This window comes from Pollachius pollachius (assembly GCF_949987615.1).
Source record: "Pollachius pollachius genome assembly, chromosome: 10".
Taxonomy (NCBI): Eukaryota; Metazoa; Chordata; class Actinopteri; order Gadiformes; family Gadidae; genus Pollachius; species Pollachius pollachius.
In genome coordinates, this window is record NC_136943.1 from 1998483 (window position 1) to 2069412 (window position 70930).

General features: G+C 47.5%; 5 protein-coding genes across 5 annotated transcripts; 4 read left to right on the plus strand and 1 right to left on the minus strand.

Annotated features, from left to right (window-relative positions):
- Positions 1–4517: 4517 nt before the first annotated feature.
- LOC307081255 (metallothionein-like) lies at positions 4518–5209 on the plus strand. Its single transcript, XM_079744357.1, has 3 exons — positions 4518–4610; positions 4724–4789; positions 4993–5209. The coding sequence occupies exons 1-3, from the start codon at positions 4586–4588 to the stop codon at positions 5082–5084; spliced, it is 183 nt and encodes a 60-aa protein (XP_079600483.1). The 5' UTR covers positions 4518–4585; the 3' UTR covers positions 5085–5209.
- A 7258-nt stretch (positions 5210–12467) lies between these two features.
- Positions 12468–21529, plus strand: LOC307081899 (uncharacterized protein). Its single transcript, XM_079745270.1, has 13 exons — positions 12468–12579; positions 13467–13663; positions 14080–14172; positions 14276–14353; positions 14441–14539; positions 14639–14768; positions 16370–16610; positions 16972–17070; positions 17147–17193; positions 17284–17408; positions 18036–18477; positions 19713–20168; positions 21191–21529. The coding sequence occupies exons 1-13, from the start codon at positions 12576–12578 to the stop codon at positions 21364–21366; spliced, it is 2187 nt and encodes a 728-aa protein (XP_079601396.1). The 5' UTR covers positions 12468–12575; the 3' UTR covers positions 21367–21529.
- Positions 21530–22133: 604 nt separating this feature from the next.
- Positions 22134–31408, minus strand: srp72 (signal recognition particle 72; the record flags this gene model as incomplete). The annotated part of the gene is made up of 19 exons (XM_079745453.1): positions 22134–22936; positions 23584–23743; positions 23940–23977; positions 24696–24833; positions 25680–25757; positions 25920–26023; positions 26200–26295; positions 26548–26612; positions 26767–26839; positions 27213–27341; positions 27848–27979; positions 28408–28465; positions 29018–29142; positions 29304–29335; positions 29434–29545; positions 29699–29842; positions 30144–30267; positions 30418–30538; positions 31309–31408. The coding sequence occupies 19 exons, from the start codon at positions 31406–31408 to the stop codon at positions 22756–22758; spliced, it is 2010 nt and encodes a 669-aa protein (XP_079601579.1). The 3' UTR covers positions 22134–22755.
- Positions 31409–31859: 451 nt separating this feature from the next.
- On the plus strand, positions 31860–36223 carry LOC307081363 (leptin receptor overlapping transcript-like 1). The gene is made up of 4 exons (XM_079744508.1): positions 31860–32122; positions 32943–33018; positions 33256–33442; positions 34290–36223. The coding sequence occupies exons 1-4, from the start codon at positions 32107–32109 to the stop codon at positions 34404–34406; spliced, it is 396 nt and encodes a 131-aa protein (XP_079600634.1). The 5' UTR covers positions 31860–32106; the 3' UTR covers positions 34407–36223.
- A 2630-nt stretch (positions 36224–38853) lies between these two features.
- LOC307081565 (uncharacterized protein) lies at positions 38854–48096 on the plus strand. Its single transcript, XM_079744816.1, has 8 exons — positions 38854–38961; positions 39253–39410; positions 41842–42074; positions 43032–43119; positions 44057–44169; positions 44689–44838; positions 45072–45159; positions 47975–48096. The coding sequence occupies exons 1-8, from the start codon at positions 38874–38876 to the stop codon at positions 48011–48013; spliced, it is 957 nt and encodes a 318-aa protein (XP_079600942.1). The 5' UTR covers positions 38854–38873; the 3' UTR covers positions 48014–48096.
- The last annotated feature ends 22834 nt before the right edge of the window (positions 48097–70930 follow it).

A 70930-nucleotide genomic window follows, 5' to 3' on the forward strand; every position in this document is an offset into this window, starting at 1 on the left:
AATACTTTTTTGCCCCACTGTATATATTTGAAGGTAGGCAATGTCTCTTTTATAGAAGGCTTATTTAAATTAATAGAAAATGAATACGTTAACGTTAAATGAATATTAACTGTATCTATCAGATTGATTCATATCTCATCGAATCGCACCGGATCGTTAGAACATTGAATCGAATCGCATCGTTCCATATTAACGATGCGATTCGATATCAATCGTTCCATATTAAAATGTATCATCCCTGAATCGTATCGTAGCACATGTATCTAGATACGTATCGGATCGTTCTTTAAAAGAGAGATGCACACCCCTAATAAATATCATACAAACAAGCACCAGTGATATAATGGAACTAATTTTGCACGTTACAAAAAGGCATAAACCGTCACATTTTATCAATAACTTGGTCGGTTTTGAACCATCAGTGGATGGTTAATCTCTCTATCTTCCTGGGGGTTTTAGGGATGCCAATGCAGAAGCGGTGCTTGAGGTGATGGAGGGATGGGCTCTGTGATGGCAGCGGCCTCAAGGATCCCCTGAAAGAAAACATAACAAATAGCAAATAAGAAGGAATTATAACTGGGTTATATGGCCACATGTTGTGCACAATATATAATGATTGATAGATAGATAGATATTTCTACCAAAATAAATGAAAAATACACTGGTTTATAAAAAGAAACAACATCACATTGATCCACCATTCTCCAGGCTAATAAGCATTTTTTAAACGAATTATTGCATTCCTTGGCAGGGGATCAATGCTTATCTTCAAACTGGACTCCCTAGAACATGGAACATATGGATATCATACGACATGAGCCCGCGGCCGGCCTGCCGCGGAGGCCCCGGCGTGATTATTAACATAGAAAACACTTACATTTGTGGTTTTCCATCCTGTTGCAAAATTTCGCCCGCCATCTTGCCCCGGATTTTTCTAGATTTTCCATTTTCTCGCAAGGTATTGTGGGAGCAAGTCAGAACTGGAGTGTGCCCATCGAAAATCTCAATTTTGAGAAAACCCATTTATGCTACCTTTAAATGGGTTTTCACCCTGGCCTTCTGCTTTAAAAATGTTTAATTTTCCCACAATTTCATAGAAAAGCCAAATGTCCACAGTCTCAACCCATTTTGCCTATATGACTATTTTGTTATTGTATAACTACCATACGGCTATCATGAGGTGGATACCATTAACCGTGCACATTTTCAGATCTGTAAGAAAGCCTTTCATTCTCTTGTGAAATGTGTGCTTGGAGTTTTCTTGATGTTGTGTGCTTATCAATGGACATTTTCATAATGTAAATGAAGCTTCATGCAGTTCAGGAATGTCAGTGGCTCAAAGGGATAACGACGTGTACTGGTGATCCTTATGTTGAGAGTTCGAATCCTGATTAGAGCATTATGAACAAGCTGAACGTGACATTGTCATTGCCATTCATTTAAGAAACACAACATTGAACAGCACCTGAAATTCATCAGGCAATCAACATTCCGGCTCATTAGTTTCCAAGAATCGGACTGCCAAGACACAGTATGGCATTAAGGGGAACTTCTTCGTTAGCCATTTTTCCTTCATAATTAACTGTCATATTTATGTTTCTTCCGTTAGTGTTCTTGACTACAAATGTTTAATTTCCCTAGAATTTTAAAGATTTTTCAAGTAAATGCTTTGAAGAAAGCCCTTAATTCACTTGATAAATGTGTGCTTTGAGTTTTCTGGATGTTGTGTGCTTATCAATAGACATTTTGACTATTTGAATGAGGCTGCACTTCCCTTAAATATGACAATTATGTTATATTTATATATCTTCCATTAGTGTGTTCTTGACTTTTGATTTTGCTTGGACCCCGTTAATCACCGCTTGCGGTTATATATTTTTTTGTATTTGTACCACGTAGGTCATTTTAATGTCAATTTTAAATGCTCTTACACACTTGATCACATTGCTAATTTATTCCGGTCACCAATTTATACATTGCATGGTCTTGCTGTGCGTGCAATACAATGTAAGGTTTGCTAAAGAGGCTAATGTAGCTAACAATAAACAACGACTAGCCAATTTCATGCCACAATCAGAAAGACGAACAGGAACGCTATGAATGCTCCGAGACCGGAAATGAGGTCAAACGTGCAACTCGGAAGGCTGGCGTCCGAGGATTCAGGAACACACCATAAGCTTTCCCCAAATGCGCCATTCCGATGTCTGTCGCTTTAATGCAAATGAGGAGGAGAGAGGCGGGTCAAGGAGGAGGGTGGGGGTGTGGCCCTGAGCAGCTTTTGGCCAGGGTACCATGCGCTCTGTTTACAGTGGATGTATCGCAATGGCGAGGTGTACACAGCCTTTGGCCGTGTTCTGTAAATATTCTAGAACACTCCGGGTGCTCCGGTGGGAGTCCTGGAGCTCTATATCTAAATTATATCATATTATGCATAGATATCTATATCATATATATTATCACGGCCAAGCTGTGTGCGCCTCCAGACAATATTATGAATCTCAAACAACTGCGTCGGGTTCTCCGACGCCTCTGGTTCTTCCACTTCCACTTCAATCTGAAGTAGACTGAACCGCGACATGGAGGAGAAAGGGATTGTTGCCCGTGATTGTTGCCCGCCGGAGCCCCGCTGCCCGCTGCCGAGGCACCACCGCAGCGGGGCTCCGGCGGGGGACAATCGCGGTCAATCCCTCTCCTCCATGGGGCGGTTCATGGAGCCTACTTCAGGGAGTCAAAGTCAAAGTTCCTTTACCCCCAATTCCTTCACAACCATGGCTGAGATAACCCCCACTACGAGTCTCGTTGTGGAAATACCAGAGAGATGTCAGAGAACCCAACGTGTTATGCACCATAACACCAACAGTGGAACAGTTATCCAAATAACAAAGAAGTGTACAACACTTGCGTTACAGTGTGTGTATTCACACACACACACACACACACACACACACACACGTGCTGCTCGCGCGGTCGTAGCTCATTGGGCAAAGAAGTGAAAGGGGAGGTAGCATGTCCCCGTTTGACGACATATGGGGAAAATTTCCAAAACGGCACATCTGAGCTTTGTTTTTTCAAAGGCAGAGCAGGATAGCTAGTGCTTATTTTACACCTAACGCCATTTCTAGCCACTGGGGGACCATAAGCTAGGGGAAATCATATTAATGTTAGAAAACCTCACAAAGTGAAATTTTCATGCCATAGGACCTTTAAAAATAACATTTACTATATTTTAAGAAAAGTACAAAGTGGCAAATAAAAAATATCTTAACACAGTAATTGCTCTAACAGAAAATATGCGCTATCCTAATTAAAAAAATAAATCAACAGCAATAGCATCAGCAGAAATTGTCCCATATAATAAGGCGTGGAAAACTGTTGCATTTTGTTGACTATCAATAACACTAATCTTTTCCTGGGTTAAAGGAAACTATCATTCATTAACTAACAAAGGCCTCCTGTCAATAATTACAGATTTTATTTAAATTAGTAAAAGCCCTCTATAAGCTTGGTTCTGCTAACTATAATTGGTGTATGTTGGTCAACTTGCTTCTCCTCAAAGTTTAAATATCTTCAATATCTTACCGTTTCGTAATAAATATAATAGAGAGAGAGAGAGAGAGAGAGAGAGAGAGAGAGAGAGAGAGAGAGAGAGAGAGAGAGAGAGAGAGAGAGAGAGAGAGCGATAGATAGATAGATAGATAGATAGATAGATAGATAGATAGATAGATAGATAGATAGATAGATAGATAGATAGATACATAGATAGATAGATAGATTCTCGGAAATCTTTTAGCGATACGATTTCCGAGAATCAAAACGAAACAAAGCCATAAAAAAATACGAGTGCAAAACAATGACGTCAGACGGTTGTTTCCTAGGCGCCGGACGCCGAGTGCAGAGCTGAGGGGGGCGTGTGGCGCGGCCGTCCGGTCACACGCTCGTTCGCGAAGAATGACAACGCAGCACTGGATTAATATAGTTGTTTAGTTCATCTGTGATGTCGTTTGCCGTGTGCACTAAATAGAATTTGAGTCACGGGCGACCAAAATATGAATGACCCTTTTAAACACACGACTGAACAAGTACAAGTCCGGTGTTCCAAAATGTATTCTGGGATGTAGAATATCACAGCGTTATATATAGATCATGCCCTGACCTCTCAGGTTTTCTTGCATGTTTACCATTTACCTCTTTATGGACGCAGGAATTTGATCTGTTGAATTATCCAATCGACCACAATATTCTATTCCGAAATTATGCAAGCATCATCAGAGCACAGAGTGTGCCTGAAAATGTTCAGGTGTATTCAGGTGAAGGTTTTTTCCACTATTATTTTCTCGGTGAAAATTCGGTTAAGAGTTACGTAATTTGAAAAAAGCACACCACCCAATTTAAGGAATGTGCTTTTCTTTCGAAAAACCCGTGCGCAAAATCAACAGCACGAGGGCTGCGCGTTTTGCACCCGGGATTGTTTTTATCAGGACACTATAAAGTTGACACCCCAGCAACATGCAGTATGCCTATACAATCCGACGAGACAAGAACGCATTCGCTCAACACAGAAAAGGGCTGACCACTACCTGAAAAAATGGATCCTTGCGACTGCACCAAGAGTGAGTTACACTGATGGTTTTGTATTCATTGTGTTATGTGATCGCCGCAATTGCCGTTATTCCAAGCAGAGCAGGTTATTTTATAACTTTGTATCGTGTTTGTGTTTCTGTAGCTGGAACCTGCAACTGCGGCACATCATGCAGCTGCACAAACTGCTCCTGCACAAAATGCAAGAAAAGTAAGATGAATCTCTCTGGGCGCAAAATATGTCATTCAATATGTTATTCATGTGAGGGTGTCTTCAACCATGCCATCAGCCCTTTCGTTAAATATAAGTGAAGTGATGTTGAAATAATGGTTCATTATACGGGTCTTGAGGCCATTAAACTGTGGTCCGCCATCCCGATCTATTTAACTGATTGGTCTTTCTTGTTCCGGCAGGTTGCTGCGAGTGTTGTCCTCCAGGCTGCAGCAAGTGTGCCTCCGGGTGCGTGTGCAAAGACAAGACCTGCGACACAAATTGTTGCCAGTGAGGACCGGAGCTGTCAAACTCTACTTTATGTAGCCTTGGAAAAAGGGACCAATGTTAACTATTTCTTGAAATTGTGTGTATTTGTTTACACGTATCGAAATTAAAAAATAAAATGCATTTACTCTACATGCTTGCTTTAAGTAATTTGGGTCACGTATGCAATTTCCTCCCTATTCACTCTTCGGCGAACCAGCCAGGCCATCGAAAAGGTTGAGCCAGCTCAGTGCACATGTTCTCGTTAAAGACTTTTAAAATAACAAATTTACCGTTTTTTGTGGCCGTTTATTACACGTTTCAATTTAGACTATTTAACCTTCATTTAGCGTACAATTCTTAATTAATGTCTAACCAGATGGCCTTATACCTTCTATTGGTTACACTAATTGGGTTTGTAATCACTGGGCTGAGTTTTTCAACCGATTAACTTTTTTCCGTTCATCTTACAAAGACTTGGTTAACGTTGAAAAGGCATTTATCATGTAGAATTATGTTCACCGTGTAATAAATTGAGTGACATGAGCCTTTTCAATGATATTTGGAAAAGGCATCCTACTCATACCCCTCGCCCTAATATGGAAGACCCGAATGGGCCTATTATATTTTTGGTGAATAGGCCTGCACAACTGTGTGCCTGATTAAATTGTCGGAATTAAAAGTGAAGTACTTTTTGTTTAAAGGAAGTAGCACTCGGCCCAACTATGAGTGTTCGTTGCGCAGAATAATCGAGAAGCGTCCAGCTGCAGACCTTGGTAATCAGCTCGACAGTCGCGTGTTTTGCACCCGATTTCTAACCGGAAAAGTGACACTCTAAAGTGACACTCAGCAACATTCCATGTGATGTAAATTATTTCCCACCAACGTTTCACCGACCTTGGATTCCGATCCAGAGTCACCCCATTAACACCACCAAAGCTGAGTATGACAATTATAACTAACAAATGGAACTTGGAATCACTATTCTTTTTTTTTGTAAGATTTGATGATGCAATTCAGATGTCATTTAATGTGCCCCAATTCTGATGCTGTGCCCATTTTGTGTGATTACTCACAGGACAGTGACCTAGAGGACGACGTGGACGCGGCGGACACATCCACAGAGACTCCGACTACACAGCGGATCCCTCATATCAGGGCCACGGAGTGAAGTCCATGGAGCGCGGGGGTTCACCTCTAGGGTGTGCTAAATCGTGGTCATGGTAAAGCAAAGGGAACTCCACGGACATTTAGAGCAGGTGATCCGGCTACCAGAAGGCCACCCGCCAATTAAATAATCAATGTTTGTCAAGTGCCTTGCATTTTTGTACATGAAGTTCTGTCATTGACATTTGCTGTCCTATAGCAATTTATGTGCATTTAGTTTACATTACGTTATATGAGTCTTTCAGCCTCAAAGGGGGAAATGATGTAAATTGTTTTAGTCTATGCTATTTCTGATGACATGACAGGCTGATAACAGTTATGAATGTTTTCTTCTCCACATAATTGACAACACCATATAAGATTTTATGATTTTGTAGATAAGTTAAAGACTACAAACATGGCCACTTTGCCATTTCTGCTATAGCCAAGACAGACCAAAGGTTTACCAGGGTAAACTAGAACATGTAGTCGTGGCTTATTGACCATTCCTCCCACTCCCAATATAAACTATTTGTTTACATGTGTTCGAGAGATGCTTCATGAACCACCTCCAGAACGCAAGCTTGTTTCTCTCGCCTTGTGTCTCTGTTAGAATAAACCACGTGCTGAACATTTACAGCTCTCCGAGTCATACCTAGCCCGACAGGGCCATACCAAAAAGGATCTAATTCGTTTTTCATCACATCACACAGTTCAATTTAACGACACAAGAAGACATTCGCGCTACGCTGAGAAGGACCAATCACAATCTCAAATAACGGACCCTTGTGATTGTGCCAAGAGTGAGTTATAGGCGTACAGATGACTTCATTGTTTGTGATGTGATGATGTTAGTGGCCGCACAAGGGGTGTAGGCTATATTTGTGTGTATTGTAGAGTGTATTGTAAGTCTTTTTGCTGGTAGACGAGCGCAGGGTTGGCCACATCACAGAGGCTGACCTCTTCCACACCATCGAGACCCTGATGAGGACCAGCGCACACTCCAGGGCCAACGCACCAGAAGGGTAAAGGAGGGCAATGGATGCTACGACCCAAGGTTAAATGAAATTGTTTTTTACTCATCCCCTGTCCCCGCCATCTTCCATTCGCACAGTCTTCCCCAGTTGATGGATTTCGTTGGACCTCATGGGGGACCCAACTTCATGATGCACTCTGGCATCTCCCCGGCATCGGAGTACGACGACCCTCCAGGCCTGAGAGAGAAGGCAGGATACTTGCTGAGGGAGTGGGTCAACCTGTACCACTCTGCTGCAGCCAGCTGAGACAGCGCCAAGGCCTTCTCTGCCTTTTATTGGACAGGTCAACGGGTCCTCCTCCATTAATTAGCGGCTGATTACAATGCTTTGCAGCTGTTTAATCGATGAATGTACGTTTTAACAATCGCCTGTTGCTCCACAGCTGCACCAGAAGGGAATCTGCTGACAACTTGATCGCCAGGTTTTTCCGGCTATGCACAGAGATGTGGGTGGAGATCAGTTACGGGGCACAGGCCGAGCAGCAGCACAACCCTGTGGCCAGCGCCAGGGCCATCATCAGGGCCAATTGTTACCACAACCTGGACGCCTTCGTCCGGCTCATTGCCAAGCTGGTCAAGCACACTAGAGAGGCATCCAACACACGTCACCAAGGTCAATCTGCTCAACAAGGTACAGCTTGCATGCCATGGCCATGGAGATGGGTAAAGTGCGTGGTGGTGGTTCATCTGCAAGTTGGGTTTACTGATGGCTGGATGGTTGTCTCCAGGTGCAGGGTATTGTGGTAGGCGTGCTGATCCAGGACCACGACGTGCGCCAGATAGAGTTCCAGCAGCTGCCCTACCATCGCATTTTCATCATGCTACTGCTGGAGCTCAACGCCCCGGAACAAGTCCTGGAGACCATCAAGTTCCAGACCCTTATGGCCTTCTGGTAGGACGCCTCCTACAGCCCTATAGGCACCTAGCTTTTATAGCCAATGCTCCATACTCCTGGTGTCCTCACAGTGTTTCTAACAGTGTTCTCCCTCCCTCCCTCCGGTAAACCAAAGCACCTGGCTTTGTCTATGCTTGGTTGGAGCTCATCTCCCACCGTATCTTCATTGCGAGGATGCTAGCGCACACGCCGCAGCAGAAGGTACGGACCACACACTCGCCACCATCCTGCAACACTAACACTTGTTGGAGAGGAAATTGGAAGAAATGGTATAGGCTTACAGGTAAGGGATGTCTTAATTGTATTTCTTTGTCTGCCTGGGTTGGCCCATGTATGCTCAGCTGCTGAGTTCCTGGCCCCCTTCCTGAGGAATGTAGAGCTCAACAAACCTATGGAAATTATCTACAAGGTACACCAACATGAATCCCAATAAACCACCATAAACCCTACCAAGGAAAATCTGCTGCACCTGTACATTAAGTACGAATTTCATAATGTGGGCATTTGATCTGAGCGGTGCCTTATTTCTATGAACTTCATCAGGGCACACTGTGAGTGCTTCTGGTACTGTTGCACGACTTCCCAAAGTTCCTTTGTGACTACCACTACGGCTTCCGTGACTTCAACCCACCCAATTGCATCCAGCTCCGCAATATCATCCTCAGTCCCTTCCCACGTAATATGAGGTTTGCGTTTTCATTTGTCTCTCTGATGTTCAGTAGAGAGATTTGGACATGCTGTTAAAAAACTTTTTTGGATCCTTTGTAAATATCTTGGGTGGGGAAGGGGATTGAATGACTAGGTGGATAAATTAAAGTGTCCATTTCAAATACTATTATAATTATAATATTTTACAATACATGTAAAGACACGTGCATATATCTAAAACTGCATCTTGAAAATTTGTACAAAGATCCTCATTAAAGAACAAGGACCATTACAGAGCATTTTGTAAGGATTTTGAATGTTTAGTAAATGTCTATTTGTATGGTGTTTTTGTAGTTTTTTTATTGTTGCCTTTAGATCTTGCTACTTAACTGCAACATGCATAAATACAGGAAATAAAGCATTAAAAAAAGTGAATCTTTCTGTTATTACAAAACCCAATGGTGCCGATACAATGAAGCTAATATTCGATTTATATCGAGTTTAGTCACAGGTTTACCCTTGGAATCATTAAATATAACTCAGAATCACAAGAGTGCCCTCACACAGGAGTACCTTGAAAGAGTACCTGTTTATAGCACTTTCAATTTTGTGATGCGCTGTGCATCATTACTTGGTCAGCGCTAGCACTGTGTCCAATATGCTCTCTGACGTGGCGCAGCTGAAGTGCCCTCATCTGCCCATTGTCCTCAATTAGCATAAGGCCCCTGTCCAAGCACACTCCCACAGCTGTTCCATAGCTGTCCAAAGTCAAGCGGGCTGCGGCGTAGATCAACCACTTCCACGGAGCCGGAAGGCCAGGCAGCCCCTCATTGGAGAAAGCCAATGAAACCTTCTCTTTGTCTGCCTCTTCATCCCCCCTATCCCTCGTTCTCTTGGAACTCCTCCCTTGACATGCAAAGAACCTGCCGACTCAAACCAGTTCATCAGGGTCCAAGTATATGTTCATCCTCAGAATTAAAGAGCCAAAAGTCACCCAATGTTTTTACCTTAGTGTGGTGTGAAGCTCCATGTCTGTGAGACAGCCCTGCTTGCCAAAGATGAAAGCTGCCTTCTCTCCCATCTTCAGAATCAATGCTCTCTTCTCCTCTACCAGCTGTCTGTCGAGGTCAGACTGAACGCCTGAAGAGTGAAAATAGGCCGCTCCCTTTTCATTTTTCCTCCTTTCAACCATATCTAAGCATCTCTGAAAAACCCTCAACCCTGAGACCAACCCTCCACTGTACACTATTCTAGGGCTGCTGGCCATATTTACAGATAGTGAACTGTTCTATAGCCTGCTGGATGAGGCTTTAGACTTTAGAACAGTTTAGTCACTATTTGCTTAACTTGTGATTCAATTACAATCACAGATAAATGATTGATTAACGGATGTAGAATGATGGGTAAAGGTCATAGATTAACAGTGGCGGATTTAGCAAATTGGGGGCCCAAGGCGGAGATATGTATGGGGCCCCTACAAAAATTTTATACCGACTGAATGGTGGATAGGCAGGTAAAGCTAATCTACGTGGAAGCAAGGTTGGACATGACAAAAAAAACCTTCCCCTTTAAACCCTGTATACACTTCTTTACTCCAAAATGAAGATGGAAAGCAGAGAACACACAAAGGGCCGAGATGACCCGGAACTTGGAGGAAAGGTGGTTCGAATTCTAAAGATGCTTAGGAAAGGAGCCTCGATGCATCCTTTAACCCTCCTTTAGCATAGTTTACTCCTGAGCAACCTCTAATAAAGGAAGGTAGAAAGTGGTATCCCATTATCCTTTACGGCGGCAATATTTAAAGCAACATGCCAGCGACAAAGTTTACAGACTCCACGAGAAGACGCATGAGAGACGCGGTAAAGAAAGGAGAAGAAAATACAATTCATAATAATGGATACCAATTCCAGAAACATACTATTTGAATCGAAATTAATTAATTTATTGCTAGGGAATATATCAGGCAGGTCAGGAAACACAAGTGTCAGGTGTGTAGATGCAACTGCAGTAAAATCAGATCAAAAAAGTTGCATAGAAACGCCAAGTGTAGCCGAGCCTGCAGACATCACGTGGTGATAACGCGGGCGACTGTTGCTGTGTAGATCTAAGGTGCAGTGGTGATTGGACACGTGGTTGACCATCATTGGTAGGTTGGAGGCCTTTTCCTGCTCTTCCTCGTCGTCATCCGACTCTTCTTTTTCTTCTTCTTCCTCCAGTGGCTCTTGGAAACTACCCATGTTACTATAATAAGGTGGTGGGGAGGGTTGCTATTCAGTGTGGGAGTGAGTAAATGAGCCTCATCACCCTTAGGCCATGATGAAGGCTACCAGGCGTGTGTATAGCTGCAGTGTGTGTATGCTGGGGTTCCACAGGTCGCTGTGTTTGGCGATGAAGGTGAGGGCCGCGGTGCTGTAGTCCCTCTGGATGTTGGCCAGGCCCCGCTCCACAGCTCCCGGGACGCCCGTGCCCCTGAGAAGGGGTCCCTTCACGGACCCCACACAATCCCCCCCAGAAGCAGTTAAACAGCACAGGGATCTGATTTGGATAACTATACGATTCTTGACGTCGCCAAGAAGTACGTCCTGGGCCGAGACACCCCCCTCCACCCACCACCAGCCTCAGCAGCAGCACCTCCACCACCACCTCCACCATCACCTCCACCATCACCTCCACCATCACCTCCACCATCACCTCCACCATCACGGCCGCTGCTTCCACAGCGCTGCCGCCACGCAAGCCGACCGCTCCCAATTTCTCGGCCCTAGTGAGCGGGCGTCCGATGGCCCCAGGGGAGCTTCACCCCACCGGCACGGCCTGCAGTTCCAGGTAGCTCTTTCTTTCTCTTTAACACAACAGGGTGTACATGATTTACTAGCCGTTGCCCAACCCCCCCCATAGCGGAGTCTTCCGTCAGAGACCAGCGCCCCTTGGCTCTGCCGCCCTCTCTCTTATAGTGATACTTTTTCAATTAAATTTGCATGCTTGATGCCTACCTTTGTTGTCATAATTGTGTCATCGCACAGGACCTTAGGTTGATTGATTTACGGATAGACGCACTTCCCGTTGCCACAGTTGTTCTGGTTTTATATTATATATTTAAATTCGGAAACTAAATTAGTTACAGCATTACAAACAGTCACTTGACATGGTGGCTCCATTTAGAAGATAGATAGAATGTTAGCAAAAATATACATAGCATGACATGAATAGAGAAAATACATATATACAATATTTAAAACAATAATAAAATACAACAAATGCCCAAAAATAAAAAGACAGACTTTTGTGTCCCAGTTTGAGGCAGCACTGTAAAGTACATTGGAACCTACAGTAAGTGGAAGCTGTTCTTGCAAATATTGCATTAAGGTACAGGTTTGAGTGCTGGTCCAACAGAGGAGGTTGCTTATTGAAAAGAGACTGAACGCCTGCAGTGGACAGATTATGAAGCAAGTAAGGTTGGGTTTATTTACAATATTTAAAGCAACTGTCGCTTGTACAACCAATGGAAATATCAGTCACTAGCAGTGCTTTCAATAAAATATTGACAGGTAAAATATTTACCATATCTACATTACATGATTCACAATGAAAGAAAATACATCGTTTTGTAGCCTACCGGTATTTTTAATTCTCAGCCAATTTATTTCTGCATTGAGACAAGAATTACCTGCACTGTCCCTTTAAGAGGCGCCGTGTGATGACGTCCTCTCTGGTGCCCTGCGCCGGAGAAGATGTAAATAGTAAAGTAATACTAGTACTTCTACTTAAATAAATACCTCCTCTTGCTACGCGACATGTGTGAGTACAATTGATACCCGCCCGGTAGTATAAAGTACTACATACAGTAATAGTAACACTCAGTACCTCGTCGAGGGGGTCAACTGGCTGGAACATTAACACCTCGGACACCCGAAGTCCTCATTGTTATAATATATAATCTACTATATAATCGACCATGTTATTATTAAGCATAGTTTAAACTTTAGGGTAGCGTAGAATATAGTATTGTTCATAACGCACGTAAGATGGAGAACTCTGTTTGATTTGGCATACGGTCCGGATGCATTGGACGATACTGTGGCGTCTGCCCGCAGTGAAGTTCGTTTCATGTTGGATACTTCATGGCGGTTCACCGTTATGTTTTTATACTTTCGTTAGATGAGGCGTTTTTCACATGAGAGAGCATTGGTTAAAATAAACATTTTTGTAATCGGGGGACTATGAAGATCATTTGACATCCTTTCAGTTCCATTTTTGACTTTATTTCTGTACTTTAATGCAAATAAGTGCCAATAGTTGACCTATATAATGGGGTCCAATTATTGACTAGTTTCCTCATCAATTCTTCTAGTGGACTCTTTAACAAATATCATCTTTTTTCTAATATCTAATCTCCTCTAATATCATCTATAAACTAATTTCTTTATCTTATCCTGTCTCTTTTCTTCTTTTTTATCCCTATATCAAATATTGGATCTAATCTATAGTTCCTAGATTATCTCAACTCTAATGTAATTTACTCTCTATTCTAATCTATATTCCTCTGTAATGTAATTTAATCTCTAATTCCTCTCTAATCTCATCTCTAACTTTATCACTGATCTAATCTCTAATTCCTACGGCTCTTTTATCTCAAATTCCTCTCTAATCTCATTTTTTATCTCTAATCTCCTTTCTACCCTCAGTCTCGTCGCTGTCGACCCTGCGGCTCCTCGTCCCGCCCCTCCGACTCTTCTCTGCAGTGATGTGGGAGGTTGCCCGGCAACAGAGGACGAGCCACTTTGGGATGTTGGAAGACTTTGTTTCCTTGGTTACGGACGCCATCCCAGAGCTTTTGACCGGCCAGCAGAAAAGCCTTTTGCTGCTAGGGCTAAGGGCCAAGGTATTTATGGAATTGTGTTCAAATGTAAACAACATTCTTGGGCATCGTTGGCCATTGTTTTTAAAATTGCCAACTTGTTGGCACCTGACCCCATTTCTAAAAATGTTTTTACTTTTGAGCATCTACTTGTTTTTACCCAATCAACATCTGACGGTAATCTAACTGTCCTGATAAATTTAATCGCATAATTTATACATTAAGAAAGTGATTCTAGCTATGAATCGAAAAGCAGTCAGTTTGTTCATAGATAAAAAAAAAAGAAGGTATATCCATGCAGTGACCCCATATGCTTGTGTGGGGACCCGAGTTGGCTCCCGACCCTGAGATTGTGAACCACTGGTATACACCGACTCTGATAGCTTGTGGTTATAACCTGACGATGCTAATGCTATCTGTTACCAATCCTGTTTGTGAAGAGGACCCAGGAAGTACTGAGCGGTGAGGTCGCCGACACTCCGGGCGCCGTCCGACACCACATTGAAAGGATCCACGCGGCCTCCTTGGAAACGGTTAGCAAGACATCGTAATGGTATTGATTATCATGGGTTTCTCGTTCCAGACCAGCGATGGCTTGTCACGTTGGTATTGATTGATTGTTGATCGTTATTCCAGGACAGCAGTGTGTTGAAGCAGTGGGCGTTCAGTCTGCAGGCAGAGAGCCCCGAGGAGGCCCAACAGCACCTCCTGCAGGTGAGTGGTGGTGATGTACTAAGCTCATGGTAGAGTGTAATTGGGTATATTGTACAGTTTAGAGTCAAGTGTGTCTGTTTCCCCCAGAGCCTGTTGGACCAGGACTTCACATCAGCCCTGGAGGGTCTGTTGTGTCACTTCCTGTCCAGACTTGACCAGAGCTTCCCCGTTCCCGACTTCAAACAGGTCCTTATAACGCTCACACATTGCCGTATCTCTTCTCCTACACTAACTGTTCAGTGATGCAGGATACTGAGTAGTACACGCTCTGTGATCTGTTGTTAGGCAGCAGTCTGGCTGTCGGCCCCCTCCGCTGGCCTGGAGGAGTGTCTACAGGAGATTGAATCCAACAGGGACGAGCTGAAGGATCTGCTGTCCAATCAGACCTACCGCCTGGGACACAGCACCACCTCAGGTAGCCTACACACTCTAATCCCACAGCCCCAGTTAAGATACAGACGCTAACCCCATCCCCCCAGGTAGCCTACAGACTCTAACCCTAACCACACAGCGCTATGGCCACTACACATCTGCCCAATCCCAAAGTGAGCCCTGAGGACTAAGGACTAAGGACTTCATTGATCTCAGGTGCTGAGTGAGCGAGTGTGTGAGGCCACATGGCCTCTGAGAGGTATATATGGGATTGGGACAGCACTTCAGGAGAGCGCATGTTACCTTGACAACGTTTAATGACAAAGATGTTGTTGACAAATGTTTGGGAATTCTCATTTTGACGTTTTTTTTTTTTTTTGTAAATGCAATGAAAACAATCAGCTAAAGAAATTTATTGATATTAGAAAATATAATTTTTACTTTTGAATACTTCAGTATAAAGGATGCATTGAATAATTTAGGTGATTATTGACCTACACATACTAATCATAAGTCAGAACGGGTTACATTTGGCTGAATTATAAGTAGTAATATAAAGAGCCGTTTGGGAGCCAAAAGAGCAGGCTCTTGTTGGTGAGCTGATCCAAATGATCCGGCTCACTAAAAAAAGGCAGAAATTCCTATCTGGTCGCGCATAGAGTGGCGAAGTCGCGCCCCTTCCGGTAGAGCCCATGGGACCTATGAGATCGAAAAATATGTATGGGTTTCAATGGAGAGAAAGTAATTATTTTCTGGTCCCAGTCTTTATATGCCCCGGATTACACATATGTTGTTTGTGGATTTAAATGATAATTTTTCATGTCAAGAGTTTGACCGTTTATTGTGCAATTGTTCAGTTAAAGGCTGTAGAGAAAACACAATGAGAAAGACTACATGTCTCGTATGTGACGTCACACTCCGACTGGCGTGGACAAGACCGACAATCTCCCCATCGGCATAACTGAAACTCTCCACATGCCCCGACTTATAATGGTTTTCACCTCTTTTGATGCTTTTATCCTCCCCTTGGTAAAACCCTAACATTATCAAACTTCTTCATGAAACTGTTTTGCTTTCTTTGCATGAAAAATTATCATTTAAATCCACAAACAACATATGTGTAATCCGGGGCATATAAAGACTTGGAACGTGAAGTCTGTACTGATGCACACTCACGGAAAGGGCTCGGTAAGTGTGGACTCAAACCCTCACGCCCTTTGGAATTCGACATTGGGACAGCCCTAAAGCTTGAATAATTTCGCGAGAACGCACAATAAAGTCTGTGAGTCCGGACATTGGGATTGGGCCTAACCCTACCTACTCTACTCTAACCCTACCTACTCTACACTAACCCTTCCTTCTCTACACTAACCCTACCTACTCTACACCAACCCTACCTACTCTACACTAACCCTACCTACTCTACACCAACCCTACCTACTCTACTCTAACCCTACCTACTCTACACTAACCCTACCCGCTCCACACTAACCCTTCCTACTCTACACTAACCATACCCACTCCACACTAACCCTACCTACTCTACACTAGCCCTACCTTCTCTACACCAACCCTAGTACATACTCTGCATACCCTACCCTACAGACTGGTGGTTGTGTCCCTCCCTCCTCTCGTTCTCTCCAGGGTGTTCCGTTGACGAGGACCACCTACTGAGCGCCTGGTCCCGCCTTAAGCCCCCCCCACCCTCTCCCGCCTCCAAACCCCTGGTCCAATCAAAACCTGCGTCCCGGCAGACGAGCAAGCAGGAGGAAGAGGAAGTCACCTGTGAGGCAGCAGGAAGTGGAAAGGAATGCGACACTGTTATTGGCCAGAGCCAGGTGTCAATCAAGCAGCCAACGGCAGCACTGAACAGAATGGGCTCAAGGTTGGTCTCCGGTTGCAGAACAAGTTAGTCTTCCAGCCAACCCTATTTATGGATAAAATTCATGTGGCTCAGGAGGTAGAGCGGGTTGGCTGTAACCATAAGGTTGCTAGTTCGATCCCCAGTTCCTCCTAGCTGTGAGTGTCGAGGTGTCCCTGAGCGAGACGCCTCACCCTGACTGCTCCTGACGAGCTGGCTGTCGCCCTGCATGGCTGACACCGCCGTCGTTGTGTGAATGGGTGAATGTTTGGCAATGTTGTAAAGCTTTTTGAGTGGGCACTAGTAAGAAAAGTGCTGTGTGAATGCAGTCCATTTACCATTTAGCTTAACGTTTGTGTTAAATGCCCGCTCCTCTGTCGAGCAGTGAGACTCAGTCTGAGACCGCCGGCCCACCACCGACGGACACAGAGAGCACCGTTCAAGACCTTCAGGGCTCCCTGCTGGCTCTCTCCCAGCCCGACAGGTGTGTGTGTGTCCCTCTGTTGAGCTGAACGTTGACCCTGTTCACAGTGACCTGACGACCACCCCCCCTCTCTCAGGTCCAGCGACTCGGACTGCTGTGTCGAAGACCAGCCGGAGAACACAGGTGAACACATGCGTCATCGTTTACACCGGATGCGATCCCCAGCCCATAATAGTCCAGTTCCTCATGTGCCCTTTCCTGCTCGTCCATCAGGCAAAGCCGTATCTCCAGGTGACACTCTGACGACCTCAGCCTCCCCAGCCCAGAGAGACCATAATACTCAACGGCTGGCCCACAAGTGTCCTCAGTGTGGACAATGTTTCATATATCGCTCTGAGGTCAGTCTGCACGTCTGACACACCTCAACGTCTGTCTCTCTACCCACACACTCTATGTATCTTCACTCAACAGAACATGTGTATTCAGGGGCCCCTATTATACCACCAGATGGATGCAGGATAGATCAGTCTGCCAGCCTACCAACGAACTGGCTGTCGCCCTGCGTGGCTGACCCCGCTGTTAGTGTGTGAATGTGTGCATTGATGGGTGAATGTTGCGCAATATTTTAAAGCTCTTAGAGTGGCCACTGGTTAAAGAAAAGTGCTGTATAAATGCAGTCCGTTTACCATGTGTTTCTCCAAGTGCTTCGCCGCCTGGTGCTATAATAGGGCCCCTTTAATTGGTTGTTTCTCCAAGTGCTTCGCCGCCTGGTGCTATAATAGGGCCCCTTTAATTGGTTGTTTCTCCAGGTGCTTCGCCGCCTGGTGCTATAATAGGGCCCCTTTAATTGGTTGTTTCTCCAGGTGCTTCGCCGCCTGGTGCTATAATAGGGCCCCTTTAATTGGTTGTTTCTCCAGGTGCTTCGCCGCCTGGTGCTATAATAGGGCCCCTTTAATTGGTTGTTTCTCCAGGTGCTTCGCCGCCTGGTGCTATAATAGGGCCCCTTTAATTGGTTGTTTCTCCAGGTGCTTCGCCACCTGCGGACCCTGCAGGGCTGCCCCGGCCCGCCCCCCCCAGCCCAGGTGTACCGCAGCTGCTTCCAGTGCGCCGGCAGCTTCCAGACGGACGGCGAGCTGAAGGCCCACATCCAGACCCACCAGGTGCCCTACCAGTGCGCCCACTGCCACAAGAGGTTCCGCCTCTCCTCCACGCTGACCGCCCACCAGCAGACCCACGCGGCCGCCGGGGGCCTCACCTGCGGCAGGTGCGTGCGCGTGTTCGCCTCGCCCGGGGAGCTCCGCGCCCACCGGCAGACGCACCGCCACCCCCCGCCGACGGCCCCCCGGCTGGGCTGTCCCGCCTGCAGCCAGACGTTCCCCACGCAGACGGAGCTCTTCAGGCACCAGCAGAGCCACCCGGCCACCGACAGAGCCTTCAAGTGCAGCATCTGTGACCAGGTGTTCACAGGTACAGCGGACGGCTCTGATCATCGAATTTACCTTTACCTTCAGGGCGTTTGGCAGACGCTTTTGTCCAAATCCACTTGCAATTAGTACATGGGGGATTAAGGGGGGTTGTTTGACAAATCACAGCCCCTGCTGGTGTGAAGCCACAGACAGACCGGTAGAGACGGACGGACAGACAGGTAATGGGGACGGGCAGCTCGAGGCAAACGAACCGGTAGGGACAGGCAGACCGACAGGTTGGTAGAGGCAGGCAGACAGACGGGTAGAGGCAGGCAGACAGACGGGTAGACTGGGGGTCATGCAGAGTCTAGGTCGAGATTCTAGACTCTGGGTGTGCTGAATATGGCTGGTTTAAGCAGCCCCAGAGCAGTCTGCTTAAACCAGCCGTTATCCAAACACACTCCAACATATGTAGACAAGATTTAGTTTCAAGATGGCAGGAGTTGACGGGGTGCTCAAAATAGATAAATTGTCTTTGTACTACTCAATGTGACTGTACGTGCACACGCTATTGTGGTAGAAATTAACCGCGTTCTATCACTTCAACTAATTAAGAGAGCAAAAGAAATCGAGGGCTCCGGGGCAAGTATGACAAGAAAGACTTTATCGTTAAAAAGGCAACAACAAAGCCGAGTAGTTTGCAAAGCACTGCCGGTCAACAGATCCCGGCCTCTTTTTTATCCTCACGTACAAAGCTGTTTCTTGTGAGGTGTCCGCCCACGGCCACCCATGGCCGATCAATCATACATTCCTTTCAACGAGTGGCCGGCAACACTAATCTTAACCCCAGGCTGAGGTCAGCACACATTGACCCCATAGCCTCTGGTGTCGTGTTGGCTTCTAACTCACGCTCTGACCCCAGACTCCCTGGCGCTGTGCCAAGTCCTAGATAAGAGTCCGGAGACGTTTTTAGATGCTTTCTACCATTAGATATATAGGCCTAATAATAATCAAGGCTTGCCTTAGAATAGTCATTAATTTCTTCCATACTATTTAACTATCCTGTAATGAACGCATCATGTATGCGGGTGCACTGTAGTGCTGGAGCCCATCCGAATACTGCATTCAGCAGAGCACGAATAGAAAATTATACATTTTTCTTAAGAGTATAGCAATTTATTGAGGTGCTTTTTCAGACATACTTAGACACACACATTTTTCAGACGTACAGACAGAGTAGTGTGTGTGTGTTCCGGACCGGTTCCTCTCTAACCCCTCCGACGTTCCTCACACCAGATCTCACCCAGCTGCGGATCCACCTGCGGGAGCACAAGAAGCGCTCGTTCCAGTGCCCCCAGTGCCCCAAGGCCTTCATCACGCTGAACAACCTGCAGGTGCACGCCCGGCGCCACTCGGCCCCGCAGGCCCACCTCTGCTCCCAGTGCGGCAAGCGCTTCTGGACGCGCGGCGGGCTGGAGAACCACCTGCGGCTGCACAACGGGGAGAAGCCCTTCTGCTGCCAGTACTGCGGGAAGTCGTTCACGGCGCTGGCGGGGCTGGTGGTGCACATCCGCCTGCACACCGGCGAGCGGCCCTACGTGTGCGCCGTGTGCGGGAAAGGCTGGCCGTCGAAGGGCGACCTGCAGAAGCACACGCGCACGCACACCGGCGAGCGGCCCTACGTGTGCCCCGACTGCGGCAAGGCCTTCGCCATCTCCTGTCACCTCAGCGAGCACCGCCGCTCGCACACCGGTACGCACCCGCTCACCCTCGACTACCCCTCACCCTCTAGTCATCAGCACCCTCTAGTAACCCTCAGTAACCCTCACCCTCGACTACCCCTCACCCTCTAGTCATCAGCACCCTCTAGTAACCCTCAGTAACCCTCACCCTCGACTAACCCTCACCCTCTAGTCATCAGCACCCTCTAGTAACCCTCAGTAACCCTCACCCTCGACTACCCCTCACCCTCTAGTCATCAGCACCCTCTAGTAACCCTCACCCTCTAGACATCAGGACCCTCTAGTAACCCTCAGTAACCCTCACCATCGACTAACCCTTACCCTCTAGTCATCAGCACCCTCGACTACCCCTCACCCTCTAGTCATCAGCACCCTCTAGTAACCCTCACCCTCTAGACATCAGCACCCTCTAGTAACCCTCACCCTCTAGTCATCAGCACCCTCGACTAACCCTCAGTAACCCTCACCCTCGACTAACCCTCACCCTCTAGTCATCAGCACCCTCGACTAACCCTCACCCTCTAGTCATCAGCACCCTCGACTAACCCTTACCCTCTAGTCATCAGCACCCTCGACTAACCCTCACCCTCTAGTCATCAGCACACTCTAGTAACCCTCAGTAACCCTCACCCTCTACTAACCCTCACCCTCTAGACATCAGCACCCTCGACTAACCCTCACCCTCTAGTCATCAGCACACTCGACTAACCCTCAGTAACCCTCACCCTCTACTAACCCTCACCCTCTAGACATCAGCACCCTCTAGTAACCCTCAGTAACCCTCACCCTCGACTAACCCTCACCCTCTAGTCATCAGCACCCTCGACTAACCCTTACCCTCTAGTCATCAGCACCCTCGACTAACCCTCACCCTCTAGTCATCAGCACACTCTAGTAACCCTCAGTATCCCTCACCCTCTGACCCTATATAAATGTAATGATTATTGCATTGAATGATTATATCAGACGATTGTCGGGAGACCACCGACCAGCTCCTCTCCCCTGTGTGTGTGTGTGTGTGTGTGTGTGTAGGTGAGAAGCCGTTCAGCTGTCCAAAGTGTGGGAAGTGTTTCATCAGGAAGTCCACCCTGAAGATCCACATCCACACCCACAGCGACAAGAGGCCCCACGCTTGCTCCTATTGCCAGAAGAGCTACGCCAGCAGGAACCACTTAAACAGACACGTACGCACGCACAAGACCTCCTAGCCTCTACAGACACGTACCACTACTGACCCACAAGACCTCCTAGCCTCTACATACACGTACCACTACTGACCCACAAGACCTCCTAGCCTCTACACACACCTTCTGACCTCCTAGCCTCCTCCACCCCAAAACTAGTCTGAAAAGTGTCATTGTACGACTATGTTTAAAGAGTGTCTTTTTGAGAGCGTATGTTCCTGGTTGTTCTTCGTCTTGGCTCAGTTCTCCCCTGGAATCGTCCGCTCTGTATCGCAGTGTTATCAGACCGTTATGTTAAACACTGTCTATTTATGTTGCTGCATAAAATATTTTAACAAAGCCTATGATTCCTGTGCTGATGGAATCGCCCTCTGAACTTGCTATAGAGCACTACCACTAATTGAACTCTTACTATAATACTACTACCATTGCTGCTTCTACCGGCTCACACTGAGCTAACGAGTACAAAAAGTAGCAAGTTGTTAATATTTGAAAACATTTCTTTAAATACTTTGAGTTGTGTATGGCTCCTCTAGATGACGCCTCTGACCTCTGGACAACAGGTGGAGTCTGCAGCCACTCCTGAACCTCACCCGCAATTTCTAGGTCCTCCAATTGGGTGAGACATGCAGGTACTGAGATCTAAGATTAGCCAACAAATTAGGCTGACAGAACGGCTCGCCTCATGACCGTTTTTATAATGTATATTTCCTTTCATATTGCCATGTGGACACATGGATTTCAGTTGTCACAGTACATTTACACAAACACGTGGGATATATTTTCCAGGATCTGTTTATTAAGACATTGCGTAACGGGACACTTTTGGCCAAAATAGTCAATTTTTTCATCCCCATGTTGCAATGCTCATGAAACATTCAACAGAAACACCTCGAGAAATATAATTACATTTCTCTGGGTTGAGACCAACATAGGGATTAGAAAATAAATACTAAGACTTGCCTTGTGGCCGTTCCAAACTGACGTCAAAATGAAGTGAGATTTATCAATGAGATAAAGACAGGATATGACATGTGTGGACAAAGTTCTGCTGACTTTGCAAACGGATGCGGTTTTGTTTCCCAAAAACACACCAAAAACAAAAAAAAGACATTTCTGTTCAACCTTCAAGTCAACTTTGGGATTTGATTTGGTGTGTAATCATAGATATCTCAAAAGTAAGATCGACGCTCTCCTGAAAAAACGAATGAAACACAAATGAGCTCGGAGGCCATTTTGTAAAAATAAAAAAACAAAACACTTGAGTGGCGGGGGCAGCAGGCCCCGCCTCCGCACGCCAGACAGACGCACGGCCACCGCTTCGGCTCAACATTAAATGGATGGTCTGTTGAAAATAACCAAACTGCTTCCGTCTCGCCGTCGTTTTCCCAGCATCCTCCTGGGCCCGCGGTCCTACCAGCCCCCTTTCCCGCTCTTTTTCTTCTTCTGCGGGACCTTCTTGCGCGTGGCGCCCGAGGCGGTGGCGGGCTTCTGCTGGCGGGGCGGGACCGCGCCGGAGGCCCCGGGGGCGGAGCTGGAGGCGGAGCCTGGGCGGGGGGAGGTGGGGGGGCTGCTGGCCGTCTTACTGGCGTCCCTGGAAGGAAATAAAATACAATAACAGATATAAAATTATGACTAAACGAATATATAACATTTATTATAATGGAATAATATAACAGTGTGTATATAATACATAACATAAGGATTAAACCAATATATAGCATTTATTTAAATACATAATAAGGATTAGAGTGATATCGTTTTTAATTTAATGTTCAACACTGGGCATCCCTTAAAGAATCCTGATTAAATCAAAACCAACTAATGTAATGTAGGCTGCACCTACATTACGGTAGGACTTATTTCAACAAGGCGACAGCCAGCTCATCAGCAGCAGTCCTGGTGAGGCGTTTTGCCCAGCCGACCCTCCTACATACATCTTGGTTAAAGGTGACATATTATCCCCCCAGGGGTGAGTGTGATTAGCCGTTACGAGCCGACTCTTCTGACATCACGAGTGGGCGTGTCCACCTAGATGTGTGCTGGATGGATCAGCCTACCAGCCTACCCAGGGGACCGTAGCAAACGCTGCATGACATCACCCCTTTCAACCGGGTCCAGCTCTACCGGAATAGGAACTAAACCAGCTCGGGGGCCAGACGGGGGCCAGACGGGGGCCCAGACGGGGGCCAGACGGGGCCCAGACGGGGGCAAGACGGGGCCCAGACGGGGGGTACTCACAGGTCTGCGGAGCCGCCCGCGGTGGTGCCCTGTGTCCCCTTGCCGACCTGCTCCTTCTTCTTGCCCTTCTTCTTGCCGCGGTAGTACGTCCGCTCCCGCATGGGAAGCCAGCGCTCGGGGTCGGGGGTCGCCTTGGGGTCAAAGTTCTTGGGCAGCTTGCCTGGAAAACGACAACGAGGGCAGAAGGTCAGCAGCGGAACGGAGCCGATAGAAAGAAGGCCTCGTTTACTAATGTACTTCTGATCAACACCGACCAATAGCAGCTCAGCCTTCAGATATAATGCTAATGACGAACGACCAATAGCAGTTCTACATTAATTAATTGAATGAATGAATGTGAAACAGATGCAACCCACCCTTCTTCTTCTTCCTCTTCTTTTTGATTTCAACGTTTCTGTGGAGGAATCAGACGTAGGATCAAGACCACATCACCTCAGATACACACAGAAACACAGTATACCTCCAGTACAAACTACACGGTGCACACACATTAACAAGATCCTCCCGATCCATAATTAAACCAGTTACTCCCTGTGTGAGACAAGAGTAGCAAATCGATGTGAACACTATTTCAGAAAGACCAGAGCAGAAACCCTGAACGTGACGTAACGTGGGGCAACACTAACACTCGGGGCTTAAGTGAACGGCAACTGGCCGGTGTTATCCGCCGTGTTGTCGAGCTGGGAGACTGATTGGATTTGTAGTCTTATGTCTAAACCGGCGGTTCCTCTACGCTCTGGTACAAGAGTGTTCTAGCTTCGTCTCGCTGTCACCCTGATGGGATGTTTATGTTGCTTTCTTAACCAGGTCGATACGACCAAGAGATACTAATCTCCACGAGTCCCATCTGGTGAAATAAGGTTTGATAAACACTAATAAAAGCTCCTCCTGCTAACAGGACGGGCCGCAACCCAGGGCCACAGCAGGAGGTCTGTAGGCCCGCCTGCTGTGGGCGACAGCTAGCACGTCAAGACCAGTCAGGGCGAGGCGTCTCGCTTAGGGACACCCCGCCACTCAGCTAAGAGGAGCCGGGGATCGAACCAGCAACCTTCCGGCTACAGGTCGACCCGCTCTGCCTGTTAGGAGTTAGGTCGAGCTCGGCGGCCTCCTACCCTTGCTCCTTGGGCACCGCGTCGCCCGCGGGCTTGGCCGCCTTCTTCCTGATGTAGGTGGCGCCGTGCGAGTTCTCCAGCTCCTCCACGTCCACCTTCAGCGCCATGGAGTCGGGCGAGGGCAGGTGTTTACTGAGGCTGGGGGGGGGGGCGGGTTGAGGATCACTGGTGTGGGCTCAGAGTACCGCCTCCGTGAGGACTCGCTGTTCACATACTAACGGCGCATTACACTTCATGTTACCTTCACATTGGAATGCAGAATTTTTTTTTAAACAGTACTTAGCATGTTGTAGCATCTTGCACTAGCTATCATTGTTTACGGGGAATGGGTTAACCTAGCGATTGTTAGTGCTCGGCACTTGGTTCTATGAACATCCTAACTGTACCGACAGAGATATATATTGTTGTTTCTCTTTCTACTCACAAATGTACTTATTGTAAGTCGCTTTGGGTAAAGCGTCTGCTAAATGCCCTGAATGTAAATTAATGTATATTCCTCCTAGGAATCTTTACATACACGGTTAATAATGCAGCATATAAAGTGTTATGCTGCATATGCAGTCAGTGTTCCCTTATTCCCTGAAGTCTTACTGACAGTAGAGGTTAATATTATAGCTTACATTTACCCCTCATTTCTGCCTCATTGTGTAATCATTTTTGTTTTCAAGCTTTTTAAGTCAGATCCTGTTTTCTGCTGTGAACGGCACATGTCAATACATCTGGTGTGAATGAAGGAAGTGATCACGGTTTTAAAAGGGATATGACTTGGAGGAATGAAGGAAGTGATCACGGTTTTAAAGGAATACGACTTGGGTGAATAAAGGAAGTGATCACGGTTTTAAAAGGGATATGACTTGGAGGAATGAAGGAAGTGATCACGGTTTTAAAGGGATACGACTTGGGTGAATAAAGGAAGTGATCACGGTTTTAAAAGGGATATGACTTGGAGGAATGAAGGAAGTGATCACGGTTTTAAAGGGATACGACTTGGCCTTGTCTGCGTCCACCACGGAGTAGGCTGAGATCAGCTGGGCCAGCATGCGGATGTCTTTGGGGTTCTGCCTGGTTACAAAGAAACACACACATGGCCGACATGAAGTAAAACACAGGGCATCTAAACACAGAGAAACACACACATAGTATACACGAAGAAACACACACATGGATCAATACACCTCCCATCTCCTCCTTCTAAACACGATAAACGGAGCCGGGACTACATACTTCCAGAGCTGCTCCAGGTCGCTGATGGCTTCTCGTTTCCGGCCGTGCTTCAGTTTGAAGTTGGCGGCCTCGCGGACGAGGGCCAGATGTGTTGGGGAGCCGGACTGAGAGTAGGGGGGGAGAAAGAAAGAAAGAGAGATCAGCAACATTTGCACCAAAAGTTTAGTAAACACTGGAGCAGACTCTCCACGAGTAGTCGTCTCCACCCCTGCCCCACAGACCGACCCCGGGGGTCCAGGATGGACCCCGGGGTCCGCTGAGACACGGTGACGCCCCCTACCTGTTGGGACTGGTAATGCTGGATGGCCTGGCTGAACACCTCGATGGCGCTGTCGATGTCCTCCTCGTGGCTGTACATGGACACCAAGGCCGACACCTTGGGAAGAGGAGACATTTGATTGGTCCCTGGCAGCTGAGTGTGTCACGTGATACAGTCACGTGACACAGTCCGGAGTCTGAAAGCAGCGCTCTGAAGTTCAAGATCGTCCACTCATGAATATAATTGCTTCTTGTTCTTTTGATTCCCATAGCGACGCTGGTGTCTTGGCGCGGTGGCGTAACGTGATGGATGAGAGAAGCTTTGATAAATCGACGCTGTCGCTGAGTATTGTATTCGATTTAAACGTACCATTCCTTGTTTGTGCTTGAAATCTCCAATCGACCTCAGGGTGTCACAGGCTTTCGTGACATGACCTGCCAAACGAAATAAGATCATTACTGTCACCGGCGTGTTTTGGGACATGACCTACCGAACAAAATATCATTGTTGTCATCCGTGTGTATGGCTCTTTGAGACTTTGTGCAAAAATGCAGTTGAATGCATGCAGTGCCACTTTAAGAGGCTTACCTTGAGTCAGGTACAGTTGTGCCATGGTCATCTTGATCCCAGACGCACTCTCCGGATGCTGCTCTGCGAATTGCTTCGAGAGAGAGAGAGAGAGAGAGAACAAGACGGACCCGTCACACGTCAGGATACATAAAACACTGCATACTGCGCCAAGGCGCAGCGGTATGCAGGGGATTACATATTAAGCACATTGCACAGGACTCCATGAGCACCGTGTTAGGGCCATGGCTGTACAGCTTCTACCTGCACCAAGGCAGCGCAGTATGCTGTGTGTTATGCCCATAGAATAGGACCTGTGACCGCCGTGTTAGAGGTGTGTGTGTGTGTGTGTGTGTGTGTGTGTGTGTGTGTGTGTGTGTGTGTGTGTGTGTGTGTGTGTGTGTGTGTGTGTGTGTGTGTGTGTGTGTGTGTGTGTGTGTGTGTGTGTGTGTGTGTGTGCGCGCTACCTGCAGCTGCTCTATGGCCTTGCTGTGCTGCTTCTCCCGGCACAGCTGGGCCACCTGCACCAGGACGGGCCGGGGCTGCCCGGGGTTCTGGGTCTGGAGGCCCGACGCCAGCTTTCTGCACTGCTCCGCCTGGTGGGGACAGAGACACAGCCCTGGTCAGCCCTGAGGCTCCTGGTGCGGCTCCGGACTCCTGGGGCTTGACACGCGCACACTGAGACGTCCGGCCCAGTGAGCACTTTCATAGGAAGGAGAGACTGTGGGGATAGTGACCCGGTCACTGGGGATCGTCAACCCAGTCGCTAGGTATGCCCGGTCACTACGGTAACTTGGTTGCTAGGGTCACATGGTTGCTAGGGTGACCCCAGTCGCTACGGGGACCCAGTCGCTTCTGTTGCATGGTTGCTACGGTGACTCAGTTGCTCCGGTTACATAGCTGCCAAGGTTACCCGGTCGCTACAGTAACATAGTCGCAAGGGTGACCCCGTCTCCACAGTTACAATGTGGTTGCTACGGTTACATGGTCGCTAGGGTTACATGGTCGCTAGGGTTACCCGGGTCGCCACAGTAACAGTCGCTAGGGTTACCCTGTCTCTACAGTTACATGGTTGCTACGGTGACATGGTCGCTAGGGTTACCTGGTTAGTGTACATGGCCAGCAGGGCCTTGTTGAAGTCGATGGCCTGCAGCTGCCTGCGGGCCAGCTTGTGCTCCACCCCGTCGGTGCTCGTCAGCTTCACCTTCTTCTTAGAGTCAAACACGTTTTGGTCCTGAGGGAGGGACAGAGGGACGGACAGACAGACAGACACACACGTTAGTACTCCCATTACCCACAGGACCTCGTACCATTAACCCTCTCATGATGGGGATGCTGAAGAGGGCGTGGTTGGTTTAAGCGGGAGAGCGTAGAGGGCTGATTACGGCCCCACGTTCACGCAACGCAAGGGGGTGGCGGACCCCGTACGTCCTCGCAGACCATCCTTGCGTCCACCGCAAGGGCCGGACGTGCGCCTCGCGAAAATTCGGACTTTCCGCCGAGGCAACGCAGCAGCAAGGGCTGTGATCGGTCCGCTCACTAAAACCCGACGCAGAACCGAAACAGTTTCAGGACTGCGTCGAAACGTCTGCGCGGTCCTTGCGTTGCGGGACCATAATCAACCCTTAACCGCAGTCACGAGAGGTGCGGTCTTTCACTGACCTTGTTAATCGTTATGATGTTGTTGGCAGTAACAGCGAGGAGCCCGACGTCTGACGGCCTGCAGGGACAACAAGGAACCGTGTTAACACATTTTAGCATTCAACGTCCTTACGCCTTGTGCCCACTGCATCCGTCCGTTGACTGATCCCCATTGACTTCGAATGGGGACGGACGCGCAATGCATTGTGGATCCGTGCGCTCCGTTGGAGCCTTCGGCGCCGTCGGCAGCGACGGATCCGTCATCCATTCAGATCACGTATGCAAATGTAAGCACTGTGACACTACTCGGGCTCTGATGACCCTGGAAAGCTCCCCCATCCGTCAGCTACGCCTTCTGACGGCCTTTGACTGACGGTGCAGTGGGTGTTAGGCTGAGCTTCTTCAGTGTTGTTGCACAGAGGAGCATATCTACAGTACCCACAGGGAGCGGCACTCTAATAAACCCAGTACCACTCTGAGGCTAACCGGACGCAAAGTCAAAATACAGAATCAGACTTATCGCTGTACTGGTGAACTTAAAAGTCCACGTTCCGTTGCGTCAAACCTGCGGTATGACACGGTCGTTCCGCACAGTTCAATTCAACGCCGCCTCACGGTGTCCCTGACTCACTTGAGCTTGATGACCTGGTTGTAGCGCTGCAGAGCCTCCTCTGTGCGTCCTTGTAGCTGCATGATGTAGGCCATCTGGGAGTGGATGACGGCCAGCTCCGACTCAATGTCCTCCTCCGTCATGTCCTGTGAGGGTAAGCGTGTCAGGAGAGACAGCAAGTCATCAAGACCAGAAGAACAGCCCCACACCTAAGCTTCACCCTCCCAACAGGACCCCACTTCTAAACATCACAATGAAAGCTCATGCTTAACTGAAAATTAATGAACACATAAAACAGAAGACTTACAGTATCGTCAGCAAAGGAGACTCTGCAGAGCTCTGCCAAAAAGAGAGAGATGGAGTTCATGTTAAGGTCAGAGTTCAACAAAACTAACGCGGTAAGTAGTGGAAGAGGACCAGAAGGAGACTGGACTCACCTTCGGCTTGCTGTAGTTTATTGAGGGCCTCGGTGAGCTGTCCCTGACCAATCAGGGAGCAGGCTGCGTTGTAGCACAGCTCGTACGTCGTCTCAGAGAGACCCAGGTCCTCCTGTAGGAATAACAACACAATGAGTCTGACTGTCAACAGTTGATTCAGCGTTGTGCGCCGGTGTTAATCAGCAGACTCACAGGAGAGTTCTCCCCCCTCCTCTCCCTCTCTAACATGCGTCTGACTGTGAGGTCGTTTCAGCAGCAGACTCACCGGAGAGCTCTCGCCCCACTGGCTCATGGCCGCCACCACGGCGGACAGGTTGGTCTTCCTCTCCTCCTCGTACTCATCCTGGGAGTTCCTGATCAGGTCCGTGTACACCGCCTTGCACTCGTCGTAGCGCTCCAGTCTGTAGAGCTGGGGAAGGAACACCTCGTTACATCGCATCCCACATCGACCGGGCCAGTGGTGCCCAGCCTCTCTGAGGCTGGGGCACACCACCACCCAGAAAAGAAATGGCAGCACACCAACAGTAGGTTGTAGGGAATCATTATGAATAATGTCAAACATTATTACTACAAGGAGATTTATTAGCAGCAGATTCGTTTTTTGTCGAAATGTCACATTGGCATTACAGGCTCATGAAGATCTGATCTGCCTCATCTGCCTCCTCATCCTCCTCGGATGAGGAGGTCTCCCTGGAGGTGTGGGAACTCACCACCTGGCCGTAGAGCTCCTTCAGCTTGTCGGTCTGTTCGGAGGCCGCCTCGATGGTCTTCAGGGCGCTCTCCACCCGGTTCAGACGATACTCGCAGTACGCCTTCTCGAACACCACCAGGTCACTGAGGAAGAGGAGGGTCACACACAGCTTAGCACAACGCACGGCAAGAACATTGAGAAAACAACAAGGGATGCTTTAGTTTGTTGTGGCGTTCTCAAGAGGGTGAAACAGCAAACGATTAAACGGATATATAGTGACGGTGATCACTTACTTGCCAAGCAGTTTAGAGTAGTTGTTCATCACATTTAAGGCTTCCTTGAAGCTGCTGTTTTGAACAAGACAGACGACTTTACAGTGGAGGGCTGTGATGTCATCCTTGGCTTCATGCAGAACTGAAAGACAGTTTGATGAAAAGACGATGAAGTACTGAGAATAGCAATTAGATCCATTGAAAGACAATGTGCTAAAAACATACTCCTGGCCAACGACAAGAACACGGTCTGTGTAACACATTTACATTTAGGGCATTTAGCAGACGCTTTTATCCAAAGCTGCTTACAATAAGTGCAATTATCAGAAGGTGATAAACAATATATCGCTGTTGGTACAGTAAGGATGTTCATAGAACCAAGTGCCAAGCACTAACAATCGTTAGGTTGACCACAACAGACGCCAGAGGAGGATGTCACAGCAGAAAGTGCATGACAAAAACATGAAATACAGCGAAGCAACCCTAAAACAAGAGTAACCTATAAGTGTATCAGTGTCAAGTTTTCACACGCAGTTAAACTGAACCAGGTGCGGATTGGAGGGTCAAGGCGACCAGAGATTCACCCTAAAGAGCCCCTCCACTATGGACACGTCACTGGTCCGCCAGGAGATCACACTGTCCATCACGGCTCAGGACAGAAACACCATCCGATAGCCTCAATGGCACGTTTGAAGCATAAAGGACAGATCACCCATTCACACTCACGTAACAGAAACATCTAATCAGTGTTTAAACACGTTTGACACCTGAACTGAACGGCTAACTGTACCTAGCCTCGCTATGCTAACAGCTGGTTCTACCCCCTGATCGGCGCCCTAACAACAATTACAACTACTGCTAACAATCCGATCATTGTGTCAAACAAGTGGACGTTTAATCCCGGACACCTACTTTTATTGACCGCCTTGAGAGCCCTGGCGAAGTCTCCATTCTGCCCACAGCGGTTCACTTCGGTCCAGAGCGCCGCGACGTGCCCCCCTCCGCTCGCCATCTTCGGTGAATGAGCGTACAGCCAACCGGAAGTAGAAGTACTCTGTATCCGGGTGGTAAAATAAATACCATATATTCACGTTGACATATCACGTTACCAATTAAATAGATCGATAATAAAAAAAAGGTCATACAAACGAAATCATTAATTTAATTTGTATTAGTCTGCATCGCCTATTATAGTTACGGTTAAACCAGAACCGTCAGAGATGCAACGACTAAAAATACTACATACTTTTAAATGTTTTTTAAATGACCTATATCTTATATTTAATTTCTTTCTTTCTTCTTTATTTCTTACGTTACTTTTTTGTTTATTTTTATGAAATATTTTAGTTTTTGTGCTTTTCGGTGTTTTGATTTCGATTTACCAACCGCACTGGGCATGCGCAGTGGTCCTCCTCGAATCCCAGGCAGCAGCACGCAGGATCTCACACAGTGAGTGATCCAACTGTCAGCGAGTCAGCGACTAGTGGGTCTGGGAGGAGTCGAGTCTGAGAAGGAACGAGACGAACTAGACGAACGAGGCGAATGAGACGAACCAGTTCGGTTCGTTCGTCTTAAAGATTCGTTCATTCGAACTGATTCGATCGCGGCCGAGCCAACTCTAAGGATCTGCAGGAGGCTGCAGCGGTGAGCTAGGAGGGGGCATTGTTGTCGTTCTGCTCGGACTGTGTGACAAGCTTCTGTTCAGGAAAAATGGCCGGGATCAAAGGTAAGCGGGCTTCAGTATCGATCCGTCCTTAATCAGGAGGTGATGTGATCGGCGTCTTGTGTTTTTGACCGACTCACTGTGGCCTCTGCGTTCATTGTGTTGCTATGTGTGGCTAGGCTGCAGAAAGCCACCGCAAGGCCAGTGTGCAGAGCAGACTGCGCTAGCGTTAGCCTAACAGCCCGAACTTTGATGAGACAATGGCAATAGTGAACCGCTCGGAAGGGGTCTGGACGTTTGTGTTCCTGTCGGACTGCCCAATAAAACCTACTGATGGATAACCTCACAACTCCAACGACTCTAAAATCACTGCACAAAAGCTGACCGCTCATCACACTGTCAGGATTAATGAATTAAATGTGTACTGTTGTGGTGAGAAAGTTGCCCGTTTCATTACTTCCCATCCGCGTATTGAGTTCTCACAGAGGACCTTTAGCCGAGCGATCACAGCCTTCACGAGTTACCGTCTCATTGGAGGACTTGTGAAATCACCTGCTTCATCACATGGGCTCCGTCTCCCCTTGCGGCCGTTCTGTCTCTGATTCTCTCTCTCTCTCTCTCTCTCTCTCTCTCTCTCTCTCTCTCTCTCTCTCCTCTTCCTGTGTCTCTCTCTCCTCTCTTCCTGTGTCTCTCCTCTTCCTGTGTGTCTCTTGCTCTCTCTCTCTCTCTCTCTCTCTCTCTCTCTCTCTCTCTCTGTCGCTCTGTCCTGTGTCTCTCTCACTCATAATAATAATAATAATAATGTCCGTTGCCCTGTTAACCCAACACACACCCAGTGTCCAGAGATCACACTAACCTCTTTACACCCCCCCTCTCTGTCCAGCTCTCATCAGCCTGTCCTTCGGGGGGGCGGTCGGACTCATGTTCCTCATGCTGGGATGTGCTCTCCCTGTGTATAAGTAAGTACACACACACACACACACACACACACACACACACACACACACACACACACACACACACACAGTATGCCTATAGTGTTTCCTGTTGGGCTTACCACATTCTAAACCACATTCTAAATCAAAACATTTTGACTTTTGGGATTCGCTGGTTTCTGGAGTATAGGAATGGAATCTTTAAACTCTGTTGATCTGTCGTCTGTCTTGTACTGTGTTAATCTCTCTCTCTCTCTGCAGTACATACTGGCCTCTGTTCCTCCTCTTCTTCTACATCCTGGCCCCCATCCCCTACTGTATCTCTCGGAGGGTGGTGGATGACACTGACTCGGCCAGTAATGCCTGTAAAGAGCTGGCTATATTCCTGACCACGGGCATTGTCATCTCGGCCTTCGGCCTCCCCATCGTCTTCGCCAGGGCCACAGTTGTAAGTGAACGCTCATTCATGAATTATCCTGAGTTAATAACATAAAGGGCTGTTCTTATACAGCCAGTTCATCGGGAGGATAATAGATATTCAGATGAATGCTGATCTCTTCCTTAACGCATTATCTTTTTTTTTTATTATCTTTTTATCTCTTTTTAAACTGAACATGTGGTAGAGGCCACATGCTCACCATGCTGGATGCAGTATAGTCTGCTTGTTAGGGCGTTTGCAAGGTTCAGGGTTTGATTCCCAATGTCGGCCGTCTAACCCAGTGTTTCCCAAATTTCTTTTCCGGGGACCCGTTTTTTTAAAATTACAAACAATCGCGACCCAATATAAAAAAATAGTACAGTACTATCAAAAACATGCTTCTTGTTGCCGAACAGGTAAGCGTGTATTCATGGGCAGCTGTTGTTATCAAACAGTAAATCAATCAACCAATAGGTTGAAGATAAGATAAGATAAAACTTTATTAATCCCCAGGGGAGAAATTCGGGTGTTTCAGCAGCAGTCAAAACTGAAACTGTAGAGATAGATGCCAAAATTGTGCCAAAGTATTATTATTATTATTATTTTTTAATTTACATTTATTTGGCGACCCAATTAAAATCTCCCAGTTCGCCTCCTCCTAACCCTACCTGCTCCTTAATGACACGTATCTGAACTGACTGTGTGCTACATTCCATAAAACTTATTATCAAGTACAAAATCTCCGGGCACTCTTGCTCCTTTGAACAGCCACTCCGAAAGAACTCGGAAGCACCGTGCAAGTTGAAGTGAATTTAATGAACGCACTGAATGAATGCTAAGTAGCATGCATGCTAACGTGAACACTCGCTGTCCACAGATCGCCTGGGGAGCATGTGCGCTGGTGCTCACCGGGAACCTGGTGATCTTCTCCACCATCCTGGGCTTCTTCATGGTGTTCGGGACCAACGACGACTTCAGCTGGCAGCAGTGGTAGACGAGGAGGAGGAGGAAGAGGAGTCTTGGTCTGAATAGTTTAGTTTGTATTTTTTTAGTAGCGTTGCAATGATTACTGTTGTTCTGATTGGTTGGTTTTTATTGTTATTTATACCGTGGGCCGCCCATCCATCCAAACACACGTACAAGACGTTCCCTGAGAGAGGCCAAACATGACCCCCACTCTCAAGATGAAGGTTAAATGTGTGGTCATCATGATGCATACGTACGCTCATCGCGTTCCTGAAGAGGAGCGACGTAGACCAGAGATGTGCGTGTTTTGTGTGCAAACGTGTTAAGAAAAATGTTAATGTAAAACCAAGAGTGGACCGAAAAGAATGGAATAGCGTGGTCGTTTCATGGTGGACAAAGTTCTCAGTGCGGAAAAGAGATGGAGCTTTTGCTGTTACTTCCCCTTACATCCCGACCTCTGACCCCCGTCTCCTGTAGGCTAGACCCGCTAGATTCTAACTCAAACAATAAAGGTTCCTCACCTGCTGTAAACAAGCTCTCACAACCGCGTATCTTAAGCGAAGGCATTGAGGAGCAGAGGAAGCTTTTGTGTCGATTCCAGCTGGGAAGACTTTATATTATTTAGTGTTACATAGAAAAACCACTGGATGGAAAACATCCAACACTGTCAGGTGTAGTCTGGGGGTTAAATGACCCCTAACCCCTACCTGCTCCTCAATAACGTGCATCTGGAGTCAGTTGAACTGGATAGCGCCTCTGTATCACTGTCAAATGGCTGAATACAGGACGGCTTTCCATTGTTCCACCGCACAGTGAGGCTCCCTCCCTTTCCAAGCTCATATATTATATATATATATATATATATATATATATATATATAGCAGTTGATATGTTGCAGTGGGTGTGGCTAACAGAAGCCCCCTGCCAGTGAGAGATTAGCTTAGTTCGGCTTACAGCCAAAAGTCATGTGGTGTACTTGGCCAAACAAACCTTACTCACACCCAAAGCTCAGCCAATCTACTCACACCATTACCAGCTAGATGTGACAGATTCGTTTTGGACAGTTCAATTGATCTATTTTTGTTTTCTCCTGTAGTTTCTTTTAAGTTTGTGCATTGTTTCTGGAACATAAGAACAGCAGGGTCAAACTCAGGCCAGAGTTCCTTTGTTGCTGTTACAGACCACTGGTTTCCTGGCAGCTTAATGGAGTTCAACACCCTAGCTGAGTTACCCTGTGAGTGAGTGAGTGAGTGAGTGAGTAAGAAGGTAAGAGAGCGAGAAAGAGTGTGAATGAGTGAGTGTAACATTTAGTTTTTTATTTGCATGGTGCCCCCTGGGAGATGCCAAAATAAGCATACTGATTGGATATAAACTCTCTCATTTGGATCGGTTCCTCATTCAGCCCACCTGCGTTGAGATACTGTATCTCCAGCACGACACAATTTCAAGTGAATTAATTAAAAATGTACCTTTTATCTAATGGCATTGTTACAAACTACTGATCTATCTTGTGTGTATTCCATGTAACAATGTCTAAACTAAAGACTAGGAGCAAACTGTTGCGTATTTTGTCTTTGTTAATATCCCGTAGTAATCACCTTTCTCATGCATGTTTTGATTTTGAGACTTAGTTTGACACTGTTAAGTCTTCCTCAGAGATGCGCCCTGAATCTTGAGAACTGGTGCGTTGTGTCTGTGGGTTGGTTGGGTCTGTGCTTTCATTTTGTTTTATTTATCTGACTTCACAGATCCGGACGGTATGTTAATTTATTCATTGGGTTGACTGTTTTGTGTAGATATCCGACACCATTTTGTATCTACAGACTTTGTGTTCGGGAGGCTTGTGTCCGCATTTGGCTTTCATTTTTTAAATAAATGCCATTTTTGAACATCCTCTCATTGCATTATTAAATACATGTTATATGTGGTAGGACTGCGCTTATTTGGAGAAGATGCCTCGAAGATAATAACAATTTAATGCATGCCGTCTGAAGGCTTTTATCTGAAGTGCCTTCCATGAGTAGATTCATCTCTTAAGGACCAAAGATGCATATCTCTCCATGTCTTGGATAACATCTGTATCTCCATGGAAACACAGAAACATACTGATTGAAACACGAATAGAGAAAAAGTTAATTATTGCAAACTCTTAAATGATGGAGATGATTGATCGCCATTTTAAATTATAAGCAGCGCTCAGGTCAACTGAAAGACTTAAGACTCCTCGGTGGTCCTATAGCTGTGTGTTACCATGGCAATGTTCTGAACTGGGGATGAGTCCATCACACAACTTCATTCTTTTTTTTAATAACCATACATAACGGCCCCTGTTTATGATTAAAGTCAGTTTCACTGAGGGCTTGGATTCATGAAAATGTATGAAGACCCCGATAGACTAACGCACTCAACTATCAGCCAACCGCTTTGATGTTACCAATCCTTTAAACTCCATCAACGCCCACCCCTTCTATATATATGAAGGTAACCACCTCTCTGTCATACGTTGGTTTAGCTGGCCCAGCCCTGTCTACGGCTGTGTTCTCGACTGCCCCCTACAGGCTATTCTCAGCCACTACAACACATTTCTTCGATCTCTTTTACCGCCGGACTTCTTCGGAGAAAGACCTCAGCGCCCGAAAATAACACCAAGATATTAATGAAACCATAGAGTAAGTGTCAAAAGTGGCTGTTATATGTTACCTTAATAAACATAGATCATATTATGATAAAATATAGGTATAATTATTACATGTTTAAAATACGTCTTGTTTGGCCCAGCGGCTTCGACGCCCAGGTGATGATGATGATGATGATGATGATGATGATGATGATGGCGGACAGGAGGAAACTCCAGCCGTCCATCAGGACGCACCTGATATGCAGTGATTTTAAATCTAAAGCAAAAAATTTAAATCTAAGTCACAAACCATAGTTGGGGTTTGGCGCCCCCTCGCTGTCTGGAGAGGAACAGTTGCAGAGCAGGAATGGAGCCATCCCAGTAGGTGTAGCGTTCACCCAGTTCAGGGTCAGTTGAGAACTCCTGTAGGGACGGGGCAGGAAGGAACACGCTGACACATGCTGCTCTGTGGGCTGAGTCTTTCCATTAGATAATCATGACAGTTAATAAAATATATGGTAGGGTAACAGAGAGCACATAAACATTGTGTAATAATCCACAGTCAACATTATTTTATTTCAGTCTATTTAATTTAATCCCTGAGATAATCTCACAAAATGACCGATCAGTCATTCATTCATTTTTCTTGCTTGCTTCAACTCATCCTTTGCCCCCTGCTGCTTGAAATAATCATCTATCAGGAGTTCACCCATGACGGGGTAAACTTCAGGCTTTCTGCCAAGACATCCCTGTGTTTGTGTCCATGTATTCAGAGCTCGACTTCAGGTCCGTCCCCACCCGAGGTACTATATACAGAGAGAGCTGCTACAGAGTAATTGTGTGATCTTCCCCGAGGGCGAAGATCTGGAAGGTTCCTCCACCTGCTAGAGCCAACATGTCAGACTGACTCCAACAGGTATTTGCATACTGGCTCACGTGGAATAATGTCATCATTAGTTCTATTGCATAACATCAAATCAGAAAGTTTTTTATTTGTTAACACATGTTTATGTTCGGTCAGACTATCTCGGTTAGATGCTCTTCCACACCCTTACAGATGCGCACCCCTTGCCCTGGGTTATGAAAACTGACTCATAACTCATAACAGGCGTGGACTGATGCTGAAACTTGCCTTAAGTAGGCGTGTTCCACATGCACGCCTCTACATGCACAGCGCCTCCGACACCACTGCACCAGCTCAACGCAGCCGTCCTCCCCACTGTTGGGCTCCTGCAGAAGACGAAACTCTTACCTGACCCACCTGGAGAGAATGGAGAACACATGCTGCCTTCACCTTTGACCTTTGGAAGCTTTGCATCGATTTGGGTTTGCACCCCCCCAGGCAGGCCAAACCCAGCCCTCTGGTCTCTGAGGACTCTGGTCTCTGGTCTCTGAGGACTCTGGTCTCTGAGGACTCTGGTCTCTGGTCTCTGAGGACTCTGGTCTCTGAGGACTCTGGTCTCTGGTCTCTGAGGACTCTGGTCTCTGGTCTCTGAGGACTCTGGTCTCTGGTCTCTGAGGACTCTGGTCTCTGAGGACTCTGGTCTCTGGTCTCTGAGGACTCTGGTCTCTGAGGACTCTGGTCTCTGAGGACTCTGATCTCTGGTCTCTGAGGACTCTGGTGTCTGAGGACTCTGGTCTCTGAGGACTCTGGTCTCTGAGGTCTCTGGTCTCCGAGGACTCTGATCTCTGGTCTCTGAGGACTCTGGTCTCTGAGGACTCTGGTCTCTGAGGACTCTGGTCTCTGGTCTCTGAGGACTCTGGTATCTGAGGTCTCTGGTCTCTGAGGACTCTGGTCTCTGGTCTCTGGTCTGTGAGGTCTCTGGTCTCTGAGGACTCGGTCGAGGCACCAGGCGGACCGGAGCAAGCTGAGGGAGGATGAGGAGGTTTTTCCGAGCGCGGGACGAAGACTCCAGTCAGATCCAGTACCTGACGGCCAAGTGTCACCGGCTGGCCCACGAGAGAGGTGAGCACTTGAGACGAGGACCTCACTCCTCCACTGAACCGCTCTTTTTGGGTCCTTGGGGGTAATGCGTTGGGGGCACACATTTCATGTTTACCTCCCCCCCCTGCGTTTACAGAGACGTTTCTAGAGAAACCTCCGGAAGACCTTTGCCTTGCAGAGGGTACAAGTGTTCATTTTAAATGAGTAACGTGTATTCAGTAACCACTCACTCACTGCGTTAACGAATGAATGAATGTCAGCTGGTCTCTTTTGCCGCAGCCCATGTGCTTGACAATGTCGTCGGTCCTTCAGCCCAGCTTGAGAGGGAGACCTTGGTGTCCAGGGAGAGACAGCAGAGGCTACAGAATGATCTGGATGCGATGGCCGCTCACCTCCAGCAGAAGGAGCAGATGATTGCGGAGCTGAGGAGAAAGCAGGACCACCTATTGGACCACCTCAACCGGCAGCAGGTAGCGCGCTACAGGGGATTCTTCATCTTCAGGTTGCATCTCTAATGTTTGCACGTAAACCAATGTATGTTAAGTCGCTATCTATCGCGTCATCTATCGCGTCATTTACATTGAGGGCATTCAGCAGACGCTTGTATCCAAAGTGACTTACAATAAGTACACATGTCAGAAGAAAGAGAAACAACAATATATCGCTGTCTGTACAGTAAGGATGTTCATAGAATCAAGTGCCAAGCACCAACAATCACTAGGTTAACTTATTCCCTGTAAACAACGAAGCTTGGATAAGATGATACACGACGCTGAGTACCTTTTTTAAGTGCAAGGATGTACAACATACAATAAGTGCATAAGAGGAGTAATGAGGTAACACAATGGTGTTTGAGCCTTGGGCCCACTGAGGACAGCCCTTGCATTGCAGTATTATGACTGGAAAAAACTAGGTGTTGGTGCTGTTTGCATCTCTGGGAATGGCTCCTCTTAGGCAAAGGTGTCGCCAAAGAGAACAAAATGGAAATCGAAAAGATGTCCGGTTTAATGTGTTCAACCTGGATGAATAAAGGATAATATTAAATTACAAATCTAACGTCAAGGATGGTCCCCTCCCAGAACAGAGCAGCAGCCAGGGTTCAGAGCCCTCTGCTCCATGTGATCGTACCACATGGAGCATTCAATTCCAGAGCTTCATTGGTGTGCTTTAGTCCCGAACGCTTTGCAAGCACGGCTGAGTATATAATCAACGCATCCAACCAATATTTGGAATGTAATCTAATCTGACTCAGCGCGGACATACACACAAAACATATGTGCACTTCGAGCTAATTATCATTACTTTAAATTATACGGTACATATTCTTTCATTAATGTATTTATTTCAATGTTATTTCAATGTTTTTTCAAACAACAGGACTCGTAACCATAATGGCTGTTTCTCGAGTATAGTTCATACGACGAACAACTTATGAATTTAAAGTACAAAGTCAGACTAGTTTAAATTGAGGCATCGCGGAGCATTATGCGGTACATTTCCAATCCAAGAGGAGTTAATGTCAACTTAGCCCGCGGTTCTTTTCTGCTCTTCAGAACTCTGACTAATTACCTGCTGTACAATTCACTCTCTTCTGTTCTGTACATGTTCTGCTGCTAGGTGGCACTAGAGACTACTCTACTTTACTCTACTTTACTCTACTCCAGTAGGTCCGCTCTCAGGCTTTATCCTGGTCTTGATGTACTCCTGTGTCGTGTGGTGATCAAAGGGTTGCCTAGCAACGTCATCCTACCCTCGACCAACTCCCTTTTGAAGTCCTGGAGTGTGTTTGGCGTTTAATGTCACCAGAGTTTAACTTCAAACCCTCCTCACCTTCTCAAACCACTACACCGATCCCCGGTACTGCCAGCTGGCCCAGCTGGCAATAATTACAGTAATTACACACCAATTATGTGCCCATGTTGACATCCACACATTTTATTACCATTACATTTGGGATTATGATCTTTCGGTCATATTTAAAAACTTTCGTTCTGAAGACATGTGGCTAAAACATTTTCTTAAATATCCTCCAAGTTTCCCTTTGTTTTTCCGAACTTTCCAGCGGGTGTTTCGCTGAGTGAGGAAGGTTTTACTGCCATCGTTTGGCGCTCATGGTCGATGGAGCTAGACTCATTCTCACCTGGGACGGGCCAGGTCCAGCCAGGTGCCTCTCCGGCCTCCCCAGCAGACAGTGCAGTCAGTGGGGGGTAGGGACTTACGGAGCGCTCTGATGGTGGAGGACTGGAGAACTGGACCTCTCAGTCCAGTTAATGAACTCACGGCCTGAGACTCACGGCGTGAGAGTGAGCCCCTCTGTCCTATTCCTCCTGGCTGGGGGCCAGTGCCTCCTTCAGTGGTGTGATTTAGTGTCTCCTTAATAAATGTGAAGACATGGTCCTTCAACCTGCGAAGGCGCTGACAACGTAGGGAATACGCCCTTGTAGCAACCCTGGTCCGATTTCCACCTTTCGCCCAAAGGTGACACGTGGGACGGGTCATTCCCTCTCTTCTTCAGGCCCACTGACCTGTTTTTCTTCACTCTCCTATCCATGAAGGCTCTGAACCGCAGCTACTTATTGCGGAACGTAATGCCATGCAGCGTGGAAGACCCGCTGGGCCTGAGACAAGGAGATGGAGGGAATCTTGGACGAGCAGCTCAGCTTCCATCTCAGCACCACCCAGCTGGAGAGAGCCAAGCCTAAATCCCTCACTGCTGGGAACCGTCCTAATATCTGTAGCGTTCTTCCTTAATATGATCCAAACAAACCGACTGACCCTCGGATTGAAGTGTGTATTATGAATTAGTTCACTTGCGCGGTTAGTCTTCAGTTGCTATGGTTATGCTTTGAGCTACTTAGGTTACTTATTATGGTCTGGCCTCTGTGTTCCTTGTCTCTATAGGGCCTGGTGGAATTCCTAAAGCATCATGCGGGCCTGAGAGCGGAGGTGGGCCCTACAGCGGAGGAGAACTTGAGAGACACCGAGCTGCTGGCTACGGAGTTGGAGCAGCTCCGCTCTGAGCTGCTGGCCCTGCAGAGCTCCGACGGGCAGCTGGTGGGCCTGGTGGAGGAGCTCTACGCTGAGGCCCAGCACAGAGCAGCACTGGTAGAGAGCCTCCAGGAGGAGCTGCACAGGTAGGCCCGATGAAGTCAGGGGCAGAGTAAGTAATGGAAGGAGGGCAGTGTGCCTTTTGGTATTTTCCAAAATATAAGACCACTCTATTTAAAGTAAAAAGTGTAACTAGGACTGTTGGATTGTTTACTGTCTACCAAACCAGACGATGATGACAGCCAACAGTAGCATAGGCTACAGCTGTTGGTGTGTGTCTGTGTGTGTGCACGCCCCTGTCACCCCATACTGTTGTCTTAGAACTTATTAAATCAGCCGCGGTTCGATTTAAACATTTCTGTTCCTATAGTCCGCTCAGCATGCCAGAGGAAACAAAAAATGTAAAATACATTTTATTTTCTTTAGCCTTTTCAGATAAGGACAAGCGATACTTTGCAGACAAACATAAAAACAAACAAAGTGCTGGAACAGTTTGGTTAACACCTCAACATCGCTGCCAAGCCGCCGCCAGCTCATCGATGCACGACCGATCTCCATCTCGCGCGTCGCATCAAGTCCGAAGGAAAACAACTCGGGTCGAAGTTATACCACGAGTCAGCACAAAATACCCTCCCCCCGACCCCTTATTTCAGAGTATCCCACTCTTCTATGAAGCCTAACATAACACACGACTTAAAGGGGTACGCCGGGGTATCTGTAAATCTGTGATTTCCTGTCTTACCGATATTGATTTGTTCAACTCTGAAAGTTGTTTAACTCCGAATTCATCATTCTGCTTCCAAAAGGGGAGTTCGCTAGGTTAGTATTTGCTTTCCATTAGCTGCCTCTATTGACTTTCTGCGGTAGCTTAGCTTAACAGTAGCTTAGCTTCTGTTCTTGTGAGGGGAATACACTTCTAATAATTGTAATAACTTGAAAAGTTATTAAAAGTGTTCCATTGTGGATTTCCATATTTTTTGTGTCGTTGTTCTGGTTGTTAATTGTTACAGCTGAGTCTATCTGGATCAACGTGTGCCCCACAGTAAATCAACGGAGGTCGAGGAACTGCGGAGACACAGGCAGAAACAGAGAGAGGAGCTGGAGCAGCTCCACAGCGCCCACCAGAGGAAGGTGGGGGAACTGCAACTCACTGAAATGACACCTACCCAGCCAGTTTGGGAATTTGATGCTCAGATTAAACTACAGTAGTTACATTAGTAGTTATATTTTCAAACATATTTGTATTTTAAAACTTTATAGATAAAACCTTATTTATTATAGAAGTTATATTTTTAAACACTTTCAATCCACATTTCCAAACACACTCCATATCCAGAATGCTTTCAAAAGGCTCAAACTTCTCTCAAGTACTTTGAGTGTCAGTTGGCCATGTTGGCCGACATAAATTAAAGTTGGCGGATCCAAAATGGCTTCCTGCCGGCGGAGAGCAATGCATTGTGGTCCACTGTTTCGCTTGAGGTAGTTCAAATTACTTGATTAGTCAACGAAACATTAAATCCCCGGCAAAACAAAAGCTCTGTATGCGATCCACCCGCCGTGGCCAACAACAGAGGCCTGACTTGCCAAGCTGTAGTTTGGTAGAACTAGATTATTCTGAGCCGAGGTCTGGAAAGAAACAACCACCACTTCCCCTTCTCCGGGACGAACACGGCCTCTTGGAATCTCTTCCCAAGACTCTCTTCCCAGCCTATCACAGAAGCACCTGGCCATGTCGACAGTAATCTTTCTCACAAGACGTCTCCATTAGAGCAGCGAAACAAACGAGGGGGAGCTGGAAATCTCTGCTTCCACAATCTTTATTGTAAGATTTGGAAGGAACACATGCATACAGTTACAGTTGGAAACATGCATACATAATGGTGTGTGTGTGTGTGTGTGTGTGTGTGTGCCCGTGTGTGTGCGCGCCTGTCTGTCTGTCTGTCTGTCTGTGTGTGTGTGTGTGTGTGTGTGCTTGTGCGTGTGTGTTTGTGTGTGTGCTTGTGAGTGGTCTGTCTGTCTATGTGTCTGTCTGTGTGTGTGTGTGTGTGCGTGCGTGCGTGTGCACTAGGTGTGTGCGCTGCAGCAGGAGAACAGCAGCAGTGTTCAGAAGCTGCAGCAGACAGCTGTTCAGTTCGAGCGGCTCTGCAAGCAGCAGCGCTACTGGATGCTCTGCGTCAAGAGGTTAGCTAGCAGCTAGCTCATCCTGCACCAACCCTAACCCTAATCTGATTCAGTTAGACGCGCTACTGAATGCTCTGCGTCAAGAGGTCAGCTAGCAGATGGCTCAGTTAGCCCACAAGCCTTAACTTAGCCTTGTTCAGCTAGCACAACAAGCCATAACCTAACCTTGTTCAGCTAGCATACCGAGCCTTGACTTTTTTCAATGTTTGCGCTCCTAACAAATAAGATAAGGTAAGCCTATGTTGCAAACAGGTCACTGGCCACCCATGCTTAACCAAGTCGTGGTTTTAGCTTGACATCAAAAGAACGCTTAACTGTAAATCAATTCCTAATTACTTTTTTATTTATGATTTAGAGGTGAACACTAAGATTGCCATACTGCTACCAGCCACACATCATTCACGTTACGCCAGCTTCCTTAAGACACCTGGAATGAAAGCCAATGTTGTGACATCACACGGGTGGGCGTGGCCACGTCTCTCTCTTGTTCTCTTCTGATTGGTTGGCCTGTGGCTGCAGGTACAAAGACTGTCTGACGGAGGAGAGGGAGGCGGTGGTGCAGCAGGTCAGTGATCTGGAGCAGACCGTCCTGAAGCCCAGGGGATGTTCCCACTGCAGCAGACAGAACCGATGCCCCCTGCAGGACAGGGGCAGCAACTCCAGGCATTGGTAAATCAATCAATCACTTTTAAGTGGTTTTGCACCAAATCTGCTTCATGAATAAAGTTTGAATCACCGACTTAATACATATGCACTACTATTTTTGCATAGTGTGTGTAGCCTTAAAATTGTGTGTGTGTGTGTGTGTGTGTGTGTGTGTGTGTGTGTGTGTGTGTGTGTGTGTGTGTGTGTGTGTGTGTGTGTGTGTGTGTGTGTGTGTGTGTGTGTGTGTGTGTGTGCAGGCACCAGTCTATGTGTGGTGCAGAGTTCCGTGCTGACCAGCAGGGGGAGCCGTGGTCAGCCCTGTGTGAGGACAAAGTCGTCTCTCAGGTAGGAAGAGCTTTCATACCATACTGGTGAATACGTCTACAAAACCAGCTGTGTCTCCATGCAAAGTCCTGTATGTCTGACCATGGAGCAGTCTGTCTGTCATCAGCTTTACATTTGGGGGCATTTAGCAGACGCTTTGATCCAAAGCGACTTACAATAAGTACACTTGTCAGAAGAAAGCGAAACAATATATATTGCTGTCGGTACAGTAAGGATGTTCATAGAACCAAGTGCTAAGCACTAACAATCTCTAGTTTAACCCATTACCCGTATACAACAAAGATAGCTAGGATAAGATGCTACAGGATGCTAAGTACTATTTTTAAGGGCAAGGACCTACAAAATATAATAAGTGCTTATATTAAGTGCCAGGATATGCAACATACAATAAGTGTGTGCATTAAGTGCCAGGATTACTGCAGCTGTCTGCCTGCCTGACCATGCAGCAAGACGTCTCTGTTATTCTGGGCCGCCTATATTTCTGTCCGTGCAGCAATTTGTCTGTCTGTAAAAATCAAATACAAAACCAACGCGCCGAACTGTCAGTGTGCGACCCAATCCAAGCATTATCTCTAGCAACATAATGCATGTAATCTTCACGAGAATGCTCCATACACCTCCTTAAAAAAGGTTTCTGAACAGTTTTCGCCGCTGAGCCCGAGGATCCGATACCGCTGGACTGCAGACAGGCGTGACATGGGAGAGATTAATTTGCACGGATAATATTTATTCGAGGACAGCTGCAGTAAACCAAACAGCCTGCCTCCAGATTTCAGAGCCCTGATACATCTTGGGTACTGGCATGGCCTCAAAGCCCTGCGAGGGTCTCAGACTGGAGGAGATGTTTAGGACGGGCGGGAGGAAACCACACAGTATCTCCGCGGGGTTACCCTGGCCCCTCTCCAGGGGGTCCAGCGGCTGCTACTGCAGTCTCTTAAGGAAAAGTCCACGTTTGGTCGATGCACTTTCTGTTTGTGGAGCAACAAACCCTGATACGTTCTGGCTGGAATGGGATCGTTTTTTTGGGGGAGATGTCCGCATCGGAGCTGTGTGTTGCGATCTGCCAGGCCCATTGCAGTGTTTTAAGATTCAGAATACAAATTAGAACACAAAAACAAGGGCCAGAGGGGCGTAAGGGGAGACATTCATAACACAAGGCTCCCTGCCAGATGAGACCTGCTGCCAGGGCCCAGAGAAGCTGTCCCACTTCCAGAAAGTTCTGAGAAAGCAGAATGGATGCAGACCCTTCACCATTCTGTGTTCCTGTTGTTCAAACTCCATAAACACTGCATTATAAACTTAGCGAGAGTTACCCAGAGCTCTTCAGAAATGTGAAGGCATCTGCCTGGGTCGAGTGCATGAATGATTTCAACAAATATCTTCAAACCGGGAGTTCTCTAAGCGATGATGTGCGTGTGCATATAAACCTCCCATAATTTAACCCTCCAGAGGATTGGAAGTCTCCCGGTTTCCATGTGAGGGGGGATGCATTATCTGGGCTATGTTGATCATACGAGTGGCCTGAGTCCCATGCAGAGGCCTGATGTGGTGCAGACAGCAGCTGCCTGTGTGTAGATTAATACTGAGGTGCTGAGCACCTCGCCCCCTGTGGTGCCACTTTAGTGTTCGGTTCAGGGGTAGGATTGTTGGCCATTTGGGATCCATTACAAAAAAAAGGGCAAGTGATTTAACCCTTGAAGAATGTTTACACATCTTTGAGGTTCATTACGTTCTCATCGTGAACGACCTCATGTTTTTATTTGTTTTTTCGCTTTTCGCTAGCTATGCACCTATCGACCCCCCCCCCCCCCCCCCCCCCCAGACACTTAAGTAAGTTCTGGTGTGCTTCTAGAACCTCAGGATGTTTTTCTGTGGCTCTAAAGCCTCGGGATGTTCATGTGAGGTTGAGATCTGGAACCTCTATATATCATCGGAACATTTACAGTACAGTCGCATCGGGCTCTTCTCTGTGTCTCTGTCTGTCTGCCTCCCTCCCTCCCCTCTGCCCCACCCCCACTCTCTGTATGTCTGCGTATGGCGCCCCACCAACAGCCCCACTCTGCTTCCCAGCGCAGCCCAGAGATGACTAATAATGTCTGGATGCAGGCTGCTGCCAGGGGCCCGGTGCTACGGCCCTCCACCTCTCCGGCTCCGCAGCGCATTTCTTCACATAATTATTCTGATTGAGTACAGATGATGCAGCCTTTGTGAGTAGGAGGGGGAGGAGGAGCAGGGGGGAAAGGAGGAGGAGCCGGGGGGAGGGGAAGGAGGAGGAGCAGGGGGGGGGAAGGAGGAGGAGCAGGCGGGGAAGGAGGCGCTGGAGGGGATAGAGGTACCGAGGGGGTTGAGGAGGAGAAGGGGGGTTGGAGGAGGTAAAGGAGTGGAAGGAGGGGGAGCAGGGGTGAAGGAGAAGGAGCAGGGGGGAAAGGAGGAGGAGAAGGAGGGGAAGGAGGTGCAGGGGGGGGGGGGTGCAGGGGGGAGAAGCGGAGAGAGGGGGGGAGGAGGGAGGAGAAGGGGGGAAGAAGGGAAGGAGGAGCAGGGACTGCCGGGGTGATGGTTTCCGTGTGATTTATCAGAACGCCGTGCTCGCAGGCTGTGATTTGAAACGGAAAAAGCTTGTTACAGCCGTCCGTCTTCTGCACCACAAATCAGCAGCGAAACAAGGCCGTCCTGATTCAAGTGTTCCTGCGTGTCTGGCCGAGCACAGACGCTGGCGGGAGCTCTGGCGGCTCCAGGAGACGCGTAAGCGTTGTTAGTTATGCCCCGGGGTCCAGGGGCCCGGGATCTTTTAAAACATTGCTGTTTGTGTCCTCAGGTGGGAGGCGCGGTCGACACGGAGCAGAAACCTCCTTGAGGTCCTCCCTCCGACCAGCAGAGCGTGGCTCTCCTCCCAGCCCTCTTTAGAAGACCGAAGAACGCCAGAGAGACATACTGTGCGTCGGAACTCCGTCTGCGCTCTGGTTTCACCGTTGTTATTGTGGAGTGAACAGTGAAATAATAAAGAGACAATGAAGACGTGCCCTGTTGAGGTTCCTTCGCGTCGACACATGCACCAAACACGCACGCCTGGTTCCGTTTAGAGGTAATTGCCCGGTAATCACCACCTGCAGACCAGCGAATGCACCTGAGAGTTTGGGTTTGGTGTGTTCTCCTGCCAGACACTGGGGGGAACACAACAGCTGGTGTCAACAGGAAATGAGGCTAGGATGGAGCACGGCCAAGTCGAGTCTTCTCATCTTCTCCCTCGTTTCGGAACGCTCCCACTAATGACTTGTATCCCGGCGTAAGTGCAGTACATATCCAAGAGGAGCTGGTCTGGTAAATAACAGGACTGGAGCTTCCTAAATCATCTGTGGTATGAGGAGAAATGAGAGTGAGTTTCCTGCCATGGACCAATGCTCTGATGTACGTCCACTGCCTGGAATGAAGTCCATGAATTAAACGAGAAGACAAATCACATTTGACTAGATGGAAAATATTGTGTCTACGTTGCCCTGCACCGAAGAAAAAATGAATTCACATTTTCTTCTGCACTGATTATGCCCTCATATTACTTATTGGTATGTTTCAGCAACTCAACTCAAAGTCTAAATTCGGTGTCTACAATAACACTGATTGGCTGTCGTCTACAGTATATTGTACTATTTGGGTTAGATGCTATTTTTCTTATTTTTATGGAGTGCCGTGTTGGTTGTTGGAAAAGATTTATCATTAAGTGCTCTTGGGAGCTTTCATTTTGACTGAAAGTCAATGTTTTAATGTGTTCACACAGTTTTTCAAAGGGACCGTGGAAGTACGATTTTAATTTAACAACCCATTTAGTCATTCATCAGAAGTTGATTCAAAGCAACCGTGAAAATCCAGCTTTTTATGTGGATGTGTTTTAGGAAACCCCACGTTTTTTAACAATAATGCAGACAACTCTTTCCAAAGCAGCTCTAATTGAATCTGTAGACAAACGGTATTAAGAAGCAGAGTAGGGTTAGGCCTCTTGCTCTACCATGCGTACAGATTCGGCTGCACACAATTGGCTTTGAACACAGAACCTCGCGGTTCAGAACCCTAACCACTGGACTAACCTATACGTCCTATATGTTGATGTGTTGCTACTCAGAGGTCTCTGTGTAGCTCAAGTTTACTGCACAGGTATTGAGACGGAGGGTGCGACGCAAAACCGTCGGCCCGGCAAGGATGCCAGTGCCATGCGGCGTTGTGTTGGAAATGAACAGACTTCTTGTGACCTGCTGTGAAACTGCGCGACCCTTATGTACAGGTGTTAGCAGCAGGCCTACCCATGCACCTACCATGTCGTGCACCAGGCGGGGAGGAGCCAGCAATCAGCTGAGGGCGGCGTCTGGAAACGGAGCTCATTCGCACACAATAAATACCCCGACACAGGCACACGGACGCCCGCCGCTGGCCGTAGCGGGGTTATTAATAGAACAATTATAGGTAGAGCAAGAATAGCATGTTTATGTCTGACGGTCAACATCGCCAGGGAAAACACTCGCACATGTAACACCAGGGCACGTCTATTAAAACACTGGGACTTGTTAAACGGGAACCCAGACTCGTATTGCCATGTGTGACTTTTACATTTGTCTGCACGCTGTGGAATAAATCTGGATTATGTGGTGGCTGGAGACAGGCCTTTTGTGCTAGGCTCATGCGGCTTCGGAAAAAGGACATATTTTGCACGAAACGCATGGAACCAGGGGGCTTGTCCTGGTGAATTCCTGCCTTTCCCCCGAAAGACAACAATTTGTTTCAGAGCTTCCAATTGCAAACAAATGCTGAGCAGAAGAGCCTGTCCCCTGGGCGGAGGAAGGTGGGCTGGGTGCGGTGGGCTCCCTGCTGAGGGAGACGCCAGCCCAGCTGACGTGAAAGTTGTTTACCCCAGCCAGGCTCTTTGTGTACGGCTGTTTTGGTTTCCCTGTGATTGATTGTTGTGGATGTTTGGGGACGGCTCTCCCCTGTCGGAGCGTGGAGGCAAACTGCGCGACCGCATGCGGACGGGAAGTAGAGACGGTGGCGGTGGTTCAACGAGCGAGCGCTCACAGCGATGTGTCAACGTTTGACCGGCCGGGGAGGGATCGGACCAGGGTTAGGTGTCCGGGGTCAGGTGGAGCGTGGTTTGAGATCTGACGCCCGCGGACGTCGCTGTCGTCGCCGCGACGACACACAGCTGAACGTCGACTCTGCGCTCATCCCGGCTCCAAGAAACAATGACATCACCGGCGAAGTAGACGTCCCCACAAACCCAAATAAGACGCATGAGGTCGCTTTTATACTCTCTATAAACTGAGCTCAGAGTTGCGAGGCTTTGTTTACTTCTGAACATGAATCACCAGATATACGATGGGAAGCGTTCATGTTGGACTTCTGATGTAAGCGTTCATGTAGGACTTCCCAAAACACAAATCTAGGATCAGTACAGAACAGAAAGTGCAATAGTTGAGTAAACTAACTAAACTAACTACGAAGACTAGGCCAGGGCTTGGCCTCCGTGGAATGAGATTAAACTACTAAGTACCACTGCCCTGCTGTCCACTGAATTTACATACAAAGGGAGGGGCAAATTACTTATTGTACCCATTTTTCCTGGCCATTGGGACCAGCGATCTTCTGCCAGATGGCCGTAGCTGAAAGGATGGATGGAAGGGCTGGGTGGGGTCATTGGAGACCTGGATGGCCGTTTGTGTTATCCAACCATAGCTGAAGCTGTGAGTGATAGGGTAACCAAGGTTTGCCCTGAGCTGCTCTAGTAAAAGGAGCTGGGCTTAAAACGGCATCAACATGAACTGCCTCGAACCCTGTCTCACTGCGGAGATGAATGGAAAGAATGAAAGAAAGAAGGAAGAGTATTTTCTGTTCCTTTCGGCTCGTTGAATGGAGTGAAGCTTCCTTGGCCGGCTGGGCTCCTTTTGTATGCGTTGGAGTTCACCATCTTTACACACAAGGGCTTTTTTTCAAATGCGCACACACGCCCACGCGCACGCACACACCTCACACGTGCAGAAAGAAGCACACCCACACAAACACACACATGCATAAAGAAGCACACACACACACACACACACACACACACACGGAAACACAGACACATACATACAGACAGACAGACCACCATCACCAGTAAGGGCCCATATGTGCGCCTTTTTATCCATCCATGAAACGGTCAGCCCTTGGTGTGTGTGTGTGTGTGTGTGTGTGTGTGTGTGTGTGTGTGTGTGTGTGTGTGTGTGAGAGAGGAGCAGACAGGGCCCTGACATGTGGCTGACCCCTGCTTGGCGGGTGCTCCCCTCACATTTTCCAAAGTGACCACAGGTGACACACACACGCTGCTGTGTGCGTCTGTAACGCTGTCTTCGTCTGTGTTGTTGTTTTTGTGTGTTAATGTGTTTCTAATATATATATATATGTGTGTCTAAATATATATACAGTATATATCTATATATATATGTGTGTGTCTATATATATACAGTATATATATATATTTATATTTATATATGAGCGCATGTCTTTTTATATATGTGCATGTGTGTCAGTAGGAACTAGTATGTGTGTGTGAGTATGTATACGTGTGTCTGTGTGTCTCTCTCTTTATGCATGTGTGTGTGTGTCTTCATGTGTGTGTCTGCACGTGTCTGTGTGTCTATGTGTGTGTGTGCCGTTATGTGTGTATGTCTCTATGTGTGTGTGACTTTGTGTGTGTCTTTATGTGTGTGTGTCTTAATGTGTGTCTTTATGTGTGTGTGTGTGCCTTTATGTGTGTGTGTGTGTCTTTCTGTCTTTATATGTGTGTGTGTGTATGTCTTTATGTGTGTGTGTCTTAATGTGTGTCTTTATGTGTGTGTGTGTGTGTCTGTGTGTCTTTGTATGTGTGTGTCTTTGTGTGTGTCTTGATGTGTGTGTGTCTTAATGTGTGTCTTTATGTGTGTGTGCCGTTATGTGTGTGTGTGTGTATGTGTGTATGTCTCTATGTGTGTGTGTCTTTGTGTGTGTGTGTGTCTTAATGTGTGTCTTTATGTGTGTGTATGTGCGCCTTTATGTGTGTGTGTGTGTGCGTGTGTTTGTGTGTGTGCCTTAATGTGTCTTTATGTGTGTGTGTGTGCCTTTATGTGTGTGTGTGAGTGTGTGTGTGTGTGTGTGTGTGTGCGTGTCTGTGTGCGCTCCAGAGCCACTTGGCAGCCTCAGAGTCCTGAGGTCCAGTGAGTGTCAAACCGAGGTCCCCAGAGTCCGAGTGAGGAGCGGGTCACTGCGGCGTCAGCCTCCCTTTAGTGTCGTAGGAACCCCCCCCCCCCCCAACCCCCCCCTGACGGTACGTCTGGAAGACATATGTTCCACCGGGCGTCCAGGAGTCCTCCTCCAGCTCCACGCCGTATTTACTCTGGCAGCGGAGCCTGAGTGACATTATGGCGATCGTATTTCCTTGTTATTACAAGTGTCAATATTGCCAGAATCCTCGTTTTAATTATGATGAACGGCGTGAATAAAAGATCCCAACAGCCCCGGGGTCATGGCCGTGAAATCGGCGGAGCTGGTGACTCCTTTTCCACCCTTGGGCTGAAACACAGCTCCCTGCTTCATGATAGCGGCTAGTGCTAGCTACGCTCACAATCCTCTTACGCACTCATTCGATGTTGTACGTCCTGGCACTTAAAAATAGTACTTAGCATCGTGCAGCATCTTATCCTAGCTAGCTATGTTGTGGTGGTTAAGGCTTGGCACTTGGTTCTATGAACATCCTTACTGTACTGACATATATTGTTGTCCTTCTTGTGACAAATGGACTCATTGTAAGTCGCTTTCGATAAAAGCCTCTGCTAAATGTCAAAATGTCAAATGTAATCCTAGCGATAGCATAGCTAGCACTGGCCATTTGCCTTAATATTAACCTGCAGATCCAACCTACAGATAGCCTAGCTCATACTAGCTTACATATGAGCTAGGTTTCAGTGGCCTAGTACTGGCATACAGATATCCTAGCTATATTATTAGCCTAGCATCAGGCTTAAGGTTTTCTAGCCATCGCTAGCCTAGAACTAGCTATACCACTTGCCAACAGAGAGGATACTGTATGACTAGCATGGCAGTAGCTTCTGTGTACCACAAGAGATACAGATCCGACAGTTTTGACTCAGTCTTCTGTCAAGCAGAGTTCTTCTAATTCACGTTCGAGCTAGCAGCCACACCTGTCCTCTCAGGTATGCTGACAGACCATGTGACCATCATCTGGTCACATGGTTTGGTCCTTTGGAGCGCAGGCAGGATCATCTGCTTGATAAACGCTTCGGTCCACTAGAGGAAGAGATTCCCTAACCTTGAGAACAACAAGGGTCTAAAGTATTCATTAACTTAACTAAAACAAACAAACTCGAAAATCAACAAGGATTCTTCTCGACAAAAGTCCCTGATGGCTAATCGATAAGTCGGTTGGTCCCTAAATCGTTCATTGTCAACATTTCACCACATGAAACTCTGAGATACCCCTCCCCCCACTGTCCTTTGTTGCGGAGAACAAGCGTTAGGATATCGTTCTCCTGGGAGCACTACGGTTTACGAGGTGCACCAGGTTGGACACATTCCCCCAGTAGGTCTCGGCGTACATCTGCAAACCATTCTCCCCGCCGAGCCTAAACCGCTGTTGTTGCCAGGCCAGGGTGGCAGTTATTTCCCGCTCTTTTTTTTTTTTCTTTCTCCCTCCAACATTTTTTTTTTCTTCTGATTCAGCTTTTCCTCTTTGTCCTCTTTCGTCTGGTCCCTCCGTTCTGAGACGTCCGACCAGCGTGCGGCCTTTAAGTCCCCTCCTCCCGGCTGGGCAGGCGAAGCCGAGCAGGGGGGTGGGAGTGAAAAGAGAGACGCCACTGAAGCGTGTTTCTGCCAGACTGCCTTTTGTCAGATGTCAAAGGAGAAGGAGAGATGGGTGACAGCTCTCTCTTCTTCTTCTCATCTCTTTCTTCTTCTTCTTTCCAAAGAGATGGAAACTATCTTTCTCTCGAGCTCAAGCTGTATCACTCTCTCTTTCTATATAATATCTCTCTCGCGCTCTCTCTTTCGCTCTCTCTCTCTCACAATCAGGAATCGCTCAGCGCTCGCCAACATATTCAGCCTCCATTTTGACTGGGACAGGAGCGTGAAGAAGAGATGATGCAGCTTCCTGCTCTGTCCAACATATCTGAACCGTTAGATCGCAGACAGGAAGCAGATACGGAGGAACCGGCGTTGACTGGTTCCCTGTGCAGAGCCTCGTTCAGCCTGGCTGTAAACAAACTCATTATAACTCATTATTAATGATGAGTTATTGTTTGGTTTCCAGAGAGCTGCGGTGAAAACAGGCCATATAAAGACAAACACAACCACTGCACATGATGTCATTCCTCATCAACACAGCTCCTATGATGTTTATCTTCTGCTCGTTTACAGTCCACACGAAGAGCTCTGCGCGTTTTTCTCTTTGGGCCGGTAAACCCCGAAGTAGTTTGCCACGAAAACAAACAAAGGGCATGTTCTCGTTCACCTTCGACCCCCTCTGTGCGCGTGAAGAGGGGACGTTAAGTTTTACCGGCGGTTTCGCCGCTAGAGGGCACTGTTGCACCGCGGGTCCAGCCTCCGTGAGCTCACCGCTTGGCAGCGTGGAGAAACTCTCCAACGTGTCTTTAATTAGCGGTTAAGGTTTAGACTGTTTAGTTGTCCTCTGTCTTCTCACTAGGAGAGACACATCAATGGCGGGAGTAAATAGTTTTTATTTACTCATCCTAAAATCAACATCGAAAGACAAGTTGAATAAATCAAGAAAAAAAGCACACAATGTGAAAAAAGACACATGGATGGTAACAATCAAAAGTTATATAAATACATAAATAAATTAAGGCTAAAAAAAAACCAAAAGCCGTTTTATAACTAACTTTTAGATGATGACTTTGTCTTCAGACATGTATCGCGCAGCTGGGATGGTCACGACAACACGGAGTGAGGAAGGATTTGTTGCCCAGGTGGAGTTAAGAAACACAGCTGGGGGGGGAGGGGGGGGGGAATGGGGGGGCATTGGGGGGGGGGGGGGGGATGGGGGGAACAGAGCAGCCCAGTGAAGCCTGCGTTTCTGTGTTTGGTTTCTTTACACTCAGAACGGCTTGCTGCGTACACATTGAGCCTCTCTCTTACTGTACCCTGGTATGCTGTAAAGAGCTTTCACCACATAAACACTGACACAAATGCAAACGCACAGACGCACAAGCACACACACACACACACACACACACACACACACACACACACACACACACACACACACACACACACACACACACACACACACACAAACACACACACACAAACCAAGCTCAAACACACACACACACACACACACACACACACACACACACACACACACACACACACACACACACACACACACACACACACACACACACACAGGCTTCCAAGTTGAAACCAGAGGTGAAATCTCTCTTTCTTGGTGATTTGTTGTCAAATACTGAAAGTCCTTCAGCTTTATTTCTGCCCAGTGACTCCAGCCAGGATATATGTTCTGAATAAAGAGCCTTAAGTATTCGCCACTGCTGCGCATTAAACAAAAAAAACACTAATGTATGTGCATTCACATGCGAACACGACGCCATTTCATTTGGAAATATCCGCCGACCGTCAAATGCGTCGTCCTGCAAGCCTGCTTATAGTTTTGAGCTTATTTCGCTGTCGGGCTGAATCTGTATCACTCTGCAGAGAAGCGTTACTATACAGCTGACATTTTAATGACGGATAAAAAAGTTTGTTTGAGTTTTCCATCTCCATGCCCTAACTTTTGTGCCTTTGTTCATTTCGGGTGCGGATCCGCATGCATATTGCTGTGTCTGTGTGCGTGTGTGTGTACGTGTGTGTGTGTATGATAGTGTGTGTGTACGTAGGGGGCTTGTATAGATGTTGTGTGAGAGAATACAGCTCCTCTCCACTTGCTCTCCCTGCGCCTCTTGCCAAGTAGACGGGGTGACATGAGAGCTCAGCCATCTGCGTCTCTCTCTCTCCACCGGCCAAGCCGCCCGTAACTCGCTCCAGCTGTCCGCGTATGGAAAAGACGCCGCGCACGGAGACCGTCCAACCGGGCTGCGACCGCAACACAAAAGGAATGAAGAAGAAGAAGAAGAAGAAGAAGAAGAAGATGATAATAAAAAAGTTGGGGAGAGACGAGGCAGATGTGATGGCTGTGGAAGCTGCTTTTCTCCGGGCTCGATGAGCAGTGCTGCTCGGTCAGACAGTGGCCGAGCTTTACTGTGACTCACCGTGTCGGGGGAGTCGCAATGGTAACGTTTCCTGGCAAACTTCACCCAGGACTGCTCTGACAAGACAAGTTCGTGTAGGGTTCAGAGTCGCTTCGTTCTGACATGACAGGTACACCCCTGCAACAGCGAGACCGGAACGCTAAGCGAGGGAAAGGACATGATCTGTGAAACGAAGATGTACGTCAACATCAACATCGAGGCGATCTGTGTTTTCGCTGCGTGCTAACATGTGCTATTGTTTAGTTTGAGGCCTCCTCAGAGATTTGTTTTGAGTGCTGTATTGCTGTCATTGGGTGCAAATACATTTAATTAGACAATGTCTCACACAAGACACTCGGGAATCTGTCAGAGTTGGCCGTCACGTACACAAACGTAATGGAAAGGATAGAGAGCAAAGCGGGGTAGAAGTTTTAGCAAACCAGAGCCTCTGTCAAAACAGCAGACACGGCGTTGTCAAAACAACAAGTTGTGACTAAATTTAAAAGCCCTGGTTTCAAAGGAATGTCCATATCTTACGAAACAGTTCATAACACGATGGAAAACCCTTTGAAACGATCTTCTGATAGGGCTGGCAGTGTTGGCCCTGGCCTCTAGCATTTACTGTACTCTATCTACCCACTAGCTAGCAATGCTACCTCCTAGCTCTGCTTTTAGCTCTCCCACTTAATAAATCCAGACATTTTACAGGCTGTGGAAAGACAAACGACATAACATTATGACAGGCAGCAAAGTATTCTTAATAGACGGCATGTTTGGAGTTGATGAGGCCACAATCTAAAAATATACACTTTGAAGGAAAAATCTGTGGTGACATTGGATACGTAGAGCTAACTGGATCTGTCTTGTCGACGCTGATTCACGGAACAAATCCTACATCCTTTCAGGTTCTATCCACTAGCTTACGCTGGAAAATGTCACTATTTTTAATGCAATTTTATGTTTTTCATTGAGGGATAACAGGGGGTAAAGGATAAAGTCTAATTCATACTGAATAATATGTTATTTTATCAAAATACACTACTTATACTAAGGTTCTCGGAAGGCCCCCTGATGAAGTGAAAAACAAAATGGAGAAATGCAATAACTGTCGATCATTCCCTCGTGTGAGGTGAACCTGTGAAAGGGTACCGTCAAATGCTTGAACATTGCTGAGTGAGTTCTCAAAGCTGATTTTCATAACCAGCAGGCCTCAGCTCCTCGTTCAAAGATACTCTGTCAAATCCTGCCGATCTTATTTTACTACCGTACTCTCCAGCGAGCCGCTGCTGGCTTGCGACTTCATTAAAGTGCTCCCATCGCCCGACGACCACAGGCCCTACGTAGAATAACACGTCGTCGCAGAAGAATAAAGAACTCCTATTCAGAGCGGCGTCGGGGTATTTTCCTTGCGGGCTCTGCGCGTGAGTTTTTTTTTTTGTAATAATCCAATATGAGCACGTCTAAATCCCGCCTGTTATAAATGACTGTTTTCTCTCCAGGTGTTTTCACAGTCAATTAACCCTATTGGCCGGTGTCAAGTGGGGAGGGGGGCCAGACGGTTGTCGGGGGTTATGGAGGGGGGTTAACGGCGTCGGGAGTCTGGTTGGACCGGGACCCGTACTGCATGTACCTGGGGTTTTCCCAAGGCTGGGCCAGTCGCAGTTTTGGGATATTTCTGGAGATATTAATGGTCCAGAGGTCATTAGACGGGAGATGGACTGGTCTCTACATTTCTATTTCAGTAGAATAACAGCAGGAGGGCTTTCTGGGGTTTTCCACGACATTAAGGTCTCGTCTGTGACGTGCGTCTCTCTCTACATCCTCTCTCTCTCTCTCTCTCTCTCCTTTTCTCTCTCTCTCTCTCTCTCTCTCTCTCTCTCTCTCTCTCTCTCTCTCTCTGAGGAGCTATATCTACCAGCCAGGCTTCGTCTGACACACAAGGTGACACCTCCCCTGTAGAGCCACACACACACACACACACACACACACAAACACACACACACACACACACACACACACACACACACACAGACACACACACACACACGTTTCTGATCCATTTATCCTACACAGTGTTTAGACAATTGCAATTGCAATATATATCGGAACGTCAAGTGTATTCAGTATATATGATGCATGTCACATTAATAATATTATATCACATAAATAATATTTACATATATAAACATAATGGTATATGTGTATAATAGCACTACTGTATAAAATATGTATTTTTGGCCAATGAAATTGGATTCTGAAGAACCTTCTCCGTGGTTGACTGGTGCCACATTAGACCCTCATAGCAGGGGGTAGTTCAAGGCGATGTGCGTGTGTGTGTGTGTGTGTGTGTGTGTGTGTGTGTGGCCTGGTTCCACCTCACTGTGCAGAACAACACACACACCAGGCTTTGAAGGGCTTTGGGTCAGAGAGAGGACGGGCGGCATCGCTGCTGAAGGAGGGTCTGACCTCCAGGGCTGTCCCTCCCCAACACCACTCACCCACTGAGAAACTCACTCTCTCACTCAGAGCTTGTCCCTCACCGGTCAGAGTGTTGGCACATCTCGCCTCTGTCATCACCGTTAGAGTTAGTACCTCAGTGGGAGAGCATTGCTGCTAGAGGTAGTACCTCACTGGGAGAGCGTCGCTGATAGAGGTAGTACCTCACTGGGAGAGCATTGCTGCTACAGGTAGTATCTCACTGGGAGAGGGCCGTGGAGAACTGGGTGACTCTTCTCTGAATGTTTGGTCGATTTAAATTCCTTGGCCGTGTGGCGAGGACGAGGAAGCCTTCCCTCTGTGTGTGTTTAAAGTAGAACTCTTGAAGATTGTATATTATCGCATTGCTGGCGATTTTGCATTGCATGCAAGTACGTTGAGTTCTGATTGCTGGAATGTATATTTTTACATCACTTTGGCTGAGTTTTGCTTTTCCAAGCAAGGTTCTTAAATCTTAGAGTCTAGGAACTGTACCTACAGAATATTCTTCACCTCTTTGTTTCCAATAGTGTTCACTGTCTAACCCCTACCTGCTCCTTATTGACCGGTCTCTGTAATCACTGTCTAACCCCTACCTGTTCCTTAATGACCTGTCTCTGTACTGTCTAACCCCTACCTGCTCCTTAATGACCTGTCTCTGTACTGTCTAACCCCTACCTGCTCCTTAATGACCTGTCTCTGTACTGTCTAACCCCTACTTGCTCCTTAATGACCTGTCTCTGTACTGTCCAACCCCTACCTGCTCCTAATGACCTGTCTCTGTACTGTCTAACCCCTACCTGCTCCTTAATGACCTGTCTCTGTACTGTCTAACCCCTACCTGCTCCTTAATGACCTGTCTCTGTACTGTCTAACCCCTACCTGCTCCTTAATGACCTGTCTCTGTTCTGTCTAACCCCTACCTGCTCCTTAATGACCTGACTCTGTACTGTCTAACCCCTACCTGCTCCTTAATGACCTGACTCTGTACTGTCTAACCCCTACCTGCTCCTTAATGACCTGTCTCTGTACTGTCTAACCCCTACCTGCTCCTAATGACCTGACTCTGTACTGTCTAACCCCTACCTGCTCCTAATGACCTGACTCTGTACTGTCTAACCCCTACTGGCTCCTTAATGACTGGTCTCTGAGTTCCGTGTGTGTTGGGTGTAAATCACGGTCTCTGTTTTCTGTCCTCTCAATCGAGTAGACATAAATAAAATATTTACATTAGCCTCTGGCCTTGTCTCCATGTTCATGCCTCTCTCACACACACACACACGCCAACACACACACACGTCCAGTCCAAACACAACCTGATGTATTGGAAGCTCGGAGCGTGATTAGAGGAATCCTCCACGGGTGACGTCACCACGGTAACGGGAAGCGACGCGTAGTGATGGGTCCGTCTTGGCGATCACCCGAACTCGTCCCCCTCTCCCTCCGTCCGAGGGCGGGGTATTTAGGTGATGTGTGTGTGTGTGTGTGTGTGCGTGTTGGAATGGGTGATGGTGGATTGGTGTTTATAGGGAGGGTCTGTATATATTTTATTATGCATGTATGCATGCTTAAGTGTGTGTATTGGTTTGTGTGTATATTTCATGGTGTTTGTATGTATGAGAGTGTGTGTATGTGTGAACGTGTGTGTGAACGTATCAGTAAGCCCGTGTAATTTTGTATGTGTGTGCATGTATGTTTCAACGTTATGTGTTTATATCTGAGTCGGTTTGTTTATGTTAAAAGGGTGCTTGTGTACAGCAGGTTTGTTCACATGTTTGTGAATCAGAGGAAACACACGCGACGGTGACAGAAAAAACTAAAACGGAGAAGTCTGTTTGTTAGAGCGAAAGTTAATCATCAATCATTCATTCGGGCCCCTCGCATTCCTTGCATGTGTCTCTGTGGGCCCCTGGAACTGCTTTGGAGAGGAGATGAATTATAGAGTTATTATTTAATAACAGGGAGCACGGAGAGAGCGTCCAACGTCCTCCAATGCTCCTCAACGATAGCGTCCAACTAACGTCTGCGTTCATCTGGTCTCGGGGCGGGGACTAGAAGATTTAACTACCAGGGCCCAGAGTATGCTGTTCACCTCCAACATTACAACGATGCATCTGCTTTATGGCAGCACCTGACGAATGGCTCGAATAAAGTCTCCCGTTTTCTGGTTCCTCAAATTAAATCCCAGTCCGACCACCCGTGGAGGACTCCTTAAAGTATTACAGTTGGATGTGAATCTCAGAGCTCTGTGTTTAATGCAGAGTTCTGGCGCAGATGCATACCGAGCTCCTACACATGGACACTGCAGGTGGAAGGAATGGGTTTATGAAGGATTTCGCTGTCTCCTCCGCTGTAATTTCCTACTTTATTGCACTGTTAAAATAATTGTCCACAGCGTGAATGCGGTCAGAAGGAGAGCGGAGGGGTCTGTGCAGAGTTCACCGCCGTGCGTGTAAACATAATGAGGGAAACTGTACACTGAACGGATTTAGATTGAGACTACTTCATTAATCCCGCGGGGAAATCCGTTGCAATTGCTTAAGTTGAAGTTGGAAAATGAATATAGGATCGAAAAGTAAATCTAAGGGAAAATGTAAAGCTTGGGTTAAGAGTATGAAAATTGGCAGTCTATGTGATTGGCTGGCCTTGAGGGCGCCTTAATGAGAGGACAAACCTGATTGGCTGTTAAGGACACAGCCCTAATGGGGAGCAGAGTTCATTGGCTGGTTTAAGTTAAACAGCTTTAATGAGGGAGCCAAGCGGATTCGGCTGGGGTTTCAAGAGAGTAAGACTGATTGGCTGGGGTTTAACCCACCCTTAACAGGAGAGGCAAGTTGACTGGCTGGGGATACCAGAGCCTTACAACCTGACTGGCTGGGGTTACAACAGCCTTAAAGTGCAAGCCAACTGGATTGGCTGGGGTTACAACAGCCTTAACAGCCTCACGACCTGATTGGCTTGGGACACCACTGCCTCACAACCCGATTGGCTTGGGTTAACGGGGTGCTAATGTGAGCAGAAACAGTCAGGGCTTCTTGTCTGGCGGCTGACCGGACCAGAACAACAAGAGCCTTATACTGAGCTCGTGTCCCGGCACAACCCGTGCTTCCCCACAGTAAAAAGCCCTGCAGCTCCAAACTACCTGTGGCAACGAACTACAGCTGCCTACCCCTGCCCTCCTCCGCATGTAACCTATAAACACAACAAGTCGTTATAAGGGAGGAAAAGCCAAGAGTATGGAAATAATTACCTCCAAAATAAGGAGCAAATACACCATAAAGATACAGGCTGTGTAGTGTATGAGTGGGTCTGTAACTCGTGTTTGTAATTAATATTTTTTACTAGGAATGGGATTTGATAGCATGCTGGCTTGGTGATTTGGTTTGGCGGATCAGGGAATCTGTATGAGGTCATAGTCAGGAGAGGTTAGTTAGGATGGATTAGGATTTTGGTAAGATCATTAGTTACACGTACACATCTTTTAAAGTAACATTTGAATCTATCGCATATCCTTTCCTCTTGATACCTTTTACACATGTACATTAAATTCCAACGGAAAACTTGGGAAACTTTCCTTTATGCAGTCTGCTAGCGATTCATCTTGAGGCCGTAACTGTGAAGAGAAGAAGAAAAAAAGTGTCATATCGAGTCGTCGGTTGGCGTAATGTGTCATGGATGAGGAAGAAAGATCGTAATGAAGGGAAAACCGAACAGCCTCTCTGCTTTCACACACTGGGGCTTTGGACGACCGAAATATCTCCTCCACTGTCCAGCCTAGTCACCTCTAATGAGGCAGAACATTCATAAAAAGCTAATACGTCCATTAGTCGAAAAACTTTCTGCTGCCCCGGTGTTTTGGGATTGTATTAATGAGAGTCCATTTATCCTAAAATATCCGAAACCGACTGCCTCACCCCTGGGGGGGGGGGGGGGGGGGGGCTGGGCCCCCAGATCCAGCACACTCCGGTCAGAGTCTCTCTCACATCCCTCCTAGATCGCTAATAACGTCCCAGCCGTGCTTGACGTTTCCCCTCACATTTGTTTTTATTTTGCATTTATTTAGTCGGACTGACCCCTGTGGTTGTGTGATTACTATATTTCTGGCAGGGCTTCCTGTGAAAATACACAGCGCAGGACCTTTTCCTGTGGTTCCCCTGCTCTCTACTCGGGGGAGAACCCAAACAGAACCGGACCCCTTCCCCCCCGCTGACCTGAGTCCGCGAGCCGGACCCGCTCCTATTCCACCCCCGGCCCGCCGTCGGAGGGTGTGTGGTCCTGAAGCGCAGTTCGCTGCCGCCTCTCCGTGACCACGCCGGCCAATGGCGTCAGAGTATTTTGGGTCACATGACGCGACCCTTGGGTCCTCGTCGGACAGAGCAGTACCCGGCGAGGAGAAGTAAAACCAAGGTCAACAAACAGTGATGGCCGCTCCGGAGGAAGGCAAAATAATCACTGCTAGGCCCACATGCTGCTCGCTTAGTCGGCCTACTGGGTAATCCCCGGCAGCCACGGAGGAAATTGATTGGCTAAGAAGAGCAGGTGGTCGGTTGGTAAAGTATTGTGGCGGAGGATTATCTGGCAGCTATCTGTCTATAATCAGACGTTATGATAATTTGATCAATATGTTCTCCATCATCCCCGTGAAACTGGACACGATCGTCTTGGTGTGAGACAACAAAGGGCGATCCTTGTCTTCTACAAACAGGGGAAGCACCCAACGACCAACCACACGAGCCCACTCCCCCCCCCACCCCCCCGAATCTCTCTTAGACACACTTATCAGCACCTTGGAACAGCAGGGAGAAATCTCTCTTTATGTAAGTGAGGCTTCTCATTCCGCGGGCACGCGTGAGTCTCTGGTATGAACTCTAGTCTGTTCGAAAACGCAGCGAGTTTGTGTTCTTTGGAGGCTTCTCAGAATGACGCAGGATTTGGACTCGGGGTTCCTTTTTCTGTCAAGCGTCTCATTTATGTAAATAGTTTACAATGTGTGTGTGTGGTTGGGTGCCACCTAGTTTCCCCTCGGGGGAACCATCACGCACCACTATCCGACATCTTCGTGATTCACGGTGATCCAGGGCTCTGTGGTTTCGATGAACACGCAGCTCGAAGACAATGCCTCGTTAAATTAAACTCGCTCGTGGCGGTTAGCAGGATCCGTCCAAGACGTTGAAGTCATGATTGCGTTCGTGGCCGCTCGCCGAGTGACCCGACAGATTTCCTCGCGCTGAGTTTGGCTCTGGCCGGTTAATAGCTCCGGGAGAACGCCAAGTAGACTCAACCCCCTTTCACCACCTTTTTTTTTCCACTGTTGCGCTGTCTCCAAGGCAACGGCGACCTATGACCCCAGCAGGAAGAGGGCTCAGGATGAGCTATGGCTGCAGTCACCGCGTGGGTCCAGCGCGGCGGCGAGGCTCAGCCCTGAACAAACACCCCGGGCTCCGCGTTCGCTGAACCCAGACGGCGCTCCGATCCCCTCGTCTCAGGTTCGGTTGGGTTTATCGACCCCCCCCTGCCTCCCCCCTCCTCCTCCCTCCCCCGCCCTGCTGGGGTCATCCGGGGTCACTCCTCTGGGGTCACCCGAGGTCAAGTCCACGCGGTACCTTCACGGGTGAGGTTGGTGTAGCGTGCCGCTGTGCAGAGCACATAATCACCAACCGCTCCTCTCTCTAGGAACTGTGGAGAGTTCCCCAGAGGGCGTTTAGTGGAGGAGTATATCCTGTGGCGTGTGCGTTACACTTTCTGCCATTCATACCAAATCAGCTCGGAGTGAGTTAAGGTACATGTCACTAAGGTAGGTAGGAGTTAGGGCATCTTTCTCAGGGATGTGAGTTAAGGTACATGTCACTAAGGTAGGTAGGAGGTAAGGCATCTTGCTCAGGGATTTGAGTTAAGGTACATGTCACTAAGGTAGGTAGGTGTTAAGGCATCTTGCTCTGGAATGTACGACATAGGGCGGTTGAACCCCTCAACACTAAACTCTCCCCTGCTACTTTTACTGCTTACTTTACTTTACGGCTTGGTTTGTTTTTAGATGATCACTAGCCATTCCTCCATGGGTCCCTGTCTGCTCCCCACTGTTTGGGTTTTATCGTCACACCGTGTGTGTGAGTGTGTGAGACTCATTCGGTTGTAATAATTATCCCCCTTAAGCCTGTCTAGATGCTGCTCCATGCAGCTCATAGTATCTACTCCCAGGAGGCCAGCATTAGCGGATAGCGGGATCATATACCATTCTGCTATCAGCGTTAGCCTAGCGACGGTTACGTGGCTATCTGGATGGGCTAGCTCTCTGCGGCTCCGCCCTTTGCTGTGTCTTTTCTCACACAATGAGGTGCAGGAGTCAGGAGGACTGCGGTGGGAAACGGACGATAGCAGAATAAATGTGCTGGCGCTTTCACAGCTTATCGGGAGAGCCAGAGACGGCGGAGTCCAGCTGCTGCCTTGCTCATGGCACTTCTGTCAGAGGAGGTTGTGAGGATGAACCCCAGCTGCTCCAAATACAGGAGAAGAGAGGCTAGTGCTAATCGAGCTAACATTGTGGGGATATGCCGCCACCCTGTCTGTGTTTTAATTTTAAGAACGACTGCTATACTGGCTGGAGGCCTGCTCAGGGGCTGTTCAGAAACAAACCTTCCTGGTCTTCTCGTCTTCACGTTCAATGTTTACAATCTCTTGTTTGTGTTTCTGTATTTACAAGAAAATCAAAAAAAGATAGGTAAGGCGAGAAGGATATGGTATATATAGAAAGAGAGTGAGACAGAGACAGAGGGTCTTTGAGGCAGCTGTGCTGAGCGTGGATGGTTTGTATTCCACCAGCGAGAAGCTGAGCAGAGACATCAGAGAATGATACGGTTAATTATCTCATTCACACATGGACCCCATCACCATCCAGCTCAGCACTAGAGTGTGTGTGTGTGTGTGTGTGTGTGTGTGTGTGTGTGTGTCACCACCATGTACACATTCATCTCACTTTGAGCCCTAAGCACTACTTAATGAAAAGCCCGCTCACAGAGGCTGTGTGTTTGTGTGTTAATGTGTGCACTAATGTAAATACGTGTGTGTGTGTGTGTATGTGAGTGTGCGTGTACATGTGTCTCAATGTGTGCACCAATGTAAATAAGTGCGTTTGTGTGTGTGCGCTCTGTGTGTGCATGTGTGTTTATGTGCACATGTATTTTAAGGATTGTGTGTGTGTGCACATGGATGTATAAACGTGTTTGCGTGTGTGTGTGTGTGTGTGTGTGTGTGTGTGCGGCTCGCTGCTGGGTCGGTGTGTGCAGATGTTTCATGGTCTCCAGATAACTCCTCGAGGAGAAAGGTCTGAAGAAGATCTCGAGCTCCGTCACGATCAGGACGCTGCCAGACGTTAGGAGAAGAGGAAATCGCTCCAAACGTACAAATACTGCCACCCCGCGGGTCAAAGTTCACCCCTAAGGGTGCAGATCGCTGCACCATAACACAACATTCATCACAAGGGGGGGGGGGCGTTTGTCTAGTAAACCAACACCGTCAGAAAGAAACAAGCATAATGAATTCTGAAGGTCCTCGCATGGATGTTCAAGGTAGCTCTAATTATTTGTTCCCCTTTTCTCAGTCCTGTTATCAATGTTGTTTCATTCAAAACATCTGCCAAAAATTTTCGTGATTTGTTGGCCAGGGGAAAAAAAATGACAACAGACTTACATTTTTCTGTTATGGGGATGACAGCATGCTCTGATTTTAAGTGTCCCAGAATTACATGGCAGCCCCACGCTCATAGCATTAGCGCTAATAGCTCGATCAAGACAAATATCCGCCCACACAGAAATCGCCATCGACCTCCAGCATTAAGAGCATCGTCCGTCAGTCGTGTGAAGCTTGGAGATGTCTGGTTTCCACTCTTCTGCTGGAATTATACCTAAAACCAGCAGACTGCCAATCCACCGCCCCGAACTGTCTGACTTACACCTCCGTAAGCAACCTTTAAAGTAAATTGTAAAATAAAGAACCGCTGTTTAGAAAACCCCCTGTCTGATGGCAGATGGCTAGCAGAGGTCAAAACTCTGGCAGGGAATTTATTTGGATTGGATGGATTCCATTCTTATCTTCCCATCTCTCACTTCTTGCTCAGTGCTGCCTAGAGAGTCTGCCCCCCCCCCCTCCTCTCTCCATCCCCTCTTTCGATTATTATTTTTTTTTTTTACAGAAGATAAAGCAACAACCTCACCTTTTCGGCTGAATATAAATGTCAACATCTATGGGAAAAACCATGAAATATGTCCTTTCTAGTGGTTGAAAATACTGTGCTGGATTGATGAGGTTTGATTCATGGGCTTCAGAATGCTTCCAGAAACCATCAAGCAGGCTGGAAAGTGCTTAAATACATTAACAAGTATTACTCTCTGAAGTTATTCTGCTTTACTAGAGTGTAGGATATCAGTACTTTCTCCACTCCACCAACATGTGAGATCTAGGATTCAATAGATGCAGAGTACGTCTGTTGTGTTGTCAGCTGATCCAGAGCCAGATTTAGGCTGACATCCTATTGATTGTAGAGCAGACACTGGACAGGATTGGGAAGTTTTCCGAAAGAGAAAAACATCCAAAGGGAACAGCTCTGCTTCCACATATGAAAACACGAACTCCCAGAGCATCCCAGTAATCTCCTTCCTGCCCACAGGTGAACCTTGAGGCCCTTCCAACAGGAACAAGGATGTTCCCTGGTATCAACATTTAGAGAAGATCTTCCGTTCACATAAATACAAACCGTCAGGAGCAGAGGAGCCCTGGAGAAGGCCCAGGCAGGCTCAATGTGTGGACTGATTGTTGAAAGCCCCCTGCGACCGCAATCACATGGAAAAGCTATGCTGGAGCTTAAGCTAGCGAATGGAGCTCTTCTGGACATCTTTCATCAAAGCTATTGGTGTTCCCACCCGGTCCCTCGTTAATAAACAGAACCAAGCAGCTGGGGTAGCATTCCTGTTAGCTCAGGAACCGACCTGGGCTGACCCATTCGAGTGCTAGCATGGTAAACACAGGTGCTAGCCCATAGTATGGATGAGGATTCCGTTCCAGTCAGGTGTGCCAGAACCGCAGTACGAACAAGTTGACGTTCTTCATCTGTGTCCACCACTTTAATGCCCTTACCGTGCAATCCCAAGATCAAAAGAATGATCAGATTTGGGTCCGAAGCGGCCCATTTGTCAGCCTTTTCAGGGCGCTACAGTCGATGTGAAGACGTACTCTTCCCCATCTAATGCCTCCCACGGATCAGAGGTTCCACTACACAGTGCGTTTCAGACGGAGGCCAACCGCCAAGCGATGGATCATCACTGCGGCGGCGAGCGAGCCGTGTGCTGGAGAAACAGGAGGAGAAGGCAGCATGCGATCGCCACAAGTCTCAGATCCACTTGTGGGGGCGTTGCGAGAGATACTGTCCTTGGGAAAAATGAAAGAAGCCAAAACGCTTTCCCACCGCCTGGCCGGGGCCAGTGATGGCCTTTACTCAACCGCCAACGCTAATCCCGTATCCGTCCAGATCCACCGGGGTGTGATCTGGCGTCCGTTCCCCGTCGGATCCACGGCCAGCGCGTATCAGCTCCGAATCAGAGCCTCTCGGAGAGAGTTCGGAGTGCAATCCCTCACACGCCATATCCATCGCCACGACTAAACATCTTATCTGGAGGGAGACCAGGAGCTGACATCACACGACCCGCGCGGCCAGTATGTGTGGGGCTGGCTCGGAGCAGCGATTAGAAACAACCTTATAAACGTCAAAGGCACCATTCACTCTAATGGGATTTAGGCAGCGTAAACGTTCACTCTAAGCAGAGTGCTGTTCATGTTTATTAACAAGACATATTGGTCAACAAAGCCAAACCGGGTTGTCCGCAGACGGCTACCGAGTAGTTTAACTTGGAAGAGTTGCGAAATGTGCCGGGCTTGGAAACTGTGTACACATAAATAATAACGATGCATAATAATCCCATATTACGGCGGCTAGATGTTCCAGGTGTAGAACCGCACGGAGGTCCGGGGAACGTAAAGACCAGGTGCTGGACCGTCACCAACCGCGACCTCTTGGGCCGCCGCACCTCATCCTACGCCTTTGGCCGCTGCTGCTTCCATAAGGGAAACCGGGCCACTGCGAGGCAAGTGGGCAATGAAAACTCAATTAGGACCTCACACTTCTGCTCGCTCTAACGTGAAGCGATCCAGGTCTTCGCTTTTCACGTTTTTTTCCCATCGTCTCTACTCAGCGCTAAGCGTCTGGATAAAGCCGCAGTATTCCATGTCTAATTATCTCAATCAGTCCGGCGTTCCATGTTTTCGCTGGTCGGCTGCTCCTGTGGTTTCTCTGGTTTTTTTCGTTTTTTAAATTGTGGGGTGTCGCTGATGGCTTCTGAAACTGAGAAATATCTGCGCATGTAATAAATCTCCCAGGGCCTATGGACAGAGAGGCAGTGTAGTTGGTGTTAAGACAGTTATAACTGCTTTACCCGAAAGAAAATACAAAAGTTGGCAAAGTTGTGTTTGGGGAGAATTAGGTCTTGTTTTAGAATGCTGCAATGCCCTTTGTTGAAGCGCTCCGCCCTTTTACCATTGCAGAGCAACCATGAGTCTTCTGTATCTAAACCTGCAACAATAATTTTAGGCTAGATTCTTCTAGACATTGCATTTTTTCAACTCTGGGCGTCACTATTCGCTCCGCCAAAAACGTGAAGCACATACGGCAGAAGGCGCAGCCTGATCTGGGCCCAAGGCATTCCTGAGCCAGACCCCTGACCTAGATCTCAATTATAACCTGAATCTACTAATTAAATCGAAAGTCACCATGGATAAAAGTGTCTGGTGAACGGCCTCGTAAATGTTATCATAAAACTTTTTATCCTAAAGTATTGTGTTTTTAGTAAAAGTGTTTGAATAAATAAATGTTATTTACCCAAAAGAACTGTGTTGTAGCCATTGCAATGAGTTATTGTACAGCTGGGTCTCATGCACTGTGTGTGACCCGCACTGCTGCGGTCTGTCATCTGTTTAAAGGCCCAGCTGAGGGCCTCGATATCAGCCTACCTCCCAAGCATTGCTGCGTTCTGCAAGCAATTAACAACAATTCTCTCCCGCATCTAATGTGATGGAAGACATATTTGTTCATATTTTTCTTCTCCTCCTCCTCATCTTCCTGCTATCATTTACTATTTAGTAATTCATCCGAGGCTTTCATCCGAAGAGACTCACAGTGGATTCAGAAACATAGGACAAGGTAGGGGTCAGGGGTTATCTCTCTCAAGGATGACTACAGGTAAATTGCGGAAATTGGTGATTGAGCCTAGAGTCCAACACCCCTAACCACTAAACCAGTGGCTCTCAAATGGGGGTATGCTTACCCCAAAGGGTACTTTGGAGTACTGTAGGGGGTAATCAGAACATTTTCTTTTTCACCCTGAGCAGGTTTTAATTCTGAAAGCTTTTTATTTTATTAAATGGGATTCCCCTCTATATGCTCTGATGCCCTGGCATAGTGCTTATTTTGTGCCAACAGTTGCATTAAGCACAGGCCCACGTTTCTCACTTAATTGTGAGCATTTGCAATTTGCAATGCACCCTTTTAATGATCATGATAACTTTGCCAAATAGAAGGCACATACATTATTAATTCAAAGAAATCTCCCAAAAATGTTGTGTGCCGTTGAAGGGGGTACTCCGCTGAAAAGATATCTTAGAAGGGGGTACACTAGTAGAAAAAGTTTGAGAACCACTGCACTCGAACACTCTTCCTCTTGGGGACAAGAGCGATAAGGAGGAAGACGATGAGAGGAACTAAGGTCTGTGAAACATGGAGATGATTTGGTTATGGAGACAGTTACAGCCGTGAGTCACTCCTCATGAAGAATGTTTTATGGTATTCAATGAATCTGGCAACACCATGACTCTGCAGATGGTTTCCCAATCATAAATAATCAGGCACCATAATTAACCACACCCGGGGAAGACACTAAGATGTTTGGTCAGCCGTGAAGAAGAACCAGCAGGCTGGA

Bases quoted from the DNA above. Each gene is read 5' to 3' on its own strand.
- LOC307081363 (XM_079744508.1), top strand. The intron at 33,019-33,255 runs GTAAGTACACAC...CTCTCTCTGCAG, and splicing joins TGTGCTCTCCCTGTGTATAA to TACATACTGGCCTCTGTTCC. The intron at 33,443-34,289 runs GTAAGTGAACGC...CGCTGTCCACAG, and splicing joins TCTTCGCCAGGGCCACAGTT to ATCGCCTGGGGAGCATGTGC.
- LOC307081255 (XM_079744357.1), top strand. From the start codon at position 4,586: ATGGATCCTTGCGACTGCACCAAGA. The intron at 4,611-4,723 runs GTGAGTTACACT...GTGTTTCTGTAG, and splicing joins TCCTTGCGACTGCACCAAGA to CTGGAACCTGCAACTGCGGC. The intron at 4,790-4,992 runs GTAAGATGAATC...TTGTTCCGGCAG, and splicing joins CTGCACAAAATGCAAGAAAA to GTTGCTGCGAGTGTTGTCCT.
- LOC307081565 (XM_079744816.1), top strand. From the start codon at position 38,874: ATGAGGAGGTTTTTCCGAGCGCGGGACGAAGACTCCAGTCAGATCCAG. The intron at 39,411-41,841 runs GTAGCGCGCTAC...TTGTCTCTATAG, and splicing joins ACCACCTCAACCGGCAGCAG to GGCCTGGTGGAATTCCTAAA. The intron at 44,170-44,688 runs GTTAGCTAGCAG...CTGTGGCTGCAG, and splicing joins TGGATGCTCTGCGTCAAGAG to GTACAAAGACTGTCTGACGG.
- LOC307081899 (XM_079745270.1), top strand. The intron at 14,354-14,440 runs GTGAGTGGTGGT...TGTTTCCCCCAG, and splicing joins CCCAACAGCACCTCCTGCAG to AGCCTGTTGGACCAGGACTT. The intron at 14,540-14,638 runs GTCCTTATAACG...ATCTGTTGTTAG, and splicing joins CCGTTCCCGACTTCAAACAG to GCAGCAGTCTGGCTGTCGGC.